Below are 72089 nucleotides of genomic sequence, written 5' to 3'. Positions count from 1 at the left end.
CATGCCACTAGGCGCCACCCCCCAAAAAAATTATTGAAATATTAATGACTTACTAAAAATAATATATTCTCATTGGTTGAATAATGATTTGCTTTATAGAAAGAAAATAGTGAGCCAATTCTAAAAGGGAAAGAAAGGACTTCCCTAGTGGTCCAGTGGCTAAGACTCTGTGCTTCCAGTGCTGGGGGCCCAGGTTCGATCCCAGGTCAGGAAATTAGTCTCACATGCCACGACTAAAAGGTCCCGCATGCTGCAGTGAAGATCCTGTGTGCCACAACTAAGACCCAGCACAGCCAAATAAATAAATATAAATAAATACATAAATAAACATTAAAAAACAGAAAAAATAAAAGGGAAAGAAATTTGAAGATGGTGTGGCAGACCTATATATAAGAAAATGAATTTTGGTTGCTATTGCACCAAATACTTACCTTTCCTTAGCTATAAATACATTGTTCTCTGGTTGACAGTTACAGTCTATTGTGGCTGATTAGATAAAGAGTGGAGAGAGAGAACATTTGTGAATCACCAAGGAACTCAAAACTGAAAGCAAAGATATCATGGTGAACCAACGCTGATTCACAGTTACCCAGTGCTGTCTCAGGGACTTTAATCTTTGCCCAAGAGCACTGCACATCTCCATTTTCACATTCCCACCACTGAGCTCAGAACCTGTCCATGACTCCTCGCCTCCCTTAGAAGAAAGTCTCTATCAGAGTATACAAATCAACAAAATGTCTCGGTTTTGGGTGAAGAATGATAAACCAGAACAAAGGCTTGTTCTTTACTTTTAGTTAATTCACTGTATCTTAAAAAATTTTTTTTTTCTCTCTCAAGCATCATTTATACTAGAACTTCATATTTTGTTTTAGAAAAGTTCTTGTTATCTTCTGCACAGAACATTTTAAAAGTTTTGTCTCCTTTATGCATTCTTTCACTATGGTTGCAAGCCAGAGATAAAATCAGCTGGATTTGGGAAAGAACTGCTAAGAAAGAGACTTAGGTAAGTATATACTATGTAGTCAATGGTAAATTCACTCATACCTTTCTGATTACAGCTCACCTTTCCACATCTCACTAGAGCCAAAGGACAAACACACATATACTAACAAACAACCAAATCAAAACCAGAGGGGGGAAAAAAAGGCCCAGAGTCATTTCAAGGTCCAAAGTTATGATTTCTGAAAACTTGGAGAACCAAGAATTGGGAAAAGACACAGAGTATTATTTATTTTTAATTATAGGAAAAAAGGAAAAGATACAATTTTGACAGTCCCTGGCAAATTTAAGAGAGAGACAAGGAAGATCATGATCTATGAACATGATCTATGTTTCCTCAGATAAAAGAGATTGTAGGATAATATTAGAAGTCAAAGGGTAAACATTCTTTCTTGTATTCAAGAGTCAATGGCAACAACCGTGAATGACTATCTATTCCTTTGCCATTGTTACCATCTATAGACCAAAAGCAGCTCATGAGAAACAAAGCCAGCATTAGTTTCTGCTCCATCTCTATGTTCTTCCTAGGTCAGTGGCTGGCACACTGTGGTCATTCAAGAAACGTTTGCTGAATTGTTAGTTTGGTAGCAGTAACTGTGGACCTCTCCCCAGTAAGGTCATGGGCCAATTTAAAGTAATAATCGTTAACAAACACTAAGTGCTTACTGTGTTGCAAAGTATGTTCTAAATGTTTTAAGTGTGCACCCAAATTTAGGAGGTGGTTGATACCATTCTCTCTTTCACAGACAAGGAAGCTGAAGCACACAGAAATGAATATGTGGCAGAACCGGGATTTGACACTAGGCTGTATGGGTTCTAGAGCCTAAACTATACCACCACTTAATTCTGCCTCAGGTCGGGACTTCCTGGTGGTCCAGTGGTTAAGAATCCGCCTTCCAATGCAGGGCACTCGGGTTCAATCCCTGGCTGGACAACTAAGATCCCACATGCCACAGGGCAACTAAGCCTGTGCGCCACAACTAGAGAGAAGCCTGCACGCTGCAATGAAGAGCCCGAGCGCTGCAATGAAAGATTCCGCAACGAATATCCTGCAATCCACAACTAAAACCCGATGCAGCCAAATAAATCAATATTTAAAAAAATAAATACTGCCTCAGGTCAGTGAGGAAAGAGCCCCAGGGTAACTCCATGGTAAATTAAACCAGAGCTGGATACCTTCCTGACCTAAGAACCAAGAAGAGGAAGTGTGCCACTAGGCTGAGGAATTACTATAGATATCAGGAGTTGGCTGATGCTAAGCCCTGGGAATGAGGAAGGGCCTCTGCTAGCTTATATAGTGGGACAAATACCCTCACTCATACCAACAGCTTGGTTAGTGTATAGTGGAGCAGTGGATTTCAGAAGATCTTGACTCCTTGTCTGAGCACCTTTATATTGTGCAGAAATTGCAAAATGAAATCAGTCTCTCTCAAATTGCAAAATCGCAAAATGAGAGAGAGGGGGAGAAAGATCAAAAGCCAAGCCAAGCCAAAAACTGGCACAGGTCAAACTGGAGGGGCAGATGGATCCAGAAGGCCACGACTCAGAAGTTGATGAATCCAAATCCACTCACTACATGCTGTGGTGGCACCATGTTGAATTCAGGGAGTTTTAAAGCTTCCCCTTAACTCCACTCCTCAAATTCTGCTCCCCAAAAGCCTTGTCCCTTTTGATCAGAGGAACAATATAAATACTAACAAGTAATACTGAACATGTTAAAAAAAATAATCTCTCTCAAATCAATCCTTTATGATAGGAAAAACTAGAAGGGGAGGTGATATATGAAATTTAGCTTGACTTGGAGTTTTTAATTTTATGCAGCATAACAATCTTTCCAAGGGAGACAATTAGGAAGAAATGGCCCTGAGGAAACAAGAATAGTGCATGATTTTTGTTCCTCATTGACTGAAGAGGACTGCCATCACCCTTGATCCAATTGCTGCATGTAGATGCTCAGGATCTACATGTAGATGCACAGATAAACTGCTGATAGGTACCAGGTGAAAAAGAAGGACAGCACTTCATCCAAAAAAGAGCCCATTATCAATTCATGTACAATTTTCCCCGGGGCTTACATGTCTAAGACTTCAAGGAAGGAAGGGGACAAAAGAAGTGAATAGCACCTAGGAGTCACTCTAGGTGAGTGGCACCCTCAAATAGGCTGTGGTACAAATCTCATGAGCCTGGGCATCAATCAACCTGTGTTAGAACAGGAGGCTATACTTTCTAAATTTGAATTTTCCTTTTTGTAGTTTCTTTATTGAACTTCCTTTTGAAATCCAGTGTGTCTTAATAAAACTCACTTTGAAAACAAAATTGTCAAATGCACTAACAACAAGGGAAATTACCTGCTATGTGTCAGACATTGTGCTAAGGTGCTATGGATATAATAATGAAGAAGGCAGAAATGGTCTCTGTCTTCACGTATCTGAAAGTCTTTTGGGGCTTCCCTGGTGGCGCAGTGGTTGAGAGTCCGCCTGCCGATGCAGGGGACACGGGTTCGTGTCCCGGTCCGGGAAGATCCCACGTACCGCGGAGCGGCTGGGCCCGTGAGCCATGGCTGCTGAGCCTGTGCGTCCGGAGCCTGTGCTCCGCAATGGGAGAGGCCACAACAGTGAGAGGCCCGCGTACCGCAAAACAAAAAAAAAGAAAAAAAAGTCTTTTGGTGAAGAAAGACACTGAAAAATTCAAATGTGATATGTTATAAAAGAGGAAGTACAAATTGCTATGGGTATTAGTGAAGGGAACAATTATGCATAAGCAGAAGAGAAATTCTCAAAGGAAAGAAATCAAAAGCCCAGATAAAAACCAAGAACTCTCATGAATGGGTGGAAATAGATGGAGATCCATAAAGCCAAGGAGATTTTATTTGCTTAACTTCAAGTGGGTTAAATATTTCAATTCGATAAGGACCCTATTCTTCTTTCTGGACCTTTGTCCAGAGAGTGGGATTATTCTGAAAGATTTGGTCTGAATTCAGGCTCTTTAACTTTTTTAATGGATTAATTAAAACTGGGAGATCGGACTATTGTCCTGAAGAGCTTATAGCCTATTTGGAGAGACAATGTACAAACACAGAAGAAATAAAAGAAGGTTGTTAGGAGACTATAAATGAATAAAGCCTTATAGAAGGCAGAGGAAGAAGTTGCTATGGGCAGGAGTGATAAGGGATGACATCATTATAAAGATGTCCTATTTTAGAACTTCCTGGTGAGTTATGACACTCCAAGACAAGGTTTAGGGTATAAGACTGGGGACTAAAATCAGACCAGAGTTTATCAACCTCGACACTATTGACATTTTTGGTCAGATAATTCTTTGTTGTAGGAGGCTGTCCTGTGCATTATAGGATGTTTAGCAGCATCCCTGGCCTGTACCCACTAGATCCAGCAGCAAAATTCCCGCCAGCTATGACAACCAAGAATGTCTTGTGGCATTACCAAATGTCCCCTGGGAGGCAAAAAATCACCCAGTTGAAAACCACTGCATTAGACCCTGCCACCATGTTGAACCTGGCTGATGGCAAAGGGAGGTTCAGCAATATAGGGGAGGGGAGATTCATTATCTAAAAATGGGCCGATCTACAGTTATGATGAGATAAAAAGTTGGCATCCAAATCGTACATTCTGGTATCTAGAAGGGAGGTCTTGGACTCTAGAATGCCAGATAAAAGCTTCCCTTTCAGAATGAGACATATGGGGTGAGTTGTCCTTGAGACTCAATGTCCAATGGTCAGGACTAGATAGCTATTTCTGGGCCAATTGGACGGGGAAGATAATTCCATACTAAGTCTCACTCAAAGGGAAGATAAAAATCTACTCAAACAAGTATCTATGAGGGATCTAAGACACAGTTATGTCAATACATAGGAGATGAGCCAGTCAAGCCGTGAAGAGTGGGGTAGGTAGAAACAGATATAAAACTTCACTTCCTTTAGCTTTGGGCTTATCCATGGGTATTAGGAAGATGGACTAGATAACTCTTATGTTCTTTCCAACTCCAGAGTTACATGTAAGAGGTAAGAGAAAACATTTTAATAGTATTACATACTACTTCTGAAGTGTGTACTATATGCCAGGTACTTTACTACATTATCTCACTTAATCCTTATGACAATTCTGTGAGGTAAGTATTACTATTGTCATTGTATAGCTAAGTTTAAGTGGAGTTATTAAGTGAACAAACCAAAATTCAAACACAAATTTGTCTGATCTCCAAAACCTTGATCCTTCCAATTACCATGCGATATTCCAACTGTGATAATAGAGGAAATGATGTGAAGGAAATTTCAGTTTCAGTAAGGGGTAAAGGTGGAGGAAATGAGTAGACTCTGCCTGAAAGAGGGATTGTGTAAGGACAAGTCTCTACTCAGACATACAAAGGGTCTTAGCAAATATTTCATAAAATTTGTAAAGTCGTATTGTATTTAATTGTGAGATTATGTTTAAGGGAGGCACTGATGAAGGCTGGGTATCTGAAATATGAATAAAATTTAATCTGTATTCTTAAAGAACTCTCAATCTAATATAGCAGATGCAACTAACAATTCTACAGATTAATAATATTTGATGTACACAATATGCTATGAAGCTGGACAGCTAATAAGTGACATTTCCCAGACTCTTTTCCAGTTAGGATTCCAATGTGATTCTGTTCGATGCATCTTGTGAGAAATGAATACAGAACTGAGCCATGTGAGGAGAGAGGAAAAATACATCGGGTCTAATTTGCTTGTACAAATTTGGCAGAGGCGATGTGTGTGGATCTGGAGCTAGCAATTTCCTAAAACAGCAGCAGCGGCAGTGGTGAAGGTAATACAGTTCCGTGGTGATAATCAATGGCAACTGTCTCCTACAGCAATGATAGTGGGAACATTTCTGACCACAGTAGAAACAGAGTGCTTGTGAGGGCTGGAAGTTGTTCCAAGGAGCAGGACCTAGAGCTTGCCCCTCCAGCCCTTTCAGTGATTTTGTAAGCCCTCAATTCCTTGTTTAGACCTCTTTTTGCCTGTACTAGACTGGATTCTGTATTATGCAACTGAACACTGACTGACACAGTAATAAGAAAAGTTGTAAACAACTGAATTTCCAGAAAATGGGAATGTGAGAAGAGTTATATGAACCGGATGTATCTGAAGGTAGTGAGGATCTGGTTACTATTAGTGGACACTGTTAGTCCACGACACATAATGGAGAAACAGCTATTTAAAGTATCATCTATGGGGACTACCCTGGCGGTCCAGTGGCTTAGACTCTGAGCTTCCACTGTAGCGGGTGCAGGTTCGATCCTGGTCAAGGAACTAAGATCCCACATGCCGCACAGTGCAGCCAAAAAAAAAAAAAAAAATTCAACTACGGATCGCTAAGTTACTAAAATGTAAGTCAGAGACCATCTCTGCCATTGCATGGAGAGTCTCTCTGGGAATAAAGACAACAGAGGAAGGCAGAGCCAAGAGATGGCAAGGGATGGATTCTTATTGACATGATTTGAGTCCCTGGATTCAGGTCTATCCAGAGACTTTTCAGTTACATGAGAAAATATATTCCATTTTTGCTTAAAAAAAGTTATCATCTTGGGTCATCTGGAATGAAGTGCCTATTAAAGGCAAGGCTTTGGTGGACCATCTGGCTGCTACGTTAGACCATTATGGAAGATTCAAGGAATACAAGGGCAGGGACAGTGTAGGCTGCTTCTAACTGTGCTAGAAAAGTTAAAGAAAATTATAGGCTCAAGATTTCAAATTTTTAGCTCAGGGCATGTTTAGAAAACCAGGGGTTTTCTATGAGTGTCCTAAAAACATCCCTTATCTCTTATAGCTACAGGTCTAACACACCAAAAATTAGAAGCAGAATGTTTTTCAGTAAAATGCTGAATTATGACAGAGGTAGAATTAACCACCTCACTTGATCTCTGAATGTGGAAGTTAGGGTACTGCCTAGAAAAGTGTAGTATTCCAAAAATGGTGTCCTATGTTGCCAAACTCCACTGAGTGTCCCTTGCCTGCAGAGACAGCTCCCTTCTTCCCCCAATGAGGCTGATCTTACCTTTCTTGAAACCCAATAGAGACCTTATGGTAACCAGTCTCCTCCTACAATGAATAGGCCGAACTTGTAACCTAAAGGATATTGCAGAAATGATGGTGTGTGACTTCTGAGACTAGGTCATAAGAGATATTGCATTTTCCCCTTTGTTCTCTCGTAGATATGGGGAAAGCTAGATGCTATGTTGTGAGGACACTCACGCAGTACTATAGAGAAGTCCACATGGTGAGGAACTGAGGTCTTCTGCCAACAACCAGCACTAACTTGCCAGGTAGTGAGAGAGCCATCTTGAGAGAAGATCCTTCAGATAACTGGGGCCTCATCTGACATCTTGACACCAACCTCATGAGAGAACTTGAGACAGAACCATCTAGCTATGCCATTTCCAGTTTCCTGACCTATAGAAACTGTGTGAAATGCTTGTAATTTTCAGTTGCTAAATTTTAGGAAATTTGTTTACAGTAATAGATAATGTAGACCTCATCTTGCACAGGGATATCAATTCTCCTTCTTTTCTACCCTGTGTCTTCTCACTAACTCCAAACCTATAAACGGAGTCAGAACCTAGCATGCCCTAGGGGACCAATGACAAAGTAAATCTAGGAAGAGAAAGATTACATGCAAGAAGAATGGCAAGATTTTGCTAAGTTGCATTAGCAAAAAGCTGGGGAATATGTGTAGGAATAGATTATGAGGGTTCAGGACCAAGGAAAGAAGAATTTATTATTGGTCTGAGAACACTCACCAGAGATTTTGGAGTCAAAGTACTAGTTTGGGTATCTAAGAGTGGTTCTAGTTATGCTCAATTGGGTAATTAAAAACTAGACTCGACTGGTGACTGAAACTAAATAAAGTTGGGTTGCCATAAATTTCTTGATATAATGTTGAAGACAAGCTCCAAAATTTTGAGAAGAAAGCAACGTTGAAGAGGGTTGTTATTTATATTAGATCATAGCCCCTGTATCCCCAAAAGAGCTTAGAGCACACATTCTCTTCACCGGAAGTGTGAAGAAATACTTTGGTGAGAACAGCATTAGCAACCCTGAACATTACTGTAATGGCTGTCCTCTAGGGATAAATGTTCCATGTGTTGCCATTGAAATGCCATTGAGGGACTTCCCTGGTGGTCCAGGTGGTAAGACTCCGTGCTCCCAATGCAGGGGGTCCGGGTTCAATCCCTGGTTGGGGAACTAGATCCCGCATGCATGCCGCAACTAACAGCCCGCATGCCACAACTAAGATACCATGTGCCACATCTAAGACCCGGTGCAGCCAAGATAAATAAAAAAATAAATATTAAAAAAAAAAGAAGAAATGCCATTTGGGCTTTCTATTTTCAATGATGGTAAGAGATCCTGAGATAGCAGAGATGAGGTAGCAGAACATAACCACCATAAACACAGTGGGCACACTTACAATATAAAGTAATAACAGAATTGTAACTGAAAGCATCGATCTACAGAGATCTTTGGTGATGGTTAACTGATCATAGAATCTCTGGCACCAAAATAGATGAGTAGCTCCCTGAGGACTTAAATATTTGTGTAATTGAAAAACTCTAGGTTGGGAAAATAGAGGCCTGACTAGAGACACCATAAGAGTAATAGCCCTCACCCATCTCCTAGTCCTGGAAAATTCACAGACCCAGAGGCCTCTGAATACAGAGCATGCTAGGTACCTCTGAGAAAGGACTTTGTCACAACATCAAAAAGTATGATGTGTAGATCTTTCTCCAACTCTTCCCCCAAAGGGATATACAGCTATTTGCTGGAGTAAAATTGTGCACAAGGGTTGAGGGAAGGAGAGAACCATCTTGACCTTTAAGGGATTATTGAACAATGGTGTTAATCCCTGGTGACCCAGAATACTATGCATACAGGACTCACTGGTTTTACTGGTATATCCCCATCATCCAGTGGCAGCTGGTCTTTAGAACTCTTCAGTGGTCTTTGGAAGACTCAGTTCCAGCACCAAAAGGGAGGGGGACACTTTGTAAAGTTAGGTTGCTGTCCTATAGCAGAGATTAGCAAATTACAGTCAGAGGGCCAAACCAGGCCCACATCCTGTTTTTGTACAGCCTTTAAGAATAGCTTTTATACTTTTTAAGTGTTGTAAACAAAATCAAAGAATATGTGACAGATCCCATAAGTGGCCCTTAAAGGTAAAGCCTGGAATATTTACTACCTGGCCTTTCACAGGAAAAAGTTTGCCAACTCTTGTCCCACAGCATTATGTGTTGTGAAGTAGCGACCAACAGAGTGCTATTTCTCCCTTGTCTACAATACGTGAGCTGGGGAGCCCAGGAGTGAGATACACAACTCCCACTATTATTACTTACGAATCCACTCACAAAATGTCTTGTTTTCTATTCCCACGACTTTGAGCTTTGCCCATTTAAAGGCCCAAGAAAGGAAAGTTCTCCCCAGAAAATCCAATCATGGTTCCACTTAATTGGAAGTTTATACTACTAATTAATTATTTTGGGCTCTTCTTGACATTGAAATAATAGGGGCGGTAAAAGAGTTTTCAGCATACGCTGGGATGATTTATCCTTGCTATCAAGGGGAAATCTGATTGCTACAACATAATGGGAGCAAGGATGAGACTGTCTCAAACCCAGGGGATGCTTTGGGTCGCTTCCTAGTATTGCCATATACAGTGGTAAAAGTCAATAGGAGACTACAGCAATCCAATTCAAACAGAACCACCAAGGACTCATTCCTCAGGAATGAAGATCACCACATCATATGAAAATTTCAACCAGCTATGGATGCTGGCAAAATGAATATGGGATAGATGATGATGGAAGGATGTTGTAAACAGAACCTCAAGACCAGTTGTGGAAATGAGAATGTAGTAGTAACCCACCTCCTTTGTTCTGTTTTATATATATATATTTATGTTAATCATTCCCATTGACTTATTTTCTCTCCTAGTTTATATAAAGTACATTTGTTGTTTAATCATATTGCACTAGTGTTAATTTATTAATTTTTTTTTTTTTCGTGGTATGCGGGCCTCTCACTGTTGTGGCCTCTCCCGTTGCGGAGCACAGGCTCCGGATGCGCAGGCTCAGTGGCCATGGCTCACGGGCCCAGCCGCTCCGCGGCATGTGGGATCTTCCCGGACAGGGGCACGAACCTGTGTCCCCTGCATCGGCAGGTGGACTCTCAACAATTGCACCACCAGGGAAGCCCAATTTATTAATTTTTATAATTGTACAATGGTTATATAAGATGTTAACATTATAGAAAGCTAGGTGAAAGGCATTTGTACCATTTTTGCAACTTTTCGGTAAGCCTAAATTTATTTCAAAATAAAAAGCTAAATAAAGCAAATTATCATGAAAACATATAGAATATATAACTTAGAAACACATATAATAAAGTGATGAAATTTCAGGTGCAACCTGGCAAAAATATGACACACTTACATGATGTTTATTTTTTAAATACATTAAACGGCATTAAACATTTCTTCTAAACTATACCAGTCATACCAGGAATTTTTCGCTATTATTTTTTTAGTTATTGCTGCCCTACAATTTTCTGTTACCTCTTCTTTGGAATTATGAGAGAGATACTGAAATCTCTGTATTTATCTTGCATGTTTCTTAAATCACCTCTCCCCCATATCTCTGCTCTTTTGAAATAATTCTTCAGCTTATTCTTTCATTTTGCTATTCATCAGAGTCTAATTACTGTTTAGACTGTCTTTTAATTTTTCAACCATCTTTAAAACTAGCTCTTTTTCATGAAAGTTAGATGCAATACTCTCATATTCCTCTGGGGATACTCCATATAAGTATTAAATCTTAAAAAATACATGAGAGGGACTTCCCTGGTGGTCCAGTGGCTAAGACTCCACGCTCCCAATGCAGGGGGGCTGGGTTCGATCCCTGGTCAGGTAACTAGATCCCACATGCGGCAACTAAGAGTTTGCATGCCACAACTAAGAGTTCGCATGCCACAACTAAAGATCCCGCATGCCACGATGAAGATATCGCACTCGACAATGAAGATCCTGTGTGCTGCAACTAAGAACCGGCGCAGCCAAATAAATAAATAAATATTTTTTAAAAAATACATGAGAACAATGCCTGATACCACACCTAGTGTGCACTAGATAGATATTAACAATTATTGTTTCCAAGATCCTCTGTTTATTCTAATAACTACTTGCTTGGGTGTTAGTTCTTTTGTTTGTTGACTAGTGTCACCCTTTCATGGTATTGGTCTTCCTTGGGTTATTTGGTTGGTCTTTTTGTTTTTTTTTTTTTGCAGTACGCGGGCCTCTCACTGTTGTGGCCTCTCCCGTTGCAGAGCACAGGCTCCGGACGTGCAGGCTCAGCGGCCATGGCTCATGGGCCCAGCCGCTCCGCGGCATGTGGGATCCTCCCGGAATGGGGCACGAACCCGTGTCCCCTGCATCGGCAGGCGGACTCTCAACCACTGCGCCACCAGGGAAGCCCTGGTTGTTCTTGATTTTGTTCTCATCTTGGTATTCCTTGTTCTCTGTGCCTGAGGTAGTTTCAGTTTATCATAGTTTGCTCTGATGATTGTGAGGAAGGGATAAAATGTAATCTTGGACGGTGCATACCGGTGGCTGATATTCTGTGTGTGAAATGAGGTTTCCTTTCCTGGATGTAGCCACCTGAAGTACTGCCTGACTTATCTGCCCCAAGTTTCCAGAGTCACTGTGACAGTTTAGTGTAAAATACCATTTCAGGATAACCTTAGTTTTGAAAAGTGAATGGACTGAGAAGCCAACCCAACCAGAAGTTTCGAATTCCATTCCCCAGTTACCCTTTATGGTTGTTCTAGGACATTGTGCCTTTCCCCCACCCCACGCCCCAACTCCTTGTATCATTTGCCTCTCAGATTGAAGTCTGACTCTTGCTCTGCCATTCTGATCCCATCTGCCCTCTGACTTTCAGGGAATCCCCCAAATTCCAAATCTGTTTATAATCAATCCTAGGCCATGCTTTTTTTTTTTTTTTTTAAATAACTCTGTGTCCTGGTCACCTGGCAAACTCAGATTCATGCTTTTCATGTTTCAAGACTCAAACTGTTTTTTCCTCTTTGAATCATACTTCTTTAACCATATTTCTTTTCTGAACTTAAGAGCTCCTTGTACACACCTTTATTGTTATTTACAAGCGTCTATGTCCTTTCCCATGACTCTGAATAAATTAACAATTGAAAGATACTCTCTCCAAAGGTCTATTAGTAACCCTAGCGTGTCCACAAGATTATTTTCCTTAGATAGTATTGCTGAGAGGTAACTTACACTTTGCAGGTTTTTTAAAATAATGAAAATTCTTATATCACTAATTTGGAGTTTATGGTACTGTGGAGCACGAATGAAAAAAAGTTTAACTTGTCCTAGCTATGACAAAAATGATTAGGATGAAAAATCCTAGGAAGAACAATTAGGATGGAGATGACTTTTTCTATCCTAGAGAACAAACAGATTTTTAACACTTTAGAAAGAATCATTTCTAGACAAGTTTATGCTAACCCTATTATTATTCCTATGTATTCATTGGGAGAAGAGTAGTAGATGGAAATCCTGTGGGCTTTGTAATCATGCAGATGTGATTTGGAATCTCAGGTTTGCTACTTATTACCTTTGTGAAACTAGATAAGCAACTTGAACACTCTAAGCCTGTAGAAGGCAGCCTTCTAAAATGGCTCAAGGTGCTCTTTCCCTCCTGGTATTCATGCCTTTGTGTAATATTCTCTCCTCTTGAATATGGGCTGGATCTAGTAACTTGCATTTAAAAAATATTTTTTATTTATTTAGTTTTAATAATCAACAGAAATTTATTTCTCACAGTTCTTCTGGAGGCTGGGAAGTCCAAGGTCAAGGTGCCAGCAGATTCGGTTGGTGAAAGCCTGCATCCTGGTTCACTAGTGACTTGCTTTAATGAATAGAACACAAGAAAAGTGATGGAATAACGCTTCCAAAATTAGGTTATAAAAGTCTGTGACTGCTGTGTTACTGGCACTCTCTCACTTGCTCACTTCGATGATGCCAGCTGGCATGTTGTAAGCAGCACTATAGAGAGGTCCCACGTGGCATGGAGCTGAGGGCAGCCTCCCACTCAGTCCAGCAGCCTGTGAAAAACTGAATCTTGGCAACAGGAGTGAGCTTGGAAGTGGCTCCTTCCCCAGTGGAGCCTTGAAATGACTGTAACCCTGGCCAATACCTTCATTGCAGCCGTGGGAGACACTGAAGCAGAGTCTGAAGCTAAACTGCAGCTGGATTCCTGACCTACAGAAACTGTGAGGAAATACGTTTTTTACAGCCAATAAATTGTTATTCAACAGGTAACTAATACTGAATATAATTTAAAAATGAATAAAAAGCTTCTGGCATCGTGTGTGTATATATATATACATACATACACACACACACACACACACACACACACACACACACACGATGCCAGATGTAAGGATCTCTACCAGGCAATGTTCTGTTACAGCATTGTTGGTTATAGCATTAGAATAATGGTTTTTAATAATGCTATAGAGTTTTACAGTGACTTTTGATACATATCTTATTTGACTCTCAGAGCAGGGATATAAGTAAAACTGTGTGTTAAGAAATGTATGTGGTCTTAGTCCTGGGTTTCTGGCACAGAGCCATCCAAAGAAAACTCTTGGAGTTTCCTGAGTGATAGGAGCGCCTTTGGTCTTTCAGTAGGAGTCTCTTTTGAGCACTCTTGAGTTTATGCTAATGAGGTAACTTAGGGTGGGGCCCCTAGATAACTGCGGGCTGGGGCTGGTCACCAGAAAGACTAAGTGATTGGAGGGTTGGAACTTTCACACCCACCCACTGACATCTGAGAAGGGTAAGGTCGGAGAGGGCTACAGATTAAGCTCTATAGAAACTCTTGAACCACAGGAGTTGAGCTTCTGGGTTGGTGAGCACGTGGGCATGTGGGGAGAGTGGCCTTCTAGGGGGAGAGCGGCCTTCTAGGGGGAGAGTTCACGTGGGTGGGCTTGGAAACTCCACAGTCCCTCCTCTATATACCTTAGTTACCCTATGCATCTCTTCTATTTGGCTGTTCCTGAGTTATAGACTTTAATAAAACCAGTAAATGTTTCTCTGAGTTCTGTCAGCCACTCTAGTAAATTGAACAGGAAGAGGGGGTCATGGGAACCTCCAATTTAACCTGTACTTGCTATTGGTGTCTGAAGGAGGGTTGGTGGGGATTCTTGTTTGACTGAGCCCTTAACCTGTAGGATCTGACACTATCTCCAGGTAAACAGTGTCAGAATTGAATTAAATTGTATGACACCTCAGTCAGTGTCTGCTGAGAATTGGATAACTGCTTGGTGGTGCTGTAAAAAGCACATATTAGAAAAAGAGACTAAAATATTATTCCTCTTTTACAGAGGAAGAAACTGAGCTTCAAGAGAATTTAAGTGACTTGTCCAAGGTTCTACAACTAGAAAGTGTCAGAGCTGAGATTCAAACCTAGCCTTTCCTCATCATTACCAGGTCGACATCTAACACTTAACGAACAACTATTAGGTGTCAGACATTATTCTAGGCCCTGAAAATACAGAGGTAGATAAGAAAGTCAAGGTCTCTGCCCCCATGGAGTTTACATTCCTCTTTATGCAATTGGAAATGAAAATTAAAATGTTTCATTATTTAAATCTCCTGTTTATTTTGGAGTAGTGTGTTTTTAATATTTTATGACTTGGAAATGCAACATTTCCTTTATCATCAACTTTGTCCTGATTTGAGTAAATTTCACTAGCAGTGATGTAATACAAAGCAGAGGCATGGTTGTTTCAGTATTTGATTGGCTAAGTACTAGATAAATCCTCCATACCTACACCAAACAATTCTTCATTGATTTTCATAACAGTTTGTGTCTTGAACTTCAGGGCTTTGTTTCATAAGCTCTATTCATTTCTCATGTTTTGGCATAAAGTTTAGTTGATGAAAGTCTGCTTTTTTTCTTGAATACAAAATTAAGCAAAAATAGAATATGTAGTTTACTGGTGTTGCACAATTTAAGGAGTGACGGACTTATCTGATGCTTGTAGGAACACTGAGACTATCCTAATTGGTAGTCAATATATTGTGAAATCAGTAAGACTCAGAACTGCAAGCCCATAACAGACTAGAGCTCTCTATTGTATCTGACTGGACACTGAAGCCTTGAGAGTAGCTTGTTTTCTAGAACAAGTACACAGTTTGACTGTCAGAAAGAAAACTGTTTCCAAAGCCTTCCTGAAAAGGGATGTTATGTTGGCTTAGTTCCTGATGACAGCTGTCTGGTTGATTCATGGTGCTTTGATCGACCATATGTATATTTAAATGCTGGGAGGGCTACGTGAAAAGTGAGTTGCTGTTAAGGTGGATGTATTCTAGAGCGATTCTCACTGCTGCCTCTTGAAATAGGTACTTGGTTGAGAAAGAAAATGGTGTATGAATGTTTCTGACTGTATCTGGGGACCTTTTAAAGACTCCAGAAGTACTTGACAATTGACAATATACCATGACTTTTTACTTTACTTTTCATTTATACATGTAGAATAGTAAAAGTAACATTTTGCATTTTAAAGCCTCCCTCTAAACCCAAAGTACTTCATAAGTGTTAGGCACCTAATTCTTCCATAGCTGTAACATGGTTATATAACCTACCTCAGAATTAATTGCCTAAGACCCACGAAGTGCTCTAGAAATGGATATCCAGAGTGACTTTTAAGATATTGTTTTAGTAGCATGGAGAAAAGCCCTGGACTAAAATCTTACTCTATCATCCCAGGCCAACCCCAATGCTGTACCATTCAGACCAGAGTTCTCTTTACATTATTTTGGGAAGAGAGGTAGGGGCTACTTTATATGAAGTCTTGAAATCATTAAAAATTAACAAATAGTTCCAACAGTGATATTCCTAAGGATGAGTGAGTCTCTTTTGCTTCTCTACCCTCTAAGAATTCTGGGATCCTCTTCCTTGAGGGACAGGGGAAGGATAGGAAAGAGTTACGACACCAACAAGGACATGATTTAGCAGCCAACTTGAAAAGTTACTAGATAAGGCTTGGAGACTCAACATTCATCCCTTCATTCAACAGAAACATAATGAAAGCCAAATCTGGGTATTTTTATAATTCATAAGCCTTTGATTAATGCAATATATTTCCTTATGAGAAAAAAATAATCAAAAGATAATCACCATTATATTTTGCATGCCCTCAAATTTAGATAGTTGTCAAGTTTGTGCCACAAAACAGTGCCATAAGGAGTACAGCATGGTGTTTTATGGGATAAAAAGAGGCCCAGGGCTTCCCTGGTGGTGCAGTGGTTGAGAAGCTGCCTGCTAATTCAGGGGACACGGGTTCGAGCTCTGGTCTGGGAAGATCCCACATGCCGTGGAGGAACTAGGCCCGTGAGCCACAACTACTCAGCCTGCGCGTCTGGAGCCTGTGCTCCGCAACAAGAGAGGCTGCAATAGTGAGAGGTCCGCGTACCGCAAAAACAAAAACCAAAAACCAAAAAACCATTTATTACCAAGTTGTGCCATGAAAAGAAATGGCATTTTTGATAATATCTAATAATGTCAATACATGTGCTGATTTAGTTTCTGGTCTATAAAATATTGCCAGTGGCAGAGTTTTGAGTGATAGCACTATGGTAGATGGCAGAATAACCAGAGATCAGACTATTTCAGTTTGGGCTGAGACTCATCATTGCAGCTAAGTTTACCAGTAAATTCTAGTTTTATACTGCTTTCCCTTTAGACCACTATATTAGTTAAGATGATTTTGTCTATGGTAATAGAAAACCCAATGTAAAGGGTCTTAAACAATAAAGAGTTTTATTGGCCTAGGCAACAAAAAAATTAAAGGCAGGAATGTGCTCAAGTTTGGTTCAGTCAGGGCTCCGGTTTAATTTCTAATTTTTTGGTTGTGCCCCCCCAGCGCCCCCCCACGTACTGGCTTTATCTCCATGCTGGTAGCTAAAGAGTTGCAGCAACTCCAGGGCTCCCAAGTACACAGGGTATTTATCTATTCATTAAGAGTGAGGAAGCAACTTTTGTCAAAGGCCCTGTAATACTGCTCTTGCTTTTCACTTGCCTGTATTGGGTCACATGCTATTCCTGGGCCAATTACTGTGGCCAGAGCAATACTGCCTTAACAGGCTTACAGCCAGGTTCCTTGAACAATTTTGTAAGGGCAATGGCATTACACTCACTGGTGTTTTTCAAACAGTGGATCAGGACCTAAGAATGGGTTATGAAATTAATCTTTGAGTTTTCATCATTTAAAAAATTAAATATATTTGGGATTACATTGTACATACAAAGGGTTAGTACTGTTCTATGAAACTTTGGTGCTCACACATGCCCACACCTAGATTATATTGTAAAATCTGTTTCCTATGTGAATTGGGGTCAAAAAACTATCTTAAACAAAACAAGTCCACTCCTGAAGCTGGAGATGTATCAGCTTTTACTTAAGTATATGGATTATGTAGGGAAAAAGTGGATACCTGAAAGAAAATCAGGGTACAACTTGGGAGAGGAAAATAGATGCTGGGGATTAGTCAATAATTTCCACTGTAACCTGCCTGACGCTTGAGTTATGCCTTCAACTATACTAGATTCCAACATAGTCATAACCAAACATATTTTAGTTTTTCCAATGTACATTTCCCTTCCAAAAAAGCACTTCATTCCTTTCATCCAGTAAGTATCCACGATGGGGCAATTTATAAATTTTATCATTTGGTTGCTGGAAAATATTATGGTAAAAGACTAATGTAAAAAGCTTGGCTTATGGGAATTCCCTGGTGGTCCTGTGGTTAGGACTTCGTGCTTCCATCACAAGGCGCACAGATTCGATCCCTGGTTGGGGAACTACGATCCTGCAAGCCACGAGGCACAGCCAAAAAAAAAAAAATGCTTGTCTTAACCATGTCCTACTGTCTAGCACAGGGAACTATATTCAAGATCCTGTGATAAACCATAATAGAAAAGAATTTGGAAAAGAATGTATATATATGTATAACTGAGTCATTTTCTATTCAGCAAAAATTGGTACAACATTGTAAATCAACTATATTTCAATAAAGAAAAAAAAAAAAGGCTTGGCTTCCAAGGGAAAAATCCACATATTTCAAAAAACTGAGCACATCTTATCATCACCCTAATCTTTATTTAGGTTAAAATTTTTAACTTCTTTGACAAGAACGTTAGAGCTCATTCTAGTTCAACCCCTTTCATTTGGTAAGCGAAGAAACTAAGGCCAAGAAAGAAGGATGAACTTATCTACGGCAATTAATTAGTTGAAGAACACAAGTCTCTTGATAGCTGCTTCAGAATTCTTTCCATTGTAACTAATTAACAGTGCAGTTATTACCAACTTTAACAAGTGAAAGTAAATAACATGCATAAGCTCCAGAGGCACCTAGATTTACATAGCTGTTGGATTCTTTCAAGAGTTGTAGGTGAATTACATTTTGGAGAGTAAAACTGAATTTTTAAGGAAATGGGGGCTTATTAATAAATGCTGCTTTGGGGAGTCAAAAAGATATTTGTGCTCCCATGTGCACAGCAGTATTAGTTACAGTAGCCAAAGACAGATATAACCCAAGTGTCCATTGATGGATGACTAGATAAACAAAATGTGTGTATACACACACACACACACACACACACGAAAACTATTCAGCCTTAAAAAAAGGAAATTCTGGCACATGCTGCAACATAGATGGACCTATTTATACTCGTGTGAAATAAGCCAGACTGAAAAGGACAAATACTGTATGATTCCACTATGAGGTCCCTAGAGTAGCCAAATTCAGAGACAGAAAATACGAAGGAGTGCCAGGGACTAGGGGAGGAGAATGGGGGGTTAATGTTTAATGGGGACAGTTTCAGTATGGGAAGATGAAAAAGTTCTGGGGACAGAGGATGGTGATGGTCCTTAATGCCACTGAACTGTATACTTAAAAGTGGTTAAAATGGTAAATTTTGTGTAATGTATATTTTCCTACAATTAAAAACAAAAAAGAAGGGCTTCCCTGGTGGCGCAGTGGTTGAGAGTCCGCCTGCTGAAGCAGGGGTCACGGGTTCGTGCCCCGGTCCGAGAGGATCCCACATGCCGCGGAGCGGCTGGGCCCGTGATCCATGGCCGCTGAGGCTGCGCGTCCGGAGCCTGTGCTCCGCAACGGGAGAGGCCACGACAGTGAGAGGCCCGCGTACCACAAAAAAAAAAAAAAAAAAAAGAAAACCTTGTACAGAGGTAAAAAAAAAAAAATGCTGCTTTTGAAGTCTTTGAAAGACAAAGGTTACTGCCTTATCTGTTTAAGTTGAAGCCAAGAATTTTAAAGCTAATTTTCATAGCGTTATAGTATGAATTATATTTCACCTTAATACCTTACCTTTTAAGTTAGGGAATTCAATTCACTGAGCACTTACAGTATTATTAGAAATTTGCTAAATCTATGAATGATCCAAAAGTCTAAACTACAAGAGATTACTATTTGTGTATTTATATGTGTGTGGTACTAGGGCAAGATTTACATAGGAAACAATCCTCATTAAGACATCAAGACAGGTGGAAGGCGGGTGGAGGAGGGAAGGATTGAGAGTTTGGAATTAGCAGATGCAAACTATTATATATAGGATGGATAAACAACAAGGTCCTATTGCATAGCACATGGAACTATATTCAATATCCGGTGACAAACCATAATGGAAAATATGAAAAGGAATATATATAACAGAATCACTTTGCTGTACAGCACAAATTAACACAACACTGTAAATCAACTATACTTCAATAAAATTTTTTTTTCAATAAAATTTTTTTAAAAAGACACACAAAAAAAGAAATCAAGGCAATTTCAATTACACTTGACCCTTGAACAACATGGGGGTCAGGGGTGCCAACCCTCCACCAAGTTGAAAATCTGCATATAACTTATAGTCAACCCTCCCTATCCGCGGATTTAACTAAACATGGGCCATGTAAGCACTGTATAATTTACTACTGAAAAAAATCTGGGTATAAGTGGACCCATGAAGTTCAAACTTGTGTTGTTCAAGGATCAACTGTACTTGAATTATAGGGATTCAAAGTGGGATAATGTACACAAAATATTGTACATTGGCTATACCTCAACAAAACAAAAAAACCCCAAAGTGATGAAAAGAGATTCCTGATAATATCATCTAAACAAAGATCCAATCATCCCTGAGGCTACTGCAAACACTGACCAATAAGTAAAACTTTCTGACTTGAGCAAGTTTGATTTGGGTTTCTATAAATTACAATTGAGAGCCCTGACTAATACAAGAAACATTTGTGGTTCGTATTTTTTTTTTTTTTTTTTTTTTTTTTTTTTTTTTTTTTTTTGCGGTAGGCAGGCATCTCACATTACAGAGCATAGGCTCAGCGGCCATGGCTCACGGGTCCAGCTGCTCCGCGGCATGTGGGATCTCCCCAGACCGGGGCACGAACCCGCGTCCCCTGCATCGGCAGGCGGACTCTCAACCACTGCGCCACCAGGGAAGCCCTGTGGTTCGTATTTTTAAGGAGAATGGGGAGCCAACTAAATTAATTTCAGAAACAGGCAAAAAAAAAAAAAGTGGGAAAGCCCTTTTGGATTAGATATATTACAGGAACTTCACTGTTTCATGCAGGCAAGAAGGGTAGCTGTTATTTGAGGTTGCCATGTTATTTAGCCCCCAAACATCTCTTGCAATATTAAGTAGAATATACTACCCATTTCTTCCTTTAGAGTTTTCTCTTTTGTGTGATGGGGTTTGTCAGCCTTCCCTCTAGTTCTAGATAGAGCTTCTAGTATTTGGAGCCTTAGGGACTACTGGCAGAATGGTAACCAAAGGTTTTTGGAGGTACAAAATAAAGGGAATCTGAGTGCTCAAGATTTACTTTGCTTTGGTTTTATTTAAGGAAGGTTGATTCTGAAGGGCAGGTAGAGTTTAAACATAAAGGAAAAGAATCTCCTCTTTTGGGATTCAGTCATGGTAACTACAGTGGGTTAGGGTAATAAAGAAGTTGCTGTCTGGAACTAGACTTGCCCATCATCCAGCAGGTACAAGACCTACCTTTAGGTACAAAAGTCTGTTCTCACTAGCCGCATATGGTACCCATAGGTTAGTCCTGATAGGTTATAGAACAGGTCAGTAGTTGACATCAAGAACCAAGTTGGGTAGTGCTGGCATTAAACAGGTCTAGTAGCAGTTAGCGGTGTCTCAGTCAATAGATTTGGATTTAAATGCAGAAAAGCAGACTCTCAAGAGAAGGTGGTTAGGGGTAAAGGACTAGAAAGTGAGAGGTTTTATATCTCAAGAGGTTTACATCCTGGACAGATGACCTAAGCAGAGGCTCAGGTTCAGCAATCACACAGGGAGTCTGGTTACCACACTTGAGACACCAAATGTACACATCATGGCATTGTACATACTTCTCGAAATAGCGTACCTTTAATTCTGGGATTAGCTGATAAAACGTACTGCATGTATGAGCAATTATGATGAATCTTTTTGGATAATTTTACTTGATAGCAATTTAATCCCTATGTTACATATTTTTACACTACAACAAGCAGTCAAGCTTTGAAGTAGATGGCTATTTGGGATGAATTTAGACAAGAAAGCACAGATTTCAAAGAAATGCCCACATCTTAGTAGGGAGTTGTAGCTTTACTCCCAAGTCATTTTTTGATGCTCTTAGAAAAGTCTGAAATGCAATGAAGGCAAAAGTACTGTCAGAAAAGACTTTAAGTTCTGCTACTTGTGTGACCTTGGGCAAATTCAGAAATTACCTAATCCCATAGGGTTGTTTAAGATTACTGATAACATACAAGCATCCAGCAGAGTAACTGACAGGTAAATAGGTGCTTAATGTGACAAAGGAGAAAAACCTGGGCTAAAAATACTTAATCTTGCTGCCTCATATTAGGTCAGGTCCTATATAGCCTGTTTGGTCTCCACACAGAATAAAAACTCAGACTGGAAGTGTGAGTGTGGAGTGACGTTTGACTGAACATGGCTGGATATGGCAAGGAACTAATGTAAGTCACTTATCTATTCCTGACTACCCACTGTTAGATTTATATACATACTCATTTTATCTTAATAACTCTTTAAAGAAGGCATAACTACAATTTTACCAATGAGATAATAGGTTCAGGAAGGCTCAAATTGACCAAAGTTAAAGAGCTAGTTAGGGAATTCCCTGGTGGTCCAGTGGTTAGGACTCCGAGCACTCACTACCGAGGGCCTGGGTTCAACCCCTGGTCGTCAGGGAACTAAAATCCCACAAGCTGCTCGGCATCACCAAAAAAAAAAAAAAAAAAAGCTAATTAAGTAGTGGAGCAGGTACCTAAGCCTAATCATTCTATCACATTCTGCCTCAGGGAGGAGAGGTTCTCCTCTTCCCCAAAATGGGGAGTGGGTTTGAATAAGTGAGATTAAATAAATAATGGTTATCTAGTAGTTATATGGTAGGTCTTGACTATAGGAATAACACAAAAAATATTTAACCTTGAGTTGGTGAACTGTGTTGGGTGATGTGACATGGAAGCGAAGACGAGAGGCAGGAATGTCAGTCAGAAATCTTTCATAGTATTCTAATACACTGATAGGGGTTTCAAGTCCAATCATCTTCAAGTACAGTAAAGCCTCATTAATTTAGACTATAGTATATGGAATTGGCAATAATCTATACATGAATTGAGAAACAAAGAAAATCTGAAAATGTTCTTCACACTCCCTCCACCTCCCCAACAGTTCAGCTCGAATCAAAGCTCTGACATTCCCCAGTAACTTCTGCCTAATGGCCACACTAAATTCTAGGTAATGGAATAACTGAGCCCAAACCGCAAAGAGTAGCATTTTATACACGATAACATACAAATATAAGCTACCATGCCCTCTTCCATTTTTCGTTGGTTCACCTTCACCAACATTTTTTCCTTTATTTAGCATCTACTTTAGTAAGGTCTTCTGCCAGATAATGGAGACACAGAGCTGGATAAGATCATATAACAGCTCAGTCCAATAATACTGGGAATTATGAGATCACCAAGCAGCAGTTCACAGCTGAGACATACACAAAAAATAGGGACAAATAGGAAGATTTAGAGAATGAAAGTACTGAAGATAAATTAAGTCAAAGGGTTGAAAAGCAAATAGGAGTCTGTCAGGAAGCAAGGAGAAGGAATGTTTTTTTGAGACCTGAAAGCATAAAACAGTGATATGTTTAGGCAAGGTCCCTGTGATTGGAGGGTTACAGGGTGGCATGCTTAGAAACACTGGTAGCGATTAGATCCTGAAAAGATATGTCATGCTAAGAAACTGGGGCTTTTCCTTGTGAATCAATATTTCCCACAGTCATAACCATGGAACCCTTTGAAATTACATGAAGAAGAAATACCAACAGTAGTACAGGTTTAAATTTTTGATTCTTTACCTTTCTTAAAATCTAAGAGGTATAAAAAAATTTGAAACATTTTTTTAAACCCCAAGATATCATCAGTGAAGTAAATCATCTTTTATTTTCATCTTATATTTGGTTATCAAGAGGCATGCAAAACCCTCCAATTTTAATGAGAACAGTGTTTTTGTGTCTTTTTGTCACATATTCGCTTAATATTAGGTGTAATGTTGCTAAGTCGGATCCGCATGTGAGGTGCAGCATCGAGTCTTTTCCTGTATTTCGTTTTTGTTGCAGCATAATATGAAAATCCTGTCTCACACAGGTGCATTGTAGCAAAAGGAAGAAGTACACGAACTGCACGCCTTGCAACACTTGGGTACTCTTGAATTAGGCTACTCCAAAAATCATTTAGTGAAAGTTCACTGAAATTTTGTTTCACTTGAGAATCAGATGTTAAATCAATCAGGCTCTCGTAGTCCCGTGCTACTAATGAGGCTGGTTTAACAGTTACTGTAAATGGATTTCTAACCCAAGCATTATTGTCATTTGTTACAGGAAAATATTTTAACAGAGTAGAGCGCAAACCCCTTAGGTGCTGCACTATGGCACTGCAAATATCTTTATCAACTGTAGAATTAATTTCAGTCAAAAAGTCACTCAGTGTAGGAAAACAATCAAAGTTTTCTTCTTCGACAGATGAGGCCCAAAATTCCAATTTTCTTAACAATGATGACATTTTATCAAATACTGTGAACACTGTCACATTTTTTCCTTGCATTGACAGATTAACCTCATTTAATTTAGTAAAAATATCTGCAAGATATGCAAGTCTTAGCAGCCAAGATGAATTTGTTAAACAATCAGACAGTCGAAAAGCAGAATCCATGAAAACCAACAGTTCACGACGAAGCTCAAAAAGTCTTACAAGAACTTTACCTCGGGAGAGCCACCTCACCTCTGTATTTAGAAGAAGTGCTGTGTGCTGGGCACCCATTTCTTCACACAAAATTTTTAGTAGTCTGGATTGATGTGGTCGAGCTTTAATATAATTGATGATTTGTACGGCCTGATCTAGCACATTTTTCAGAGATGCAGGCATTGTTTTAACTGCTAGTGCATGTCTATATAACAGGCAGTGACTACTGGAGCTTTCGGGAGCCACATATTTTATCAAGGTGACAGCCTCAGCAATTTTCCCGTCCATTGCCCTGGAAGCATCACTACAAACATCAACACATTTTTCCCATTCAATTTCATGTTTCTGCATAAAACTGTTGATACAGTTGAAAATTTCTTCACCAGTGGCATTACTTTGCAAAGACTCACATAAGAGTAGGTCTTCCTCAATAGACTTATTAAACCTGTAACGAACAAACACAAGCAGCACAGCAAGTCCTGAAACATCAGCTGATTCATCTAGTTGCAGTGAAAACCCATCACAAATTTTCAGTCTACAAACAAGCTCTTCTTCAATGTCAGCAGCTAGATCCTTAATTCGACGTGCAACAGTACTGTTTGATAGTTGTACTGCATCTATTTTTTTACTATACTGTTCGTCAAACATCCGCATCACCACATCTTTTGCACAAGGCTTGATAAGCAATTCTCCAATAGTATGAGCCTCTCCACTCAGGGCTATATGGTAACTTACATTGTATGATGCTTCTGTAGCACTTTCATTATCTGTATTGACAATTTTAGGTGCTGGGGGTTTATTATTTTCAGGTGAATCAAGATGTTGCTTGAAAAAGCTTATGTCTTTGTCTTTGTATGCAGCATGTTTAGTTTCCAAATGTCTTCGAAGTTTACTAGGGGCCAAAGAGCTATTTGATAAAATTTTCTTACATAATACACACTGGGCATGAGGTGCATCTCTATTTCCAAAGTAAGTAAATCCAAAAGACAAATAACTTTCATCGTATTTTCTTCTTTTTGGTTTCTTACTAAATGTTGTTATTTTGTTGGAATTGGACATAAATTTGACCCTGGAAAGCTCACCTTCTGAATTTTTAGAAACTGCAGGCTGCAACTGCTCATCTTCACTCTGTAATATTCCAACCTTTTGATCATTTGATTCAGACACAATTTGATAACAAAAAGATTCTACTTCTTGTTTAAGACTTCCTTGTTTCAGCAACAGATCCATAGGCAATGAATTTGTAGTACAAAACATGGTTAATTTAGAATAAACACTGAATATCACAAATGTGTTGAAATTATAAGACAGGATACATAGAAGATGAGCAACCATCAAAGAGATGATATATAGCAACACATCAGTTAATTTGTAAGTGCTGCCTATGCATCAACGCGCAGATGGAACATCACACGTTCGTGTATCAGGTGATCTCTCATTCGACTTCCTGGTGCTCTCAGGTATGGCACACCTTTTCTTAAAGGTAGATTATCACATAAAAATAAAAGCTATAGAAATGAGTTTAGTAGTCTTAAACTTACATTTTAAAATAAATTCTAAAAGAAGAAACTATTGTTAGCACTGATCTTTTCCTCACAATGCTTATTAACTTAAGATAACATTAATCTTCTATAAAACACAGCTTGGGAACCATTGGACTAAGAAATAATGAGTTGATAAATGCATTTTTAAGGAAGGGACCTTGAGGTCCCATGGCAGGGTTGGCAAACTTCTCCTGTAAAGCGCCATACGGTAAATGTTTTTTACCTGATGGGCCGTATGGCCTCTGTTGCAACTACTCAGCTTTGTAGTTGTAGCATGGCAGCAGCCATAGACAAAACGTTAAAGAATGGGCACAGTTGTGTTGCAATAAATCTCTATTTATAAAAACAGACAGCATGGGGCCATAATTTATCATCCCCTTTCATGATATACAGTATCTTGGAATCTCTTCTAGCTTTTTTTTTTTTTTCTTCTAGCTTTCTGATGCCTACTGCCATTAGATACATTCATTGTTGACACCGTCATACATCTTAAGGCTCCTTTCAGGGCTAGTAATTATTCTGATGAGCTATGTCAAAAACACAAACAGGTCAAAGTTTTGCAAGACACAGAATTCTGTTGTATCTAAACACTGTGTGTTAACAATGAAAAATAAACTGTAAACCAAAAGTTAGCTACTATTTCTCTGGACTTAAATTACATAAATATTTATATTATCCAAAATAAGACTCATTCAAAATAATGCATATATTTTACTGATTACTCTGCATCCCGTTATTCTTTAGATGAAGGCTTAACGAAGACCTAACGAAAACTCTCATTTAAATAGGCTTATTCCTCATATAATAGTTTTTTAAAGGCATAATTAAATGGAAGGGTAACGCAAATTTTAGGACCTCTGATGAATACCAGCCTTATAAGTTAAGGCATTCAAATTTAGTGTCTACTTAAATATAGCTACTTTTGATTTAAACTTTATGATTTGGCTCAGAGTAAGCTTTGGATTCTCATATTAGATCCTGAATCAAAATGGCTTTCTCAGTAATAGCTAGAGGGTAAGATACCTGAAATGAGGAGCACTCCCTTCTGCAATCACTCTCTCCACCTTGGCAGCTTGAAATGCAGACGCTTCAAAAAAAATAAAATTAAGGGATAGGGTGGAAGGGGAGTAACCAAAAGCCTAGAATGAGAAAAAATAAAATTAGACACTACAAAAGGAAAATGAACTATACACCTCTAAGATGACCATTCTTTACAATTTATTTTAGAGCCAGGCAGTGCAAATGATTCTTCACTGCAATGCAGATCTTAGACTGAAATAGAAGATGCCTAACAGTAAAAATGCTAATATTTTCGTCCTGTTTAATACCCTGGTAATTTCATTATTTTGAAATGCTCCCCCATCCACTGACTTCAAAGAAAAACATTAAAAACTCTCAGAAACGAAACCTAACTTTTTAAAGTACAGCCACACCTTAGTGTCTCTAAAACTAAGCACTTAAAGTAAAGTAATCTAAAATGGAGTTATACATGGAAGGGTTACATGAACTATGCCTTTTTGTTACAACCACTCGTCTCAATAACCAAGCTCCTTAACTTACTAATGTTTATTGAGTGATCATTGTTTACTATGTGCCAGTAACTGCTAAATCCTTCCTAGATTAGGTCACTTAATCCTCAAAACAAACCTGAGTCAGGGACTATTATTAATAACCCCCCTTTAGGGATGAACAAATAGATACAGAGAGGCTAAGTCACCTGCTAAGTTAACACATCTGTGAAGAACTCAGAACAGAACCCAGAAAGTTCGACTGCAAAGCCCACGTGCCTAGTCACTGCTGTGTGTCCCTGAATACTCTTAATCTCTCAAGCACTAAAAAATCTGTTACCAGGAGTCGGATAGTGCAGAGAGAAATGAATTTCAATGGGTTACAACTGCCAGAAAGTCGAGGGTCTCAAACTGGCAGCAGGAGAAAGCCCTACATCTTCATTACTGGGAGCGAAAGAGTAGACTGTTCTTCCACAGTCCTGAATGCGCTTTAGCTGCCGAGAACTTCATGGAGCCGCTGGGTGACCTCAAAATTTAGGATCCCTCTCCCCTGCTACCAGAGAAGGACACGACGGAGTGGAAACGCTTTGTTCGGAGGGCCTCAGTTCCACCTTTTTAGAGGTGCTTCCCCGAATCTCTCGAGGACAAAGAGACTGGACTCCCTAGAGTAAAGTTTCTATTCGACTCCCGGAAAAGGGGCGGGGGGAACCCTCATCTTTTGTCTCTTCGGCTAAGGTGACAGGTAGCACCCTCTATTCAACCCCCACCCTCAGACGGTTCCTGCTCTGAACAATACCCGGGGCTGGAGGGCTGGGTAGGAGTGCAGTCCATTCATAAGCCGAGGCAGGAGGTGGACACGGACACCCCGTCCAGCACCTAAGTGCTTTTTTCAACGGTCACCTCGATGGGCGGCCCGGCCACCTATCCCTCGGCTGCTCCTTATCACAGGAGCGCGCTGCCCACCACGGCTGGGGGCTGGCTTCCTGTGGGCGTCCACCCTCGCCTACGGAACTGCTCTCGCGTCCCCGGGCGGTCGCCTCAGCTAACAACCACAGGAAAACGTCTCAGCACCCGACGCTATCTTTCTCCTTCATCTCCATCAGTGATGGAGAGAATGGTCTCGGCTGCGGCTGGGCTGCGGAGCAGCGCCGCGGTCGCCAGCTGAGCCTGCGGCCGCCATTTTACGAAGCTCACGGCAGCGGCCATTTCAGAGCGCACCACTCAGCCGCCGCGGCGGCTCTGGTCCTCACCTTCACCGAGGCCTGAACGGGGTCAAGAGCCAGTCGTCGCGGACTGGAGGGGAGAGGGGGTAAGGGAGGAAGGGGAGAAATGAAAAACAAAACAGAGGGAAGAAGGATTCGGGGGGCCGGGCGATGCTCTCAGCTCAGGGATATCGCCTATGCCACCTCCATAGAGATCCAATTCGCGGCGGGCGCGGTAGCTCGTCTGAAGATAAATTTAGCACTCTGGGGCACCGAACTTACTGTCTCCGTGAGCGACTCCGCCGCCGCCCAATCAGCGCCGGAGTTGCTCCCTGTCACCAATCCGCGCTGAGCAGTGGGGTGGGACCAAAGGAAAGGACCAAGTTCGGTTGAGGCGTTGCCCAGCTGCCGTCGCCCCTGGCAGTCTGGAATCGTGAGCTCTAGGAGGCTAAGCTGAATGGCAGACGTGAAGCGATTGTTTTCAAATTTCCCTGGGCCAGAGCAGCCCCGGCGTTTGTTTACGGTGTAGAGTCCTGGGTGCTGCGAGATAGCATTTGTGATCCTGTAGGGCTGGACTGGCTTTGAGAAATCTGCGTATCCACAAGCACTGGGGCTCTGCCCCGGCGGCAGATTTGAGTGGATTCGCAGAGTCTCGGCTGCTGGTGCTTTCACGCCCTCTTTGTTCCCCGAGCCGCACCCCAGGCCCAGGTTGCGCAACCGCCTCCTCTTTTCCTTGTTTTCTCACTGGAATCGGGGCAGAAAACTCCCTCTCCCTTCCCCGCCCCTCCCCGATGCTGGCTTGTCGGGGGCCCCTAGCGGGCAGAGCTGGGAGCTGAGCCTGATCTTGCCGGGGCGCCGATCTCGGGTGACCCCACATGGGGTCGGGGAGCCGCGTGTGGGAATATGTAGGGATAGCGGCGTCTCCGCAGTGTCAACGGGAAAGAGGCAGCTTCCTGTGTCTTTGCACCGCTCACTGGTGGCTCCCTCCTCGGAGGAACGTCCAGCGCTCTGGAACACTCAGTTTGCTAGCTGTAGCATCGAGTGTTTTAAGCCCATTTCTTTTACGCCCATCCCCTCTTTTTAAAAACAACACAGCAAAAGGCTTCGGGCAGTGTATTCCGTTATTCGATATTGTGTGAGATCCGTTGTGGCGACCTGCAGTCTGTTTTTCCAAACCGGCATCTTAAAATATGTACGCTTCTTGGAGGGAATTTGTTAAAATACGCGTAGCATTAAACAGTGGTTCCTATTGTTTGCAATATTTTAGATTTTCGAGGCCCCGTAGAAATAGCCAAATGAAAGTTGGATCTTGTTTTCAGGCGCTGCACCAATGACAGAAAATTCCCAACTTGTGGTCAAAAGCAAGGGCAGCTTTTGTTTTTCTTAAATATGCTCTTCTTTGATAAGCGAATAAATTTCTTAGGCGTTGAAAGAAGTCTAACCTTTTATTTAACAGAATTTTCAGGAGGACTGAAAAAGATGATTTCCTAGGACTGATCATAGATGTTAACATTTGGTCCTAAATGCTGTAAAGTCATTTCAGCATCTTCAGAACTTTGCCCTATGGTAGGCTATCCATATGTGGTTTTTTGGGGGTTTTTTTCTGTGTGTGTGTGGTACGCAGGCCTCTCACTGTTGAGGCCTCTCCCGTTGCGGAGCACAGGCTCCGGACGCTCAGGCTCAGTGGCCATGGCTCACGGGCCCAGCCTCTCTGCGGCATGTGGGATCTTACCGGACCGGGGCACGAACCCGTGTCCCCTGCATCGGCAGGAGGATTCTCAACCACTGTGCCACCAGGGAAGCCCCCATATGTTTTTATGGTAATTTTAAAATGATTCCTCTTAAATCGGCCTCATTTGAGCTTTAACCACCAAGGGGGAAATCATTTTGGGGAAGGGGTGCAATTTTACTTGAAGAGCAAAGAATTTCATTTTGTAATTGCAGGAGTTGTCTAGCTTCTTAATAATATTAGAATAATATCCCACATTTTCATATGTTTTATATTTCAGAAAAGCCTTTTACATATATACTCCCGATTTAATCTTCACGTATCTGGTTTACATCTTCATGAATTGGGAAAATCCAAAACATTCAGCTGATAACAAATTCAGCTGACTTCAAGTCTAGGATTTAACCTAAGTCCAAAAATCCGAAGTCTGATAATTAAGGGTCTTGAAACATAAGAACTTCTTCTGTAATTGATTAGTCGATACGTTATTATAGGATGTTGGTTGCTGAGACAGATAAGAAAACGTATAGACAACGTAGAACTCAGACCAATAATGATAATGGCTAGCATTTATTGAATATGCAGTATTGGCAGAGGCTGTTCTATCTACACACTTTTTAAAGTACTAGCTCATTTACTCTTTACAACCCTATCAGATGACTATGCCTATTTTACAGATAAGGAAAATTGAGCACGGATTGGTAAATAAATTGCCCAAGTTCCCACAGCTAATTGTTGGCAGAGCCAAGATTAAGTGCAGTGAGGTTATGGGAACTACAGGCCATGTATGTCTGGGCGGGGTGTGCTTGTGCATATTTATATAAGGCAGAAAAAGATTTCAAGTAAGATTACAGTAATATATTGGGTAAGCAGGTAGAGCTTCACCATGAAAAGGGAACTCGGTCAGTTACTTGGGGCTCAAGTAACTGACCGAGTTACTTCCCGTAAAATCATCACGGGAAGTAGTAACAGGAATTTTGACTGATATCCCAAATTTGCAGCCGTAGTTGCTGTGAGAGGTCTGAGATGGCAGTTCTGTTCATGTTGGTTGCATGAGTTAACTTGCACTGCAGTTAGGTTTGCCAGAAGCAGATGATGAGACAGGGAGCTCTGGAGTCAGTATCGTAGGTTGGAGTGTCCCACTCCACCCTTTATCCTCCCCTCTCCCTCAGATAGTATATGGCGGCCATGGGAAGGGCAGGACTGCCGCTGAGGCAGACCCTGAACGCGCTGACAGCTGGGGGCCATCTGCTGATCGTACTGCTGGCCCCCCGAGCAGGGCAGCGAGTCCTTTCTTGAAGAAGGAGCTGAGTGGCACATCTCCATGCCTGCCACAATATGTCACCTTTAATATAAAAAAGGTGGGAAATTAATACAATTTTCATTATTTCTGTGAAAGTTAATCATTTCTGTGGTGTTGTGTGCTTTGTGAACTTTTAAGATCTATGGGGGAGGGTGGGAGTTTAGGGGGTGGGGGGAGGAGGAATTGGATGAAGGCAATCAGAAGGTACAAACTGGCAGTTATAAGATAAATAGTACTAAGTATGCAATGTACAACATGATCTATATAATTGACACTGCTATGTGTTATATATGAAAGTTGTTAAGAGAGTAAACCCTAAGAATTCTCATCACAAGATACTCTTTTTACTATTTCTTTATTTTGTACCTATATGAGATGATGAATGTTTACTAATCTTGTGATAATCACTTCATGATGTATGTAAATCAAATCATAATGTTGTACACTTTAAACTTATCCAGTGCAGTATGTCAATTATATCTCAGTAAAACTGGGAGAAAAAAATATGAAACATTTAAGAGAATTTTGTGACCACAGGTATAAGATTGATTTATCGCTATTAGATTTACAAGAATTATGTAAGTGCTTATAAAATTTCACTGCCAAGATGTTAGATATATTACATTTGTAATTGTAGTTTAAGATATCTAAAAAAATTTAACTAATGGAGTATGCAAGTGATGTTAAATATTCAAGAAGTATACAGTCTGTTATGCTTGTGAATTAATTAAATCATAGAGAAGTGAAAGTGATTGTCCATATTTTTATGCAAAGATTATGAGGTTTATAAATAGACTAACAAGATTTATAAGTTGAGCTTTTTAGAGGCTTAAGAAATACAAGTTTACAATTTTAATGTCTTTGCCTATTAATAAACAAATTAGTCATGTCAATTACCAGTTTTTATTGTAGCTAGTATTCACTCCCAGGACTTTCACTATTCCCTCTATGTTCAATGATTCTCAAAAATATAACATGAGCCCTGACTTCCCACTTGAACTTCAGTTCTAGATTTTCAAGTCTGTAGACTTTCTATTTGAATATATAACAACAGCTCAGATGCAGCATGTTCAGAACTGTACTAAATCTCTCCTAACACTTGTACTTTCTCAACGACTTCATTTTTGTTAAAGATTTTATCATTATTTTAATATCGCAAACTAGCAAGCTTTTGGAGTCAATAGTCACTCTTCACTCATCTTCATATTCCATATGTGCAGGCATCAAATTGTTATTTGCTTCTAATGTTTCTTAGGTTCATCCACATCCCTCCATCACTATCGCATGTTCTCTAGACCAGGCTCAAGAAATGTTCCTTCTAAATTATTGCCACAGTCTTCCTAGCTTCCACTGTTTTTCCATTTAATTGGTTTAGCATACCAATCTTCCATATTTTAGAATCTTGGAGTGACTCACTAGTTCTTCTATGTCATGGAATAGAATCATAAAACTTTAGAGCTGAAGAAAATCTGTAGAAAATGATATAGTCTTCACTCAGTATCTGTAGGGGTTTGGTTCCAGGACCCCTTCCCCTTGGATACCAAAAACCTGTGATGCGCAAGTACTTTTTATAAAATGGCATAGTATTTGTATATAATCTGCTCACATCCTCCTGTACACTTTAAATCATCTCTAGATTACTTATCACACCTAATACAATGTAAATGCATGTAAGTAGTAATAAATTCAATGTAAATGTTATGCAAATAGTTGCTGATGCTTGGCGAATTCAACTTTTGCTTTTTGGAACTTTCTGGAATTTTTTTTCTGAATATTTTTGATACAAAGTTGGTTGAATCCTCGGATGTGGAAACTAGATACATAGAGCCAACTGTACAATGTAATCCCCTTTTTTCTCCATCCTACAGAAGAGAAGAATGAATCCCAGAGTTATCGCATGACTTTGATGTCACATTTATAACGGGTGACAATGCTGAAATAGATCTCAAGGTGTATGAGGCATGTCTTAGGATTTTTTAAAAAATTTCCCATTTTACTGGACATTTAACTGTTCATTTGGCATATATGCCGTAAATATTTTTTAAATAAATTTATTTATTTTATTTTTGGCTGCTTTGGGTCTTCGTTGCTGCACACGGGCTTTCTCTAGTTGTGGCGAGCAGGGGCTACTCTCCGTTGCGGTGCGCGGGCTTCTCATTTTGGTGGCTTCTCTTGTTGCGGAGCATGGGCCCTAGGCACACGGGCTTCCTTAGTTGTGGCGCCTGGGCTCAGTAGTTGTGGCTTGCGGGTTCTAGAGCACAGGCTCAGTAGTTGTGGTGCATGGGCTTATTTGCTCTGCAGTATGTGGCATCTGCCCGGACCAGGGCTTGAACCCGTGTCCCCTACATTGGCAGACAGATTCTTAGACACTGTGCCACCAGGGAAGCCCTGTAAATATTTTTTGATATGTAAATTAAGCCATCTTTGACTCTGTTAATAAGTCCTCTTTCTGTTGCAAATGATAGAAATCCAATCCATAAGCAAAAAAGTTAATTTCTTGACTCATATTACTAAAAAGTCCATCAGTATAGGTATGGATGGGTTCAATGACTCAAATGATGTCAGGGCTCTGTTTGACTCTCTCGTGATAGGCCCTCTCTACATTGCAGTATAATGGCTTCTGGCATTCCCAAACTCATGGTGGAAGAGAGCATCTTCCCCAGTAGCACTGGGGAAGGGTTCCCAGAAAGGTCTTTCATTAAGTTTCGGTTATGCCTGTGAACCAAACACATTGTGCAGGGAAGGAGTACTCAGTGTGGTCAACTTGGGACATATATGTCCTTTAGTTTGGGGAATATGAGTTTACTCTGATTCACCATCAGAATCTCATGGAATGGGTAAGGGGCCACCCCTAAAAGGAAGGGATTTCTGGAAATGTGGAATATACCTACCAAATTTACTCTCCTTGCCCCTTATATCTGATCAGCTACCACAAAATCCTCCACTACTATATCTCTTCGTCCAACTTTTCTCTTCAATTCCACTACCATTGATTTAGTCCAGGATCCTATTAGTAATCTCCCAATCAATCCCCTGACTATCGCCAATATCTATCAAATTTATCCTGCACACAGGTAAGCACTCTATACACATTAAAGTCATTCCCTCACTCAAAGCTATTCCCATTGCTGGGGTGATTAACTCCTTGGCTTGGCATTCAAGGTTCTCGCTAAACTGGTTTTGGTTTTTAAATTTTTTTTCAATTTTACAGCAGTGGAGGTGCTAGGTGGGAAGTGAGGCAAGGAAGGACTGGATTGTCTGGAGCTCCCTCTCTTCAACTAGTGGTCATGTAATATGTAGGTTAGTTGTTCTGGCTTAAATGCTCAAATTTGGGGTATTCATTTTGTGGTTGATTGAAATGCCAGGGAATGGGTTTACTTATGGTGTTTCTAATTTTAATTTTTACCCTGGTAATACAAGCATAACGTTCAAAAATTCAAGGACTAAAAGATTTATAAGCAACAACAACAAAAGATATTTCTTTGCCTCTCCTTCTGTTGTAACAACTTGTAACATTTTATTCCATTCCTTTTGGTATTTACCTCCATATTTCTCAATGAATATGTGTATAATGCTATTTGCACACACATGACCCATTATCATTCTGACTCCCAATCTACTTAACCTAAAACCTATAAAGCCCCTCAATTCATTGGCTCATTCCTTCAATATCCCAATCCCAAAATCCTGAGAGAGCAATCTGGTCCCAAGTTATGTTTTCATAAGGTCACCTACCACTGGCCAACCTGGGGTGGGCTGCTCTTGAGTCCCTACTGGGAACTGTTGACAGGGGTAGAGTATGATGTGTGGGTGCTCTGGGCTGGCTCTAATGATTCGGTGTCTGATTGTAGCTGAGGTCACAGATCGATGCCCTCAGCTCAATGACAACTCTCTTCTAGCAAATCTCGTTGCTTGAGGCTACAGACCTAGAGACTAGGTTTCCCAGAAGTCCTTACAGCTTGGATTCATGAAACCCAGTTTCTGTAAAATAGATGTAACTTAGCAAGTTAAAAGTGAACATTCTGAGGTGGGGGCTGTATTTCTGCCACTTCTGTATTTCCACTGGCACATGTTGGTTTTTCCGGGACAGCTCCAGTGGAGGTCCCAACATTCAGTCCCTAAATTTCATGCATGATGAGAGATAAGGAGCAGGGCATCCATTTTCCTGATTCAGATTATGTCAGAGTCAGCAGGTATGGAGATGGCTTCCTTATTCCCCAGCCTCAGAAGTGTGGCAGAAGCATGGTGCCCATGGTGGGGCCAGTTCTGCAATACTTTTCTAGAAGTTGTGCCTGAAAGTGCAGCCTCAACTCTGTTCTACTAGCCCTTTTAATGATTTAATAAATCCCTAATTCCTCCTAGTAAATCCCTTTCTGTTTAAATTAGCTAGAGTGAAATCTGTTATTTACAACTGAATTCTAATGCACCTTTCAAAAGTGTTCTTTAAATATTTGTTCAACAATTACTTGATGGGGGCAATGAGAAGCTTAATTTTCAATCAATTAAAATTATAGATAGGTCCCTAAGCAGTGTCAGTATTTTGAAACAATTTGGCAATATGTTTTACCTTAAAAAATAGTTTCTATTATCTTTTCACTTTTCTTTTGAAATTTTTCTGAACCAGACTCATTCTTTGAAGAACATAGCAAAAGGTGTGAAATTTGTATTTAAAAATTATCACTGGTTTCCTGGCCAACAGTACTCACTATCCATGAATTTTGGTTTCAGATTTAGTCTGCCTGCTGAATTTTATCTAATTCTCCTGCATAAATACTAGACACAGAAACATATGACAGACTTAGCTAGACTTGGGGAGAGCTGGCAGGCATAGTGAATACAGGTCCTGGAAGAAGACTGGTTTCAAATTGCACCTCCACTGTTTGCTACTTGTGCCATCTCAAGTACAGGTACATCTCAATTTCTTCATCTGAAAATAGGTTTAAAAATGACAACGTGTTGGGCTTCCCTGGTGGCGCAGTGGTTGAGAGTCTGCCTGCCGATGCAGGGGACACGGGTTCGTGCCCCGGTCCGGGAAGATCCCACATGCCGCGGAGCAGCTGGGCCCGTGAGCCATGGCCACTGAGCCTGCGCATCCAGAGCCTGTGCTCCGCAATGGGAGAGGCCACAGCAGTGAGAGGCCCGCGTACCACAAAAAAAAAAAAAAAAAAAAAAAGACAACATGCAATAATTGCTGGGTTTAAGTGCAATCATACAGAAAGTACTTAGTTTAAGTGCAATCATACAGAAAGTACTTGGTATAGGGTCTGGTATGGTATAAGCATCCAATACATGTCAGAATAACACTATTGTTTTTAGTTTCGACTTCCCTGTACTATAATTCAAGTGGGAGCAAATTTATATTCTTCCACGTGTGTAAGAATTTGCCTGCAGAAGCCTTTACTGTTTTTATAGTTACTAATTATTCCAGTGATATTTCAGCGCCCCTTATAGATTAATGACTTGGGCAACTGCCCAACTGTTCACCTTTTAATCCAGCTTTGGCTGTGGTTAAGGAAGGATCATGTGAACGGCAGGAGGGGCAGTTCCCTCAGAAAAGGACCACAACAGATACTGTAGTGAGAAACATCTCCAGCATAATGCTCTTTAGTTTATAAAAGGCTTAGGTTACTCTGTCACTTTAAACTGTGACACACTTCACAAATAAATGCCACACACCTCTTTTCTAGACACTGCAGTTGAGACCTGTTGGTCTAGAAAAAACCAATGATTGGCCCCCACTTTGAGAGGCTTGAATGTGGCAAATCAGATGTTTTCTCACATTTGGGGGTGGGGGCAGAGAGTATACTTGTATCAAGAATTCAGGTTTTGTACATTAATAGTAATTTATCTGGAACTTCATACCTTACAGAGCAGCCTCACGATCTCTCTTATTTGAACTCTGAGACAATCCATTTAGTTAAGCGGGGAGGTGTTCTTATTCCCACTTTACAAATGAGAGGTCTCAGGTTTTGAGGAGTTGATGGAGTTATGCAGGGTCACACATATGGTTACTGGCAGAGGCAGTGCTTGGATCAGTTTTCCTGATTCAGATCAGTGTCTTTCATGCTTCTTTTTCTTTAGAAAGGTTTCCAAATTAGGATAATGCTGTTGTAGAGTACTCCTGCTAAGTTATTGATTTTAGGCTAAATAATATGATCTGAACTGTCATTTGGAAAAGCACTATGTTCTAGGGCTGTCCTCTTAAAGAAGGTGAAAACTAATCATACTCTCTTACTTTCTTTGGAAGGTTGATGCTAAACTTTTCAAAGGCATCCCTTTAAAAAGAATGCCACAGTGGGCATTTTTAAAAGCCAAAGTGAAGGTTTGCAAGTCATTTAAACATTCAACTACTTGGGGAGAGACTAAAATGCCAGGGGATGGGGTTATTTATGGTTCTGTGCCAAGAGCCAGTATATGTATTTATCTGTACAAGAGTGGAGTCCTGGCTCTGGATCATTTCTTGACTTGAGAATCTGGGCAAGTCATTTATTATGTCCGTATTTTGGAATTACAGCCTTGCTTCAAAGATGTGCTCTATGAATAAACAAACCTTTATTTGTAAATCTTGCTTAAATGTCTCTGATGAAAGGCACATCAGTGTTGATAGTTGTGAAGGGTAAGGATGCTGATAATAAATAACAATGGTGGGCTTCCCTGGTGGCACAGTGGTTGAGAATCCGCCTGCCGATGCAGGAGACACGGGTTCGTGCCCTGGTCCGGGAAGATCCCACATGCCGCGGAGCAGCTAAGCCCGTGAGCCATGGCCGCTGGGCCTGTGCGTCCGGAGCCTGTGCTCCGCAGCGGGAGAGGCCACAACAGTGAGAGGCCCGCATACCGCAAAAAAAAAATAATAATAATAATAACAATGGTGATATCAGTGTCTTGAATTTATGCAGTAGCATTGTTCTGAGAAGCTTTGAACGCTTCCCAGGTAGAGTGTATTCTTTAAAAACCTGTAATTACAAACATTTCACAAGAAATTATTCTTACAATTTTTTATAGAAATGAGCAAAAAAGATTTAAGTATGATCTCATTTTATCTCCTCCTATCCCTCCCATTCCCCTCACTCACCAAAGGTAATCATGGTTAATAGTCTTTTGTGTATACAGATACATATGTACACATACAAATGTATATAATTGTTTGATATACATATTTTATCAATTATTCTGCAACATGTTTTAGCCTTATCAATATGCCTTGGAGACATTTTCATGTTAGCATGTAAAACTCTTTTTAACAGTTGCAGAGTATTCTACTTAATTTATTTAATCATTCTCTTATGGAAAGATTTTTAGATTGTTTCTAATCCTGTAGCATTAAAAACAAATGCTACAATAAATGTCCTTATGTATCTTTGTGCATCTATGTGTGTACCTCTGTGGCTTAGATTCCTAATGAGGAATTATTGGCTTAAACTTTAAGCCTTTAAGGGTATATGTTAAATTGTGCCCCCCAAAGCTGCTACTTATTTCCAGAAATAGCACATGACAGTACCCATCTCCCATACCTGTGCCAACATTGTTTTTTGTATATTAGCAATCTTTCTAAATTTTGCAATTTGATAGATTAAAAACTCTCATTTTAATTTGTATTTTCTTGATTACAAATGAGGTTAAGCATCCTTTTATAAGTTTATCAACCATTCATATTTAGTCTTCTGTGAATTGCCTGTTCAGAGGCGTTCTCATTTTCCCGGTTTCTTATTGCTTGGTAAAATCTCTGAAAATGTTATGATTATGAATGCTGTGTTAAGCATATTTCTTCCAACTTACCGTGTATCTTTTAAGATATTGTTAATTTTTTTCCACTGAGGAAAAGTTTTTAATATTTATGAAATCAATCTTTTCATTTATGACTTCTGGGACTTATATCTTGCTTAAGAAGGAAATTCCTCCACCACTTCTATCCTAAGATTATAAAAAAGCATTCTCTTATTTTCCTGCTGTTTACAAAAGCACCAAGTGCTCTTTAATCCTTGTGGAGTGTATTATTCTGAATAGCTGTGAGAAAGGGACCTATGTTAATATTTTTCCAAATGTTTAGCCAGCTGTTTCAAATCAATCAAAAATTGTTCATTTTAATCCCAATGATTTGAGATGTCCTCTTTCAAAAATATCAAAATTCATAATTATTGATTCTCTTTCTAGATAGAGCTATTTGTCTATTTCTGCATTAACATTGCATTATTTTACAGTTATACAGCTTTATAGTCTATCTTGATATCTGGTATAGAAAGTTTCTCCTCATTATTGTTTCTCCCCCCAAATTGCAGGGCTATATCTTGTACATTTTTTTCTTCCATAATAACATTAGAATAAGCTTTACAGATTCTATAAATAATAACCTTGGGATTTGGATTTGAATTGGACATAATTTATAGATTAAATGTAGGAGAGTTGGCATTTTTATAATATTGAGTCTTTCCATTCTGGAGCATTGTGTGTTTTTCATTTAGTATTTAGGCTCATTATTTAGGCCTTCTTTTAGGATTTTCAGTGTATTTATATAGCTTTATTTATCTAAATCTTAAGATTTCTTACAATGTTTGCCACTCATAGTTATGTTTGCTATTACAAATAGGATTTTTTCATTCTATTTTCTAATTGTTTACTATTAGTAAGAGAAGAGTTATTTATATACTTACTTATTTGGTTGACATGTTTATTAAGTCTCTCCTCTCTCAGGGTCTCTTTTACTTTCCTTTCAGTATGGAAGACTTCAAACATATAAAAAGTAAACGGAATAATTATGAACCTCCATGTACCTATCTCCAATCTTCAACAGTTAGCAACATTCTGCCATTTTTACGTCTTCTATACATCCATCCAGTTACCCACTTTCCACTCCCCAAATTAATTGCTGTTACTTTTTACAGTTTCTTTTTTAAGATTAAAAAAATTAAAGTTTTTTGTGGTGATAATTATAGATTCACATGAAGTTGTAAGAAATAATACAGAGAGATCCCATGTACCCTTTACCCACTTTTCCCCATTGGTAACATCTTGCAAAACTGTAGTAAAATACCATAACCAGGATATTAACATTGATGTAGTCAAGATAAAGAGGATTTCCATTATCACAATGATCCCTCATGTTGCCCTTTTATAGCCATGGTCATTTCTCTCCCTATCCCACCCCTAGTTAATCCCTGGCGACTACTTATGTGTTCTCCATATCTATAATGTTTTCATTTCAAGAATGTTAAATAAATGGAATCACAGTATGTAAACTTTGGGGATTAGATTTTTTTCATTTAACATAATTCTCTTGAGATTCACACAGAATATATATCTATCTTTTGTTCTTTTTACTGCTGAGCAGTATTCCATGGTATGGAGGTACAACAATTTGTTTAACCATCTTGAAGGACATCTGGGTAATTTTCAGTTTTTGGCTATTATGAATAAAGCTGCTATAAACATTAACGTACAGATTTTTTGTGTGAACATGAATTTTCATTTCTCTAGGATAAATACCTAAGATGCAATTGTATGCAAAATAGTCAGTGTAGGGTAGTAGTTGCATATCTAGCTTTTTAAGAAACTGCTGAACTGTTTTCCAGTTTAGCTGTACCATTTTACATTTCCACCATCAATGCATGAGTGATCCAGTTCTTTGCATCCTCACTAACATTTGGCATGGTCTCCATTTTATATTTTAGCCATTCTGATAGGTTCATAGTGATGCCTCATTGTGGTTTTAATTTGCATTTCCCCAGTGGCTAATGATGTTGAACATCTTTGCATGTACTTATTTGCCCTCTGTATGTCCTCATAGGTGTAATGTGTCTTTGTTTGTTTGTTTGTTTTTAATACTGTTGAGCTTTGAGAGTTCTTTATATATTCTACATACTAGTCCTTTGTCGAATAAGTGGTTTGCAGATATTTTCTGCCAGTCTGTAGCTCATCTTTTCATCCATTTCACATGGGCTTTCACAGAGCAAAATTTTTAAAATTTGAATATAACAAGTTTTCCTTTTATGGATCATGCCTTTGTGTCACCTAGGAACACTCTGCCTAGCCTGAGATCCCAAAGATTTTTTCCTATTTTTTCTAAAATTTTTATAGTTTACATTTTATATTTAAGTCCATAATTCGTTTTGAGTTAATATTCTCATAGGTCAAGATTCTTCTTCTTCCCTCACCCCCCCACCCGCCATGTATGTTCTATGGCCCCAGCACCATTTGTTGAAAAGGATATCTTCCCTCCATTGAATTTATTTTGATCCTTTGTCATTTGGGCATATTTGTTGTGGGTCTGTTTCTGGGTTCTCTTTTCTATTACATTGATCTCTGTGTCTATCCCTCCACCAATACCATAGAGTCTTTGTTGCTGAAATTGGGCAGACTTCTTTTTCAAAATAGTTTTAGCTGTTAACCTTTTCATACTAATTTTAGAATAATTTTGTCTATATCTGCAATAAATCTTGCTGGAATTTTAATAGGAATAGTGTTAAAACTGTATATGATTTTGCGGAGAATTGACATATTAACTATGGTGAGTCTTCCAGTTAATGAACATGGCATGGCTCTCCATTTATTTAGATCCTCTCTGAATTCTTTCATCAGAATTTTATAGTTTTCAGCATGTAAGTTCTGTGAATATTTTGTTAAATCTGTACTTAAATATTTCATTTCCCTTTTTTTCCTTTGAGTGATTGTAAATAGTACTGTATTTTAAATCTTGGTGTCTATGTATTCACTTCTAGTATAAAAAGAGATAAACTTTTTAAACAAGAAAAGCTTTTTATTCAAAAGCAAAACAAATAATATAAACACATATATAGAGACCACAGTGAGAGAGTTCACTGGGCTTTATGGATAGAAAACTTCTAGTATCCAGGACACACTAGACAAAACAGTGTGACTTATGACAAAGCAATAATAAAAAACTACAGTTACATTATGGCATTTCTAATAACTGAAATATTAAATCATTTCTCTAAGGAGAGAGTACACAGGTTAAAATGTAGTGTTTTTGTTTTCACAATCACTCAAACTGTTAAATCCTTAAATTTGAAATTTTAAAAATTGTTATCTTAATAATCTATGAAAAACTATGCTCTACTTGATTTTCAAATGTTACACTAATCTTGTATTTTGGGGATAAACCCCACCTAGTTATAAAGAAACACTGCATATAAAATCCATCTATGCCAATCATGTTATGTCTCAGCTCCAAATCCACCTTCTGTATGCTGGGATGCTGAGGCTAGTTCTCCACAAACTGTTTCCCAGACTTCTTTGTCAGCTTGCTTTTGTTAGGTTCTGCCAATAGGGGGCACTAGAGGGAGACTGGGAGGCAGGAGAAGGGGAGAACGGACTTCCAGTTCCTGTTGTTCTTGTTAGTGTTGCCTGCAGGGCCAGCAGCTCTTCACCAGCAGCAGCACTTCTTCCCAGTCTTGGCAGTTGGTCCAGCCTCCAGCTTCATTCAGTATTACTGGAACCGGCCTCATCACACCCCCTCAGAGATTACCAGGAGCAGTCAGGTGGTTCTACCCGCCTCAGAGGTTTGAGCCCTAGCTCTAAGGGTATATTCCTATTCTGGGCTTCTAGGTTCTGGTTACCTCATTCTCTTCTTTTCATTCCTCTAGGCCTAAAGGCAGTAGCTGCTTCCTGAGGTTATTATTTCTAGGTGACCTCAGCATTTCCTTTTTCCTTTTTCAGCCATCTAATGCCAATTTCCCTATAATAAACTCCCTCTGCTGAAATACCTAGTGTGGTTTCTTTTTCTGACTGGACTCTGACATAATGAGGGTCACCTGTTGTGCCAGCTCAGTACCACTTAATTAGTTATTCCTTCTATTCCTCAAAGATAGAATTCTGGGATTGATTTGTAGATGTCCTTGGCCTTGAATAAAGTGCTTAGTTCCTTGTCAACAGAAAATGGGATTCTGGTAATCTAGAACATACAGTAGGATCATGACTAATTAAAATATCACCTGGGGTTGCTTGGAAAGATGTACCTATTGGAGTAATTGCCTTTGAGACTAAGTGGATGTTGCACTTAACTATTATGGTAGTAATGATGACAACAAGAACTGTGGGTGGGGTGTTATCTTATGACTGCACTAGAAAACTGACAGGAAATGACAAAACTCAAGGCTTTAAAGTCTAAGCTCAAGTCACATTCAGACATCAGAGAACTTTTATGGCAACCCTAAAGAGGCCTCATTTCTTATAGCTGTAAGACTAACTTTATTAAAAATGTGACTGGCTGGGTTGCAGAATCATAATGGAAATTGAATTCACAGACTCACCAAATTGTTTATGTGACAGTCAGGGCATTGGGAACAAGTGGGATTCTGAGACTTGGATGAAAGTAAATACCCACATCTCTCTGAGCAAGCAGAGCCCCTCTTCTTATGACTGAGAAGACTGACTTTTCCTTCTTGAAGACTCAGTAATCACCTTACTTGAGGCAGCTACCTTGCAAGGGGATTCTTATACTCCTCAAGTTCCATCTTCATTGTCCATTATTTTCTATTCTATATGTAAACTAGAGTCAGACCTTAGTAAGCTCAAGCAGAATGAATGAAGATTCTAACCTGGGAAGAAATTGCTTCTACTTAAAAATAAATGCAGGAGTTTGATTAGTTTGATTAGTAGAGGCCCAGGAAATATGTGTGAGTATAGATTCGAAGGGTGTTAGGCCAAAAAAGAACAGAATATAGTTTTGTATCAGGATTAATATATTAATATGTGTACATTTACCAGATATTCTGGATTTAATGTTTTAGCTAAAGCTAGAGGTGGCTCAAATAGCTTGCTTGAATGACTAAATTGTGGACTCAGTGATGGCCTACATTCAATGAAGTTTGGTGCCAGAACTTCCCTTGCATAATATACGGAAGGACTCCGAAGCTAAGCAGGTGTGAATGTTGGAATAGATTCTCATGTGTGACCTGCTGTGATATGGTGACTTATAATAAGAAATATATACAGACAGTTCCCAACTTATGATGGTTATGCTGATGATTTTTTTTGGCTTTAAGATGGTGGGAAAACAATATGCATTCAGTAAAAAACCATATTTCAAGTTTTGAATTTTGATCTTTTCCTGGGCTGGTGATATGTGGTATGACACTGTCTCATGATGCTTGGCAGTGGCAGCAGCCACACAGCTCCCAGTCTGCCATGTGATCATGAGGGTAAACAGCCGATACACTTATAACCATTCTGCACTCATACAACCAGTCTGTTTTTCACTTTCAGTATAGTATTCAGTAACTTACATAAGATATTCAACACTTTACTATAAAGCAGGTTTTGTGTCAGATGATTTTGACCAACTGTAGGCTGATGTAAGTGTTCTCAGCATGGTTAAGGTAGGCTAGGCTAAGCTATGATGTTTGGTAGGTTAGGTGTATTAAATACACCTTCGACTTACCATATTTTCAACTGGGTTTTTTGGGATCTAACCCCATTTTAAGTTGAGGAAGATCTGTATTTGGTCTTCGTCCCCATCTCTGGCACAAAACTCCTAAAATCCATGGAATTTCCTAAGTGATAAAAGTGAGAAATGTGTCTTGGTATTTATAACAAACCCCTTTCCATGCCTGAGTTTATGTTAATGAGGTGACTTTTGGAAAGCCCCTAGGAATGGGGGCTGGTTGCCAGTGGACCCAATCAAGTGATTAGAGGGTTGGAACTTTCAGTCCCACAGCCCCTGACCTCCAGGGAGAGGAGAGGGGCTGGAGATTGAGCTCAGTTGCCAATGGCCAATGATTTAATCAATCATGCCTATATAATGAAGCCTTCACAAAAACCCAAAGGATGGGATTCAGGGAGCTTCCAGGCTGGTGAACACATTCACGTACTGGGAGGGTGACACACCTCAAGTCCACAAAGACAGAAGTTCCTATGCCAGGACCCTCTCAGACTTCACCCTATGTATCTCTTCATCTGGCTGTTCATCTGTATGCTTTGTCGTATCCTTTATTGAATAAGAAACTGGTAAACGTAAGTGTTTCCTTGAGTTCCATGAGCTGTTCTAGTAAATAGTCAAATCCAAGGGGGAGGAGGTCACGGAAAACTATGATCTGTAGCCAAACCTGAGAGGAATTGTGGGTAACCTGGGACCTACTACTTGCAATTGGCATCTGAAGAGGGAGTCAGTTTTATGGGACTGAGCCCTTAACCTGAGGGATCTTATGCTATCTCCAGGTAGATAGTGTTAACATTGAGTTAAATTGTAGGACACCCAGGTAGAGTCGCAGAATTGCTTGGCATGGGAAACGCCCACACATCTGGGGTCAGAAGCATTGTGGATGTGGTAGTAGTGTGAGAGTGTAGGAGAAACACAGGATGGAGTTATTCTTACTCAGTTGGTGTTACCTCCTTTTTACATCTCCCAAGAGGTTCCAGAGGAGACTTCCTTCCCTAAAGGTTTAAATTCATTAGTGAGGAAGATACAAGGATCCATGACAAGCTCTGTGGTATCTCCTCTGCAGCCCAAGAATGATAGTGGAAGATATGGCATTGAGATGGACACAATACCATCTCTTAACCACCTTTTAATAATCTCTTTCTGCCTTTTTTCTTCTCTCATAAACACACACGTAGTCTTCCTTTTCTGGAACTCACCTGTAGTCACAATTTCCTAGAAATGCTAAAGGAAGTAATAAGTGTTTGCCTTCCAGCTCTCTAATATTTTTATCACTGACTGCTGTAAAACTGGTGAGTCACTTTAGGTAGAGGTGGGAATTTCAAAGATTGCTGAGGATAATAGCAGACCTTGGAGGAGGAGTTCTCAAAACTTCACTCCTAGTTACCAAACATAAAAATGAGAAATGGGGGCAATTACACAGGAAACTAAGATGGTGTGTTATCAGTAAGTGGTGTTAGCCATTTTCCAGTTCTCTCAGGACTCAACTCCATCAATGATGTGCTTTTTAAAATTTCAAATTAAGTCACCAGAATTGAGATATGAAAAGCAGTTGATTTTATCACTCTCCAAAGAAATTACGTTGGATATTTTTGGAAAGTAATTTTTTTTTTTGCGATATGCGGGCCTCTCACTGTTGTGGCCTCTCCCACTGTGGAGCACAGGCTCCGGACGCGCAGGCTCAGCAGCCATGGTTCACGGGCCCAGCCACTCCCCGGCATGTGGGATCTTCCCAGACCGGGGCACAAACCCGTGTCCCCTGCATCAGCAGGCGGACTCTCAACCACTGCACCACCAGGGAAGCCCTGGAAAGTAATTTTACTGATAATTTTAGTAGAATGATATTTGTGTTTCCAGAATTATTGAAACATTATAGATTTACTGAAATGCTTTACCTTATCACTGATTTAGAAATAATTTGTTTTCTAGACTGAGAATAACAAACCATTTCTAAAAAAAAAAAAAAATTTGCGATACTCTGAGGAGAGTATATCTGGTAGCGGATCCATATATATCTAAACCTTTTTTTAAAATCCCAAACCAACCCTTTCTTGGTTGTAAATGTACCAAGCCTTAATACTCTTAGATCTTGGCTTGACCTTGTCATTCCTAGAGGAAGAAAGTGCCTGTCATAGCCTACAAAGTCATAGTGTGTTTGCCTGAAGGTGGTGAGTCATCGACTGAAATCAGATGATTTTTCTTTTCATTATAGTTTCTTCATTTTATCCCCCCCACTTTTCTCAAATCGGTATGGGGCCAGGCCAGCAGCTCCATGTATGAATGGGTTGTATGGAAACCCTTTCATCTGCTTTCCCAATCCTGCTCTCAAACTATCACTTTCCCAGCATCTACTGATAGATCTTAGGGTGTCCATGCTCCCTCAGGACTTTAAGCCTCATGAAAGATATGAGGAAATTTATCCAAACAGCAGATAAAGTTAAGGGGCTTCACTGCTGTCATCCTCCCTTCCACTCTGGCTGCAGTTGGGACACTATCCATGCTCACTCTTCCCCCACTCCATCTGCTTTCTACCCCAGAAGGTAGAAACCAACCATGGCAACCATGAGAGTGAATACAGCACTGATTCTCCAAAATTTTGGTGTCAAGACCACTTCACACTTTTAAAAATTATTGAGGATCCCAAAGAGCTTTTGTTTGTGATGATTTTCTATTTTTTTTTTTTTGTTGTTGTTTGTTTGTTTGTTTGGCGGCCTGGCTTGTGGGATCCTAATGCCCTGACCAGGGATCGAATGGGGCCCACAGCAGTGAAAGTGCAGAGTCCTAACCACTGAACCGCCAGGGAATTCCCTGTGATGGTTTTCTATTATTATTATCTATTGATAGTAACTATATTATATTAGAAATTAAAATTAGAGAAATTTAAAAATATTTATTTAAAAATAATAGAAACCCATTACAAGTTAATGTATAATAAATAACATATTTTATGAAAAATTACTATATTTTTCAAAGCAAAAAATTAGTGAGAAGAGTAGCATTGTTTAACATTGTGACAAATTTCTTTAATAACTACTTAATAGAAGACAGTTGGATTCTCACATCTGCTCCTACAGTCAATCTATTAAAATTTTTTTTTTTTTTTTTTTGCCACGCAGCTTGTGGAATCTTAGTTCCCCAACCAGGGATTGAACCCGGGCTCACGGCAGTGAAAGTGTGGGGTCCTACCCATCGGACCGCTAGGGAATTCCTAAAATATATTGTTTTGGTTGAAGCAGATGAAAAAAACTCAGCATCACACAGATGTATAATTGGAAAAGGGAGGAGTATTTTAATAACTTTTTCAGAAAAATGTGGATAATCTTCTTTGATACTACACTGAAACTTGACCAGTGAAAGTTTCTTAAGGATGGTTCAAATGTGGTATCTGAAACCTTAGCAGTGAATGTTTTTTATTCTATTACATTAAAATCAAGTGATCTACTTTGCACCTTGAAATTTTTGATTGTCCATGCATGATTTTGTAACATCATTCTTTGGTCATTTGGAAAATATTGGTTCCTTGAATTATGAAGATCTTTCAAGTATTGATACATTTAATAATACAACATCAAAAAACATTTTTTTAAACCACTAGTCTCATCAAAAACGTCTTATGTTATATTGGAATGATGGCAACCTTATGGTGGTGTATTCAAGTTTTCAAAAATTCTAATATTTTTTCTTGAAAGCTAGAATGTTGTCATTGACAACAAACACTGTCAGCTGTTTCCTTTGCAGTGACAGGCTCACTTCATTCATTTTTGAGATAATGTCTGCCAGATATTTAATAGTTTGCCTACTATTCTTTCAAGAAATAATGATGTTCCATGAAAAAAGCAACTACATCAGCTTGCAACTCAAACAATTGTACAAGTGCTTTTTCTCGAGACAACCATCATATATTTTGGTATTCAATAGAAGTGCTTTATATATACTTCCCATTTTGTCACATAGAATATTAAAAAGATCCAAAACTTGATATTTTAATAACATTAATAATTTTTACTGCTTCTTTAGGGCGTTCTTATTGGAAACGGATTCCCAACCCCCGCCATCTGTGTCTGGTGATGAAGAATACAATGGATGCTAGTACCAGTTAGGTGTCTAAGGCATCAGCAGTGTCATCCACAATTATTTTTGTTCCATCAATATAGATGTCAGCACAGTGAAAAAGGCAAATAGCATGTCAATATTATTTTGAAAATAGTTTTTATCTCACAGGCCTCACAATGAGAACTGCTAGTCCAGCGTATGAGACAGTGACACAATTCTAAAATTTAAGTCTTTTAATATGGTAGTCTTGAGTTCCCTCAGCCTACTCTTCTTTATGTCCTTGTTGTGCTGAACCTGATTTTTTTTTTCTACAGTATTTTGGGGAAACCTTATCCACATACATCCCTATCCCCTTCTGCCTGTGTTGGGTGCTCAACTTTGTCATTAACTGCCTTATCAGCTTGATTGGTAAGTCAAATGTTTATATTTAGAGATAAATTTTTAAATGTACATCGAGTTATATTTAGCCTATCTCCTTCATATCTTTCAGGAATTCATCAATATTTCTTTGGTGGTAATAGCATTCCTCTCAATTTTTCTAGTACTGCTTTTTTTTTCTTTTTATATTTTTATTTCAATGGCACTTTTGGAAGGAGAAGTGGAAAAAACTTTGATTCCATTTGTCAATTTCTTAAATCCAGAGTTATTCCTTGTATTTGGAAATAATGGGAATTTGGATTTTCCACTAATTTAGATGGATCTTTCCCCTAACTAGGTGGGTTTAAATAGTGAGATTTGGGGTACTTTGTGACTTAGAGATGGACTCTTCACCTCATTGTCAACTTTGGCCAAGCTGCCTCCCTCCAGAGTTCATTTCAAGGGCAGGGAGGTTATACAAGCCAGAGATGTCATGGTGTATCAGCCTTCCTGGTTGGCTCAATCCCAGAGCAATGTTCTGTTCTTACTCCAAACAATTCTTCATTGAATTTGGCAACAGGCATTGGGCCTGGCTGTTAAGAACCCGTTTAAAAAAGGTCTATCCTTTTCAGTAAGTTTTCATAGCTTCATATTTTCTGGCATGAAATTAAGATTAAAATGTTTTTCTTTTCACCAAGTTCTAAATCAAACAAATAGAATGGAAATATTTGTGGGAGAGATATTTATTGGAAGGGGAGTTATAGAAGGAGAGGGAACTATGCATCATCAATTGACTGAGTAATGCAGAATTCAGGATAATGTCATCATTCATAATCAGTTTTTTCTGCATATGAAAATATTAGTAACACATCAAAGATTAGACTCTGTATTGGATATTTTTTACTTTAGCAGAGATAAAGTTCACTAAGTTTCCTTCTGAGGGTTGAAGTTTTCTACAATAAATCAAAAATTCAGATGTCACAGGGATTTTTTCTTTTAAGATTTTCAGAAAAGGTCTACTAAATCAATTCCTATTAGTGGTGTCAGATTCACTTTCCGTGTTTTGGCATATCATGCAGACACTTTAAAAAGTTCCTACTCAGTCCTAGAATAGAAATTGTGTCTAAGCAAAAGTTCTTCTTGAGGTGATGATGTTGCTCAGCTAAGAATAAATTAGTAAATCATTACTTGTTGACTGAATCTGGGTAAAATGGCTTTGAATAATTTAACAGTTCTGTATGGCTTTTAATAATTATAAATACAGTAAGAAGACTAGTCTCATTCATTTGTAATACAACCAACATGGTTAATAAGAAGACATTATTGTTTAGCATCCATAGTAGTAACAATAGCACCATTTTTCAAAGCATTTCTCCAAGGGGGCTGTGGAAGAGTAGATTATTGTTCCACAAACATTCATTCCCTCCCCTCCAATCCTTATGATAGGGGTAAGTATTCTTCCCTTTCCCATCGATGTTGGACTTGGCTGTGTGATTTGCTTTGGCCAAAGGTACGTGGGCAGGAGTGATAACATACAACACGTGCGCCTGGGCCTTGAGAGGAACTGTGTGCATCCCTTAGTTGCTCTGGGAGCTTTTGTCCTCTGGCAGGAGAAGAAGATGCCCTCGGGTAGCTGTTGTTCCTTCTGCCTGAACATCTCACCTCCCCCACAGACCTGCAGCCTAAAGCAGGCTGTCCCAGTCAATCTGAAGACTTGTGAGCGTGAGAATAAATGCTAATTATTGCATGACAGGTTTATGGCGGTTTATGATGCAGCAAAAGCTGATTTGTACAGGGATTCACAGCATTGCCTAGACATCATACAACTGCTTTCTCTAGGATATTAAGGCAGCAGGTATTAAAATTACTAGTTTGCTAGGGGAGGCAGAATTTTCAAAATTCTGCAAAGAACTTCTTCTTTGACCAATTGCTTGTCAGAGTGTGTTTTATTTTCATGTATCTGTGAATTTTTCAGACATCCTTCTGTATTTTTTTCTTTCTTTGGCCACGTGCAGCTTACGGGATCTTAGTTCCCTGACCAGGGATTGAACCCATGCCCTTGGCAGTGAAATCGCAGAATCCTAACCACTGGACTGCCAGGGAATTCCCCCTTTGGTTATTTATTTCTGGTTTCATTCCACTGTGTTTGGAGAAAATACTTTATGATTTTAATCCTTTTAGATTAATTGAAACTTGTTTTGTGGCCTAGTATATGGTCTGTCCTGGAGACTCTTCCTTGTATATTTGAGAAAATGTGTATTCTGCTGTTGTTGGGTGGAGTGTTCTATATATGTCTATTAGGTTTAGTTGGTTTATTGTGTTATTCAAGTCCTCTATTTTCCTGTTAATCTTCTAATTGTTCTACCCATTATTAAAAGTGGGGTATTGAAATCTCCAACTATTCTTCTAGATATTTTCATACCTTCAATTCTGTCAGCTTTGCTTCATATATTTTGGGATTCTGTTGTTAGGTATGTATGTGTTTGGAACTGTTATATCTTCTTGATGGACTGACCCCTTTATCAATATATAATATCTTTCTTCGTCTTTCTGATCAGAGGCTTTTTCTGACCTAGAGTGGTAAAGTGGATATTTAACCTACCTCATTGCTAAATAACATCGGCTTTAAGCATATCTTTTATGCAATAAATCCTTTAACATTTGATGCACAAAAAGTTATGAATGAGATTGGTATTTTAAGGATGGAAATAAGGCCTGTGTGGCTGAACATATCAGTATCAACTGAAGTCAGAGAGGTAGGCAAGGGTCAGGTCATGCAGGGCTTTGTAAGATAAGGTAAGGAGTGTGGAACTTGTTCTCAGTGAAATGAAAGTTCAGTGGAGGGTTTCAAGCATGGGAGTTACATTTTAAAAAGTTCACTCTGGGAGCTGTATGAAGAATGGGTAGTAGACAGGTACAGGTGGAGGGCAGGGAAAGGAGTGAGGCTTTTTCTATACTCCAGGCAAGAGATGTTGATGGCTTGACCAAAGGGACAATAATGGAGAGGGAGGGAAAAATGTAGACTTTTGAGATATATCTTGGATTTTGAGTGGATAGGACTTGCTGATGGACTTATGTAGGGAATGGGAGAGAGGACTCAAGGATAATACTTTTTTTTTCTTTCTTGCATACCTGGATAGCCTTTCCTGAGACAAGGAAAAGAAGAGTAGGAGGTCTTTTTTGTTTGTTTTATTGGTTGGGTGGTTCCTTGGGCTACGGAATAAATCAAGAGTTTTTTCTTCAGTTTTGTTATTTTAAAATGTCTATTTTAGACAACCTTTCAAGAAGGAAGGAGTGGACCATTGCGTCAAATGTTGTGGGACATCAAATAAGATGAGGACCAAGAAGTGACCACTGGATTGGCAACATGGGGGTCATTGATAATTCCAAAAAGAGCAGTCTCTGCGGGCAGAAATGTGACTTGAGTGGATGAATGAGAGACTGTGAGATGAAGAAGTAGAGACAGTGTATAAAGATAACTGTACCAAGAAGTTTTTCTATGGAGGGTTTGAGAATTGGTTGGTAATTATTGGTAGAAATTGTGAGTTTTAAGGGAGTTTTCCTTTTTTTTTTAATGAATGCTGTAAGCGGGCCTCTCACTGTTGTGGCCTCTCCCATTGCAGAGCACAGGCTCTGGACGCTCAGGCTCAGCGGCCATGGCTCACGGGCCCAGCCGCTCCGCGGCATGTGGGATCTTCCCGTATCGGGGCATGAACCCGTGTCCCCTGCATCGGCAGGCGGACTTTCAACCACTGCGCCACCAGGGAAGCCCGGGTGTTTTCCTTTTTAAATGAGATAGAACACAATTAGCATCCCTAGCCCCTACTAAATGCCACTAGGGCTCCCTGGTCACTGTGACATTCAAAATGCATTCTCATTCATTTCCTAATTCTTCTTGGAAGGGAAAATCCTGCCTTCCCACCTTCCAAACTATGACTTGTGTAATGATGCAAATGATCTAGTAGGGAGGGAAAATGAAGAGAGAGAAGGGATCATTGCAGAAGTGAAGACTGAATACAAAAGGGGATAGGATCTAAGGGTTGTTCATAGTAATGGAAAGGAAGCAAACAGAATGTGTGCTGAGTGGGTAGGTGGTATGAGGGGAGGTTATATGCTGTGTATAGGGGCAGCAGTATTGGGGTAATGGATTTGAAGATAGAGAAGAAGAAGGAAACAGTTGTTTTGGATGGTAGAAAGCAAACATGCTAGGGAAGTGTTATCACATTGAAAGAAGATTGAGTATCCATTTGAGATTCCATTGTTGTCTGTTTCTACCATTCAACTCTGAGCTCTGTGAGTGCAGAAACTGTGTCTCTTTTGTTGTGCACCAGTGTACCTGTGGCACATAGTATGGGACCCAGTGCCTAGTAAGTACTCCGTAAATATTCAATGATTTAATGATGTTTGACTCTGTTGAAATGGCTATCTTAGATGACAACTATATTCTTTACCAGTATTCCATAATCCTTGTTTTTCAGATATCTTATTCATTCATTCATTCATTCCATTCCTCCATCCCCCTGTTCCAAGAGGTCTGTGCCTTCTGCAGGTCTTGAGCTCATCAGCTTATCCAAGTGGAACCTCCTGGGCATGACTGCACTTGCTCATCAACTTCCTGTTGATGCTTTTCTAGGGTTTCTATTGTGGATGTAACTGTCATCTAATTAGTTCCCTTGCCATCTCCTCCTTTACACTCACACATTCTTTGATGAGCTCCCTGCTTTTTGCATTCTTCTCTCTCTCGACTTCCATCAGCATAGGTGCCCTCCTCTTTCCAAGTATCAGCTTGCTCCCTCCTCAGGGATTCCCAATATCTACAAGATACACTAGCATTTTTTAACTTTTCATTTTTAAAATTACATGCATATTGTAGAAAAAATTAAGAAAACCGACATAGTGTCTTAATACTAAAGTATCTTTCTCAGACACCATCCGTAGATTGCATTGATTGCAGTTTTTCACTTCCTCCTTTCCAGTAAGAAGATTATATATCCTTTCCTCATTGACTTGGGCTTTGCCATATGGCTACTTCTGGCCAATGAAATGTGAATGATATGACTTATGCTATGTCTGAGCAGAAGTTTTAAACATGAATGTCTGATTTGGTTTGGCCATTTGAGTTTCTGCTCTTTGCTACAAGCATAGCATGTCCCAAATAAGGGCTGTTCCTTCTGCCTGAGTCCTGGAATGAGAAAAACTGTGGAGCAGACCCAATCCAATCCACAGCCTGACCCTCTGTGTAGTGAGAAATAAGTGTTTATGTTTATAAGCTACTGAAATTGTGTTTTTTTGTTGTTTGTTATTAAGGCAAGACCTAATACACATTTCTTCCACCAAGATTTGACTTTCAAGCTCAGTCCTCTCACTCACTACAACAGGGATGTCATGCATGGTGCTAGACCCTCCTCTTATACTCGTTGATCAGGGCATTCTTTCCCTCTGAACCCAGATAGGAGCCCAGATATGACCTCAGAATGCTTTTGAATACAGTGTTCCAGGGAGCTACTATGAATCAGGCAGAGATGGCTGAAGAGATGAAACCTTTTCAGCATGCTTCCACTACTCTATTCTGTCCTCTAAGTTTATTGATAACTCTTGCTTAGATGGGCCCTTCAAAGAAGGAATGTCCTTAGAAATACTGATCAGAGCCGCCTGGGCTCACAGAACTCATTTTTAAATTTTTAATGCTTATCATATCTTTAGTGTCTTGGAAACAATAATACTAGATGAGAAGGAAATGCAAACTCATAAAGGTGTGACTTGCTGAAGATCACACACTAAGACTTGAACTTGGTCTGTTTGCCTCTGATGCTCAAAATCTTTCCATTATACCCATAGTGTCCAGGTGTGGCTAAAGGATTCTACTGGCTAGAGCCCTTGGATATCTTCTCTTGCTGGGCCTTAATCTTTTCATTTCCGAGACTTAGAGGCACTGAAGCAAATGGATCCTTTAGATCTCTCTTTCCCCCCAAAAGCTGATATCCAAGTGTCTTCTTGGTGGATGAAGAAAGCTGTGATGGAATTGTATACTAAGGAGTTATTAGTGGGACTAGGAGAGGCACACAACTGGCTCAGGAGGCCTGTCTTCCTGGCAAATGCATATTCCTGAACTCCACTCAAAGCAGTAGCTGAGGCTTTATGGAGAAAGCCAAGCAGGGAAGCCAAATATCCTTAGCATGTCATTGAATGTCAACCTGTTAATTAAAAAGGCATAGTGGAGGCTCCATCAAAATATGGGTTGGGGGCTTCCCTGGTGGCGCAGTGGTTAGGAATCTGCCTGCCAATGCAGGGGACATGGGTTCGAGCCCTGGCCTGGGAGGATCCCACCTGCCACGGAGCAGCTAAGCCCGTGCGTCACGGCTGCTGAGCCTGCGCTCTGGAGCCTGCGAGCCACAACTACTGAGCCCGTGCACCACAACTACTGAGCCTGTGTGCCACGGCTGCTGGGGTCTGTGCACCTAGAGCCTGTGCTCCGCGGCAGGAGAGGCCACCACAATGAGAAGCTTGCGTACCACAACGAAGAGTAGCCCTTGCTCGCTGCAGCTAGAAGCCCGTGCACACAACGAAGACCCAACACAGCCAAAAATAAATAAATAAATAAATAAAATAAATTTATTAAAAACAAACAAACAAAACACAGGTTGGTCCTATGTTCATAGCAGCACCATTTATAATAGCCAAGACATGGAAACAACCTAAATATCCATTGACAGATGACTGGATAAAGAAGGTGTGGTACATATATACAATGGAATATTACTCAGCCATAAAAAGAATGAAATAATGTCATTTGCAGCTACATGGATGGACCAGAGATTACCATACTAAGCAAAGTAAGTCAGAAAGAGAAAGACAAATACCTATGATATCACTTATGTGTGGAATCTAAAATACGAGATGAATGAACATATTTATGAAACAGAAACAGACTCACAGGTATAGAGAACAGACTTGCGGTCGCCAAGGGGGAGAGGGGTGGGGAAGGGAAGGATTGGGACTAGCAGATGTAAACTAATATATATAGGATGGAAAACAACAAGGTCCTATTGTATAGTATAGGGAACTATATTTAATATCCTGTGATAAACCATAATGGAAAAGAATATGAAAAAGAACATATATATATGTATAACTGAATCACTTTGCTGTACAGCAGAAATTAACACAACATTGTAAATCAACTATACTTCAATAAAATTAAAACAAAAAGCAAAAAACAGAAAAACCCCATGGGGTTGGGTGATGAGGTAACTAAAATCTGCACTATTAGTTTTCTAGGTAATGGTTCTGGGCTGAGGTTCACTGAGGTAGTGGTCCATGGTTTTACCTGCAAGGTGACTCATCCATGGCAGAGCCAGTCATTATCATGGGGGTTGACCCAATATAAAAATAATTCTCTGCTAAGATATAAGGACATCAGGCTAAATGTTCTTCTAAGCATTTATAGCTCTGCAATGATGTTGCTATTGCCCCATTTTATGTTTATCCTTCAACCTACATCATTTTTTTCAAAGTGGTTATGATTTTGGCCTTGTCATTTCTGCCACTAGGTGGCTTCCAAATTGTCCATTCTTGGCAAGGTTTAATGCCTTGTCCCTGACCTGCTGTCAGGGGCAGCTCATTTGAGCTGCCAAGAGGGCCTGCTTTATTGCTCAGCCAGCCAAGGCCTAAGCTACTTTATGACATTTCAAAGTGAATTGATGACAGAAATTTCAATTTGTTTCAGAAGAGAGTTGTCAACAGGCCCAGAGCTCAGCAAATGAGTGGCCAGGTCTTTTGGAGGCACTGGTTTGACTGCCTCATGGATGAAAGGCAGTCTTACTGCTGTTTCAGCAAAGGATGAAGAAACTCATCCATCTGTATATGTTAAGTGCTGCTTCTGAAGGATGCTTGGTAATCTAACACTTACTGATGATTAAAATGGATTAAAACTCCGTCTTATCTACTTTGCTAAATACAGTGATCAGAGGTTGTTTTTTGTCTGTCCCTTTGTGAGTCAACTGCCCCTTCTACTCTCAATACCTGTGGTTTGGCGCTGATTTCAGACCTTTGTTTCAGGGGTAGACATGTGACTCAGGCCTGTCCAAAGAGAACCATGTATTTGATTTAGATATGGGTATGTTAGCTGTATCAATCAGGATCCTGGGAACAGATGAAACTTGCAAATAACCTTCCCATATAAGTGTAGGCAGAGTACAGGAAAACCATAAGAGGTAGTGCAGTTCCTGGGGTTACTCATAGTGGGTCATTGGTACCACCCACAGCTATAGAGGCAAGACTGAGGAGCCATTACGGGAACTCAAAGAGGGAAAGATCTGTGGAGAGAGCTGAGGCAGGACCTCTGACTATTGGCCAAGAGACACAAATATCCCATGCAGAGCCTTGCAAAAGGATCTGGGGAAAATGAACCTTCTGATGTCATTCTCTGTCTTCCTTCAGTCTCCTATTGGTCTTCCCACTGACAACACCCAAAGGGAGGAGCCACTGGAGCATCTGCCCAGGCCAGCCTCCCAGCTACAGAACAGGAAGAAGGATGGAGAGCAGATTTGAAGGTCAAGCTGAAGATGTTCAGCACGTGAGCCAATTCCGGCCAATTGAGAGTCTGTCCTGGGACTTTTAATGAGACAGTTGAGTAATACATATTCTCCATCTGCTGGGATTTCTGTGGAAAGTAAGTTTGGAGCTACTGGTGGTCATCTTGTCATCTCTCTGAAGAGAGGAAAGCAGAGCAAAGAGATGGGGACGAATTCCTAACGACATTTAAGCACTTGGATCCAGTTACACTTGAAGACTACCCTCAGAATTTTCAGCTAGGAGCCAATAAATTCCCTTTGCTTCAGCCAATCAGGTTTCTGTCACTTGCATCTGAAAGAGGCCTAAGGAATGCATGGTGTGCACAGTTCAGCATACTGCAGAACTCAACTCATGGAGCCATCAAGATGATCTCCTGCCACCCGAAGCAGTGGCTCCTAACCCATTCATTTCACTAAATGTGGGCTCCCTGTTCTGTGTGGGTGCCAGCCCCTGTCTTTCCATAACCATATTCAGCTGCAGCCTGTTTCTAGGTAGTTCTAATCATGAGAGCCAGGTATCAATGGCCCAGCGGCATCATTAAGCAACATCTGGAATTTTATGAATTTGATGTGTTTGGGTCTCACACAGGATTAACCCAAGGAGGAATACACTGAGACACATAGTTATCAAACTGACAAAAATAAAGAGAAAGAGAAAATATGAAAAAAAAATACAAAGAAATCCCTATAAGGTTATCAGCTGATTTTTCAGCAGAAACTCTGCATGCCAGAAGGGAGTGGCATGATATATTTAAAGTGATGAAAGGGAAGAACCTACAACCAAGAATACTCTACACAGCATGGCTCTCTTTCAGATTTGACAGAGAAATAAAAAGCTTTACAGATAAGCAAAAGCTAAGAGAATTCGGCACCACCAAACCAGCTTTACAACAAATGCTAAAGGGACTTCTCAAGGTGGAAAAGAAAAGGTTACGACTAGAAACAAGAAAATAACGAAATGGGAAAGCTCACCAGTAAAGGCAAATATGCAGTAAACATAGGAAATCACCCCCACACAAATATGATATCAAAACCAGTAATCGGGAGAGGAGGAGAGTACAAATGCAGGATATTGGAAATGCATTTGAAATTAAGAGATCAGCAACTTAAAACAATCATGTATATATATAGACTGCTACATCAAAACCTCATGGCAACCACAAACCAAAAATCTATAATAGATATACACACAAGAAAGAAAAAGGAATCCAAACACAACACTAAAGACAGTTATCAAATCAATGTGTTTGGGAGAGACAATGTTTCAAAATATGAAGGAAAAATAGTGAAGGAAAAAAGGCTAGAGTGAATATATTCTGCAGTTAGATATTTAATGGAGATATTAAAATGTAGGCAAAGTTGGTAAATGTTGGGGCAGATCACATAATTCCATGGGATAGCTATTTTTTTTTTTTTTTTTGCTGTTCGTGGGCTTCTCACTGTCGTGGCCTCTCCCGTTGCAGAGCACAGGCTCCAGACGCGCAGGCTCAGCAGCCGTGGCTCATGGGCCTAGCCGCTCTGTGGCATGTGGGATCTTCCCGGACCGGGGCACGAACCCGTGTCCCCTGCATCGGCAGGCGGACTCTCAACCACTGCACCACCAGGGAAGTCCGGGAGAGCTATTTTAACATAAGGATAGGCTCAGTCCATGTGCTCAGGTTCAGTAATACTTGTCCTGAGAGATACTTAGCCTCAAAGGACATTTGATAAGTCCTTGGTCAGCATCTTAGTAGGTGGTGGATCCTCTATTTATAGGGAGCCCTCTCCTTGGAGTGTGTATGTGTGTGTATAAAACAAAGTCACCTATAATATTATGTTTTTCACCAGCAAGAAAGCAAAGGGAAAGAGTTTGTGGGCAGAGGGCCAGGAGGGTTCAGTCCTCTTCAGAGCAGCCCTGCAGCTCACCCTTCCCCCATGCTCCCATCTCTAGCATTCCCACCAACCATACTGAGCAGGGGGTGAAAATCCCATCTGTAATTTCAGGGCTGGGGGGAAGGGCTGGAGGACAGTGTGGCAGAGCAGACAGAGCGTAAGTTTGGACCCAGTTTCTTCCATTCATTAACTGTGCGACCTTGGATTAATCCCTTTGAGTTCCTGCTTCATCCTTTGTAAAATGGGGATAATAATATCTTCCTCAGAGCATGGCTGTGAGGATTAAATGAGATCAAGTGAACAAAGCTTCTAATGTACTGCTTGGTGAATGTTTTCGTAAATGGCCAAAACAACATTAATGACAACAAAATTGGACAGGCCGGATTGCAGCACATCAAAGTTTCAGTTTGAAGCCAGCATAATGGCTGACACTTGACAGCATATACTAGTTCCTTTCTCTGTCTTCCTGCTTCCCTGACCTCCACCCCATGCCTGCTGGAAACAACAAGGAAACTATTTATGATTTAATGTTAAATCAAAAGATACATACAGAATTGTGTCTATACTATGCCACACTATGGCACAGGCTTGTATACATAGGAGGGGCACCATTGGGGGTCGCCCAGCTGCTTCATTTTTGTCATCTTTACACACGGGGTTTATGTTCAGATGGGGGAAATTCTCTAAGCTTTTACAACTTAGTTTATTTTTTGACCAGGTGTGAGTATTTATTACACATAAACCTTATCAAGGCCAGTAGAGAGGGCACTGAAAAATGAAAACAGTTTGATTCTTTGGAGAAATAGGAATTGTGCATTTCAACTCCTGTTGATGGGAAACATAAACATTAGTGATAATTTAAATTGGAATTATGGAATGATCCTCTGTCCTTGTTTTACTTTGCTAAGGAAAAATGAATGATTGGATGTAAAGTATTTAGAATAAGTCCTGACATAGAGTAATCGATAAATGTGAGCTTGTAGCATCAACATTTATGACATGAGAGGCACCATTCCTGCATGAATAAACTTATAGAATCCTCACAACAATGTGGTGAGGGAGGGACTATTAGTATCCCAATTTTGGAGGTGGGAAAACAGGCACAGAGAAGTTAAATCACTTGTCTGGGGTCACATCACCAGTAGGTGGCAGAGCTGGAGTCACCCTGGGGCCCAGGCACCAGAGTCTTGCTCCTCAACATTCCACCCATGTGAACAGTCATTTAGCAAAGCTGCTCCCTGTGGAGCTCATGGAAAAGAAAACCGAGGGGCTGGCAGACCTTTTAGGGGAAGATGGTCTTTGGGTCCCTGGGCCTCTAGGGAAGGGGATGATGAAGGCGGGAGAGGAGGAAGAGGTGAGCAGGGGCTGGTTCTGGCCCTGGTTTCTGCACCTTCTGGAGGGGAGGAAATGGAGGGTTTGGGAGTGGTGGAACCCTGGGTGGACTCATTTGTTCTTTGGTGGAGGGGGCGGGAGGGACAGACACGTCCCTAAAGTCAGACATGGGATCTGGCAGATGAGGAAAAGGGACTGAACCATACGGGGCCACTCTTAACTTCCAGAGTCTTACGCCCAGAAGGCTGTCTGAGATATCATCTGGAGCAACGTACCCGCCCAACCCCACCTCCACCCCCATGTGCACAATGTAGAGAGCAGGACACGTGGGCCTGAGATGGCAAGTGCCTTGTCTTCTACTGCCCCATTAGGCCTCTATCAGTAACCCTCAATCCGTAGACGGAAATGTTTCCAGACAGAGGAGACAGAGGTGAAGCTCTCCCCAGTCTCTGTGCCCTGTCTGGGCTCCGCTTGAGGCAGCGTTTCCCTCTCCTCTCAGACCCCCACTCCCACTGAGACCCTTCCCCACTCTGATCTCAATGAGATAGTGGGTAGTGGGTAGGGGCGGGTGGGCCTGGTGTAACCCAGGCCAGGCCAGGATGAAATCAGACGCTGAGGCCAGGAAAGAGCTGTCCTGGGTGAGGGATGGACTCCAGGGATCAGGACCTAAGTTGGGGCCAGAAGCCAGAGGCATGATTGGGGAGCTCCCACAGGTGCTGGAATTGGAGGGCAAAGCAAGGCCGAGGAGTCAGAAGCAGGCAGGGACCTTAGGAAAAAATCCTGACCCTCTGCCTTTCCCGGGAGCCATCCCAGCTGAGGGGGTACCCAGAGGCTGGCGCTGAATCATGGCTCCCCACCTGAGACCAAGAGAGAAGCCAGCACTGCAGAAGCAAGTTGAGTCAGAAACATGTGAGAAGCTGTGGTCTAAAAAGGGAAATCCAAAGGGTCATCAAAGTGAAGGGGCCAGAAGCAGCTATGGCAGCTGGGCTAGGGAGCCAGGAATCTGAGTACCAGGGAGGTGAGAACAAAAATAGTATGTCCAGGGTAAACAGGATTGGCTTAGAACAGGTGCTGCTGGTAGCTCGCTCTGGTGGGCCAGCTGGGCATGGTGGGAGTGTGGGCTGCTAAATTTAAAGTGCCAGAACGGACACCAGTGTCCAGGAGACCCTGAACCCATCTCAGCCTGAGAGCCTCTTATAATAGCTCAGCCTGGGTCTGAGATGTTCTAGGCACAGTTTGCCCTGGACCTGGAGCTGGCAGACCAGTATGGGTCTCTGGGGCAGAGGAAGGCAGCCTTGGAGATAAGGACAAATCTTGACAGGCTGGACCCTCAGCACCCTGGGGCCTGCACGCTTAGGCCTGCATGAGAATGTAGGGCTGCGGGAAAGAGTGGCTGATGAGTCACAAGTCCCAGATGTGGAGCAGATGCTATGGGCAGCTCTGGACTGCTTGTCAGTGGATCTGACCACGCCTGGACCAGCTGTCAGGCTCAGGCCACTGGTCCCGTTCCTAGAACAGAGAGCCTAAGAACTTTCTCCTCTGTGAGTGTTCCCGCTTTGAAACGTTTCGAAGCCCCACTCGGGTGAGCAAGTGTATTCTCAGAGCCAGGCTTTACAAGTTGATTTTATGACGCATCTAGGCAGAAGGCGAAACGCCCCAGTCATTAACTCACTTCCCCTTGTGGATGAATTCCGCAATGAGTCGTTCATCTGAGCTGTGGAACAAACTTCTCCAACACACACAGACCTGTCTGTTAGTGTACATTTGGCTGCTCAGATAAATCCTTGGCACCTCACAGGATGTCCCTGGTTCACCTCTGAGACCACGTGCTTTCTCCTGCAGGCAACTTTGCCGGCTGCTTCCTGGAACAGGCCGGGACACAGGGATGATGTTCTGTGGATAAGGCTGTGCTGTGTCAGGCGAGGCCCAGAACACACATCTGGATGCTTAACCCCTAGCATACCATGGCAGCCAGATGGCTTAATCCATCCTCTGCTTGTGTCTCTCCTTTTGTTATTTTATTATTATTTTTATTTTTCAGTTCACTCTTTCTTTTTAAAATTGAAGTATAGTTGATTTACAACACCATGTTAGTTTCAGGTGCACAGCAAAAGGTTCAGTTATATATATATATATATTTTTTTTTTTCAGATTCTTTTCCGTTATTTTATTACAAGATATTGAATACAGTTCCTCGTGCTATAGAGTTCATCTATTTTATATATAATAGTGTGTATCTGTTAATCCCATACTCCGAGTTTATCCCTCCCCCCTGTTTCCCCTTTGGTAACCATAAGTTTGTTTTCTATGTCTGTGAGTCTGTTTCTGTTTTGTAAATAAATTCATTTGTATTATTTTTTAGATTTCACATACAGGTGATATCATATATTATTTGTCTTTCTCTGACACTTCACTCAGTATGATATTCTCTAGGTCCATCCATGTTGCTGCAAATGGCAATATTTCATGTCCTTTTAAATCCTAACTTAATGGTCACTGGTTTTAGGCTACTTCTGTTGTTTTCAAATAGGGCTCTGACCATGTCTCCGAAGGAGGGTCCCCGAAGCAAACGCGGCAGGCTGGCTGCCAAGGCTGTGGCAGAAGGAGAGGCAGCGCTGGAAATAAACACAGGGTGTTTGCTTACAGATTCTTCTCCACAACGTCATGGGTGAGTCAGATGATTTCTCACCCCACATTCTGTTTTTACCCACTTTCCTACTCAGAGGCGGGGTGGGAGGATTAGATAAAGCTTAAAATATATCCGCCAGCTATCTCCTTTTGTCTTTTGGGTTTTAATGCAGAATCGGGATTCTTTCATTCTTTGATGGAGTCAGGAATTATTTTTGACTTTCTCACTTGCATTCTGTTTTTATTCACACTTGGTTGCAGAAAGAGCAGTAGGTAGTGACTCAAGAGACTTCAATCAAGTCTCTTATCTGAACATTACTCACTGGGATGTGGGGCAAGTCAGTCCGCCTCCCTGAGCTTCAGTTCCCTTGTTGGCAACGTGGGGTGTCAGTTCCCCCAGGAAGCTGTGAGCATCCCTTGGGCAGGGCCAGGTCCCCATCTCTGTAACCCTGGAATCTAAACCCCTGCCCTTCATCCTTTACCTCCCAGCTTGTTATGACAGCAAGTTAGATCACTCCTGGAAGTGCTTGGAAAACGAAAATCCTGCATTCCTGAGAGCGATAATTATGACTATACACCATGTTAAAAAAAAAAAAAAGTTTCTCTTCAGCCCTCAGCATCTCAGGCAAATCACTTCACTTTGGCCTCCTGAGTCCGGACCAACCCCATAACTCCATTTCTAGCACCTTCAGATAATTTTTGTTTTGTTTTAAGACTGATCTGTAATTTCTTTTATTTGTATTGTGGTGAAATAGACATAACATAAAATTTACCATTGTAACCATTTTTAGGTGTGGAGTTCAGTGGCATTAAGTATATTCACACTGTTGTACAGCCATCATCATCATTCACCTCCAGAACTTTTTTCATCTTCCCAAACTGAAACTCATTAAGCAATATCTCTTTTCCCCTCCCCAGCCCCTGGCAACCACCATTCTCCTTTCTGTCTCTATGAGTCGACTACTCTAGGGGCTTGCTACAAGTGGACTCAGACAATATTTGTCCTTTCGTGTCTGACTTCTTTCACTTAGCATAATGTCCTCCAGGTTCTTTCACGTCTGCTTCTTTTCAGAGAGATAAAATTTTCAGAAACTTTTAAGCAATAGATTAAAAAAAAAACCCAACATTTTCTCCTAGAAACTACGGTCAATTAGGAGGGAAAGGCTAAATGGACATACCCACTTCTTTGTTTGTGTGGTTTGTAGCTGTAAAGTTACTTTCTTAAATAAGGAAGAAAATACATTGTGTATCTGTATCTGAGTCTCAGCTGGGGAAGAGCTGAGAGGCCAGCATCTGGCATGTGTTGCTGGGCAATGTCCTTCCTTCCAAGTGTTAATTTATACCTGATGATTCACCTGGGGAGGGAAGAATCCCTTAGAAAGAACACTTAAACCATGTCCACTAAAGGGCTTCAGGCATATGGTGTCACAGCTGATAGTTTGTGGGGTTCTGACTGAAGCCATGTTTCAGGAAGGCAATTTGACCCTTTGAGGAAGAATTCACTGAAAGGGAAAAATGCAGGCTGACATGGTGAGCTGGATCCAGCAGTGGGGCCTAAGCACCTGAGGAGAGCAGCTTCGAGACCCCTGAGTACCCTGGAAGGAGGTGACAGATGTGAAAATTAGAAGACCTGTTTGACTAAACTCTGTAATGCTTTGGGACCCAAAGCAAACCTGCTGGGGGAAGTTACAGCAGGATGTTCCCCATGACGAACAGAGAAGCACATCATGGCCTTCAGTGGCTCAGCAATCTGGGGTCAGAGAGAGGGTCTCCATCCAGCTCAGCAGAGTTAGTGCAGTGACAGTAGTGGGCTAGGTCTGTGATGATGTGATACAGGCAGGAATCCCAGATGTCGGGCCTGGTGGAGGGCATGTTAGCAGCTGTGTTTTGCATGGACAGAGGCCTGCAGCGTGTGGGGAGGCTGAGCTGATTCATGTTCATATTCAAGCCCTCTTAGAGACTCTGGAAAGTCCTGGGGAAAACTTTGTAAGACACTGCAATTCTTGACTGACTGGATGGGGGTCCAGGCCAATGGATTCAGATATTAACGTGAATGTAACCCTAGCTGTACCTCCTGGCTGGTGAGGCTCAGGAACCTTCAGGTTACATATGTTTTGATTTGTTAACAACATAATGATGATGCGGTTTATTCCAACAAATTATCAATTTAATAATCTCATTTAATTTAAAATGTTTTGTTTCCAGCAGAGCTACAAATTGCTGATACGGACAGACTACGCCTCTTAACTTTTGGCTCATTTATGAAACAGGGACTTTGGGAACAGATGAAATCATCATTATTATAGTCTGCTTTTTGGATTTAGTCACATTTTCAGAAAACAAAAAGACATTGAGAAAACAGGAGGCAAACAAGTCTTGAAACCTATGGAATATAGTTTTTCTATGTGGAAGTTTGTCAAATCATTCTCCACTTCTGAGTGGCCACACCATCAGTGGTTTCTGCTTCTTCCAATGTTCCATTCATCATTGTCCTAGACCGCTGGGATCTGGAGGGTGCTTGCTCAGAAGTGACAGATTTTTTTTTTTTTTGAGCCATTTTATGCTAGTTTCCTTCAGGAATGTGTTTGGGGATTTCTACATGTCATGTGGGTGGGTTTTCACAACTCTTGATCCCAAGAAAAATTCTCCAAATGGTTCCATTCAGTCCTACACAAGTACAGGCACTAGAGGGTAGGACCTATTAAATCCCCATCCTCCCCTCGGTGGGGTTTATAAGTGTCCTGAGCCATTGAAAACAGGATCTTTCTCATTAAATAGGTCTCTTGGACTAATAAAATATCAAGGCATGGGTGGGCATTGTCCCTGTTGGACCATGAATAGCTTCACAGAGGCAACTCCTGGTAGGATGCTCTCCCTTGGGGACAATGAGTGCAGCAAAAGTGGCTCATTGGCACAGGCAACAAGTTTTGATTTGAATTTCTCTAATAATTAGTGATGTTGAGCAGCTTTTCATGTGCTTCTTGGCCATCTGTATGTCTTCTTTGGAAAAATGTCTATTTAGGTCATCTTCCCATTTTTGGATTGGGTTGTTTGTTTTTTTAATATTGAGCTGTATGAGCTGTTTATATATTCTGGAGATTAATCCTTTGTTCACTGATTCATTTGCAAATATTTTCTCCCAATCTGAGGGTTGTCTTTTCATCTTGTTTGTAGTTTCCTTTGCTGTGCAAAAGCCTTTAAGTTTCATTAGGTCCCATTTATTTATTTTTGTTTTTATTTCCATTTCTCTAGGAGGTGGATTAAAAAAGATCTTGCTGTGATTTATGTCAAAGAGTGTTCTTCCTATGTTTTCCTCTAGGGTTTTACAGTGCCTGGTCTTATATTTAGGTCTCTAATCCATTTTGAGTGTATTTTTGTGTATGGTGTTAGGGAGTGTTCTAATTTCATTCTTTTACATGTAGCTGTCCAGTTTTTCCAGCACCAATTATTGAAGAGACTGCCTTTTCTCAATTGTATATCCTTGCCTCCTTTGTCATAGATCAGTTGACCATATGTGCATGGGTTTATCTCTGGGCTTTCTATCCTGTTCCATTGATCTATATTTCTGTTTGTGTGTCAGTACCATATCGTCTTGATTACTGTAGCTTTGTAGTATAGTCTGAAGTCAGGGAGTCTGGTTCCTTCAGCTCTATTTTTTTCCCCTCAAAACCACTTTGGCTATTCAGGGTCTTTTGTGTCTCCATAAAAATGTTAAGATTTTTTGTTCTAGTTCTGTAAAAAATGCCATTGGTAATTTGATAGGGATTGCATTGAATCTGTAGATTGCTTTGGGTAGTATAGTCATTTTCACAATCTTGATTCTTCCAATCCAAGAACATGGTATATCTCTCCATCTGCTGGTATCATCTCTAATTCCTTTCATCAGTGTCTATAGTTTTCTGCATACAGGTCTTTTGTCTCCCTAGGTTTTTTTTTTTTCTTTTTTTTTTTTGCGTTACGCGGGCCTCTCACTGTTGTGACCTCTCCCATTGCGGAGCACAGGCTCCAGATGCACAGGCTCAGTGGCCATGGCTCACAGACCCAGCCGCTCCGCGGCATGTGGGATCTTCCCGGACCGGGGCACAAACCTGTGTCCCCTGCATCAGCAGGCAGACTCTCAACCACTGCGCCACCAGGGAAGCCCTATTCCTAGGTATTTAATTCTCTTTTTTGCAATGGTAAATGGGAGTGTTTCCTGAATTTCTCTTTCAGATTTTTCATCATTAGTGTATAGGAATGCAAGATATTTCTGTGCATTAATTTTGTATCCTGCAACATTACCAAATTCATTGGTTAGCTCTAGTAGTTTTCTGGTGGCATCTTTAGGATTTTCTATGTATAGTATCATGTCATCTGCAAACAGTGATAGTTTTACTTCTTCTTTTCCAATTTGTATTCCCTTTATTTCTTTTCCTTCTCTGATTACCATGGCTAGGACTTCCAAAACTATGTTTAATAATAGTGGTGAGAGTGGACATCCTTGTCTTGTTCCTGATCTTAGAGGAAATTCATTCAGTTTTTCACCATTGAGAATGATGCTTGCTGTGGGTTTGTCGTATATGGCCTTTATTATGTTGCGGTAGGTTTCCTCTATGCCCACTCTCTGGAGAGTTTTTATCATAAATGGGTGTTGAATTTTGTCAAAAGCTTTTTCTGCATCTATTGAGATGATCATATGGTTTTTCTGCTTCAGTTTGTTAATATGGTGTATCACACTGATTGATTTGCATATATTGAAGAATCCTTGCATCCCTGGGATAAATCCCACTTGATCATGGTGTATGATCCTTTTAATGTGTTGTTGGATTCTGTTTGCTGGTATTTTGTTCAGGATTTTTGCATCTATATTCATCAGTGATATTGGTCTGTAATTTTCTTTTTTTGTAGTACCTTTGTCTGGTTTTGTTATTAGGGTGATGGTGGCCTCATAGAATGAGTTTGGGAGTGTTTCTTCCTCTGCAATTTTTTGGAAGAGTTTGAGAAGGATGAGTGTTAGCTCTTCTCTAAATGTTTGATAGAATTCACCTGTGAAGCCATCTGGTCCTGGACTTTTGTTTGTTGGAAGATTTTTAATCACAGTTTCAATTTCATTCCTTGTGATTGGTCTATTCATATTTTCTATTTCTTCCTGGTTCAGTCTTGGGAGGTTATACTTTTCTAAGAATTTGTCCATTTCTTCCAGGTTGTCCATTTTATTGGCATAGAGTTGCTTGTAGTAGTCTCTTAGGATCCTTTGTATTTCTGCAGTGTCTGTTTAACTTCTCCTTTTTCATTTCTAATTTTATTGATTTGAGTCCTCTCTCTCTTTTTCTTGATGAGTCTGTCTAATGGTTTATCAATTTTGTTTATCTTCTCAAAGAACGAGCTTTTAGTTTTATTGATCTTTGCTATTATTTTCTCTGTTTCTATTTCATTTATTTCTGCTCTTATCTTTATGATTTCTTTCCTTCTACTAACTTTTGGTTTTGTTTGTTCTTCTTTCTCTAGTTCCTTTAGGTGTAAGGTTAGATTGTTTATTTGAGATGTTTGTTGTTTCTTGAGATAGGATTGTATCGCTATAAACTTCCCTCTTAGAACTGCTTTTATTGAACCCCATAGGTTTTGTATCCTTGTGTTTTCATTGTAATTTGTCTCTAGGTATTTTCTGATTTCCTCTTTGATTTCTTCAGTGATCTCTTGGTTATTTAGTAACATGTTGTTTAGCCTCCATGTGTTTGTGTTTTTTACATTTTTTCCCCTGTAATTCGTTTCTAGTCTCATAGTGTTGTGGTCAGAAAAGATGCTTGATATGATTTCAATTTTCTTAAATTTACTGAGGCTTGATTTGTGACCCAAGATGTGATCTATCCTGGAGAATGTTCCATGCGCACCTGAGAAGAAAGTGTAATCTGCTGTTTTTGGATGGAATGTCATATACGTATCAATTAAATGTATCTGGTCTATTGTGTCATTTAAAGCTTGTGTTTCCTTATTAATTTTCTGTTTGGATGATCTGTCCATTGGTGTTAGTGAGGTGTTAAAGTCCCCCACTATTTATTGTGTTACTGTCGATTTCCTCTTTTAGAGCTGTTAGCAGTTGCCTTATGTATTGAGGTGTTCCTATGTTGGATGCATATATATTTATAATTGTTATATCTTCTTCTTGGATTGATCCCTTGATCATTATGTAGTGTCCTCCCTTGTCTCTTGAAACATTCTTTATTTTAAAGTCTATTTTATCTGATATGAGTATTGCTACTCCAGCTTTCTTCTGACTTCCATTTGCACGGAATATTTTTTTCCATCCCCTCACTTTCAGTCTGTATGTGTCCCTAGGTCTGAAGTGGGTCTCTTGTAGACAGCATATATATGGGTCTTGTTTTTGTATCCATTCAGGAAGCCTGTGTCTTTTGGTTGGAGCATTTAATCCATTCACGTTTAAGGTAATTATCTATATGTATGTTCCTATGACCATTTTCTTAATTGTTTTGGGTTTGTTTTTGTAGGTCCTTTTCTTCTCTTGTGTTTCCCACTTAGAGAAGTTCCTTTAACATTTGTTGTAGAGATGGTTTGGTGGTGCTGAATTCTCTTAGCTTTTGCTTGTCTGTAAAGCTTTTGATTTCTCCATCAAATCTGAATGAGATCCTTGCTGGGTAGAGTAATCTTGGTTGTAGGTTCTACCCTCTCATCACTTTAAATATCTCATGCCACTCCCTTCTGAATTGTAGAGTTTCTGCCAAGAAATCAGCTGTTAACCTTATGGGAGTTCCCTTGTATGTTATTTGTCGTTTTTCCCTTGCTGCTTTCTATAATTTTTCTTTGTCTTTAATTTTTGCCAATTTGATTACTATGTGTCTCAGCATGTTTCTCCTTGGGTTGATCCTGTATGGGACTCTCTGTGCTTCCTGGACTTGGGTGGCTATTTCCTTTCCCATGTTAGGGAAGTTTTCGACTATCATCTCTTCAAATATTTTCTCGGGTCCTTTCTCTCTCTCTTCTCCTTCTGGGGCCCCTATAATGAGAATGTTGTTGCATTTAATGTTGTCCCAGAGGTCTCTTAGGCTGTCTTCATTTCTTTTCATTCTTTTTTCTTTATTCTGTTCTGCAGCAGTGAATTCCACTATTTTGTCTTCCAGGTCACTTATCCGTTCTTCTACCTCAGTTATTCTGCTACTGATTCCTTCTAGTGTAGTTTTCATTTCAGTTATTGTATTGTTCATCTCTGTTTGTTTGTTCTTTAATTCTTCTAGGTCTTTGTTAAACATTTCTTGCATCTTCTCAATCTTTACCTCCATTCTCTTTCTGAGGTCCTGGATCATCTTCACTATCATTATTCTGAATTCTTTTTCTGGAAGATTGCCTATCTCCACTTCATTTAGTTGTTTTTCTGGGGTTTTATCTTGTTCCTTCATCTGGTACATAGCCCTCTGCCTTTTCATATCATCTATCTTCCTATGAATGTGGTTTTAGTTCCACAGGCTGCAGGATTGTAATTCTTGCTTCTGCTGTCTGCCCTCTGGTGGATGAGGCTATCTAAGAGGCTTGTGCAAGTTTCCTGATGGGAGGAACTGGTGGTGGGTAGAGCTGGCTGTTGGTCTGGTGGGTGGAGCTCAGTAAAACTTTAATCCACTTCTCTGCTGATGGGTGGGACTGGGTTCCCTCCCTGTTGGTTGTTTGGCCTGAGGTGACCCAACACTGGAGCCTACCCGGGCTCTTTCGTGGGGCTAATGGCAGACTCTGGGAGGGCTCAGGCCAAGGAGTACTTTCCAGAACTTCTGCTGCCAGTGTCCTTGTCCTCATGGTCTGACACAGCCACCCCCCGCCTCTGCAGGAGACCCTCCAACGTTAGCAGGTAGGTCTGGTTCAGTTTCCTATGGGGTCACTGCTCCTTCCCCTGGGTCCCGATGCACACACTACTTTGTGTGTGCCCTCCAGGAATGGAGTCTCTGTTTCCCCCAGTCCTGTCGAAATCCTGCAATCAAATCCTGCTAGCCTTCAAAGTCTGATTCTCTAGGAATTCCTCCTCCCATTGCTGGGCCCCCAGGTTGGGAAGCCTGACGTGAGGCTCAGAACCTTCACTCCAGTGGGTGGACTTCTGTGGTATAAGTATTCTCCAGTCTGTGAGTCACCCACCCAGCAGTTATGGGACTTGATTTTATTGTGATTGCGCCCCTTCTACCATCTCATTGTGGCTTCTCCTTTGTCTTTGGATGCAGGGTCTCTT

The 72089-nt window shown here is 40.4% G+C and overlaps 1 protein-coding gene and 1 long non-coding RNA gene across 7 annotated transcripts; one reads left to right on the top strand and one right to left on the bottom strand.

Moving 5' to 3' along the window:
- Positions 1-13233: 13233 nt before the first annotated feature.
- LOC136794511 (uncharacterized) lies at positions 13234-58168 on the top strand. Its single transcript, XR_010841417.1, has 3 exons — positions 13234-13372; positions 49439-49532; positions 57921-58168. It is a non-coding gene; the product is annotated as an uncharacterized lncRNA (long non-coding RNA).
- On the bottom strand, positions 23579-29319 carry ZBED5 (zinc finger BED-type containing 5). Of its 6 annotated transcripts, none has more exons than XM_067038608.1 (3): positions 28932-29319; positions 26963-27078; positions 23579-25871 (listed from the first exon to the last, which is right to left on the bottom strand). In XM_067038608.1, exon 3 carries the CDS (start codon positions 25728-25730, stop codon positions 23646-23648), a length of 2085 nt encoding a protein of 694 aa, XP_066894709.1. In that variant the 5' UTR covers positions 25731-25871; positions 26963-27078; positions 28932-29319; the 3' UTR covers positions 23579-23645. The 6 variants fall into 6 exon arrangements, with proteins under 6 accessions (XP_066894709.1, XP_058923899.1, XP_066894711.1 ...); XM_059067916.2 differs by having other exon boundaries at positions 28698-28940; XM_067038610.1 differs by having other exon boundaries at positions 23579-25866; positions 28698-28935.
- Positions 58169-72089: the final 13921 nt, after the last annotated feature.

The sequence above is a fragment of the Kogia breviceps genome, chromosome 7 (assembly GCF_026419965.1).
Source record: "Kogia breviceps isolate mKogBre1 chromosome 7, mKogBre1 haplotype 1, whole genome shotgun sequence".
Classification (NCBI taxonomy): Eukaryota; Metazoa; Chordata; class Mammalia; order Artiodactyla; family Physeteridae; genus Kogia; species Kogia breviceps.
Note: the sequence above shows the minus strand (reverse complement) of the source record. Positions and strands in the feature narration are given on the sequence as shown.

Coding starts and splice junctions, on each gene's coding strand:
- ZBED5 (XM_067038608.1), bottom strand. CDS start 25,730: ATGGTTGCTCATCTTCTATGTATCCTGTCTTATAATTTCAACACATTT.